The following is a 72,089-nucleotide window of genomic DNA, read 5'->3' on the forward strand; positions in this document are numbered from 1 at the left end:
ATATATTAAATATTTGTCCGATAGGTAAAGATCCTTTCCCAGTCTGTAGGCAGCCTTTTTGTCTTATTGACGGTGTCATTTGACTTACAGAAGCTTTGCAATTTTATGAGGTCCCATTTCTCAATTCTCGATCTTACAGCACAAGCCATTGCTGTTCTATTCGGGAATTTTTCCCCTGTGCCCATATCTTCAAAGCTTTTCCCCACTTTCTCCTCTATAAGTTTCACTGTCTCTGGTTTTATGTGGAGTTCCTTGATCCACTTAGATTTAACCTTAGTACAAGGAGATAGTACAATTTGCATTCTTCTACATGTTAACTGCCAGTTGTGCCAGCACCATTTGTTGAAAATGCTGTCTTTTTTTTCCACTGGATGGTTTTAACTCCCTTGTCGAAGATCAAGTGACCATAGGTGTGTGGGTTCATTTCTGGGTCTTCAATTCTATTCCATTGGTCTAGTTGTCTGTCGCTATACCAGTACCATGCAGTTTTTTATCACAATTGCTCTGTAGTACAGCTTTAGGTCAGGCATGGTGATTCCACCAGAGGTTCTTTTATCCTTGAGAAGAGTTTTTGCTATCCTAGGTTTTTTGTTATTCCAGATGAATTTGCAGACTGCTCTTTCTAATTCATTGAAGAACTGAGTTGGAATTTTGATGGGGATTGCATTGAATCTGCAGATTGCTTTTGGCAAGATAGTCTTTTTTACAATGTTGATCCTACCAATCCATGAGCATGGGAGATCTTTCCATCTTCTGAGATCTTCTTTAATTTCTTTCTTCAGAGACTTGAGGAATAACGAATGGCTGAGAAGCACCTGAAAAAATGTTCAGCATCCTTAATCATCAGGGAAATGCAAATCAAAACAGCCCTGAGATTCCATCTCACACCAGTCAGAATGGCTAAGATCAAAAATTCAGGTAACAGCAGATCCTGGCGAGGATGTGGAGAGAGAGGAACACTCCTCCATTGCTACTGGTATTGCAACCTTGTACAAACACTCTGGAAATCAGTCTGGCGGTTCCTCAGAAAATTGGACATAGTACTACTGGAGGATCCATCAATACCTCTCCTGGGCATATATCCAGAAGATGTTCCAACTGGTAAGAAAGACACATGCTCCAATATGTTCATAGCAGCCTTATTTGTAATAGCCAGAAGCTGTAAAGAACCCAGATGCCCCTCAACAGAGGAATGGATACAGAAAATGTGGTACATTTAAACAATGGAGTACTACTCAACTATTAAAAAGAATGAATTTATGAAATTCCTAGGCAAATGGATTGACCTGGAGGGCATCATCCTGAGTGAGGTAACACAATCACAAAAGAACTCAAATGATATGTACTCACTGATAAGTGGATATTAGCCCAAAGACTTAGAATACCCAAGATACAAGATACAAGTTACAAGGCACATGAAACTCAAGAAGAATCAAGACCAAAGTGTGGACACTTTGCCCCTTCTTAGAATTGGGAACAAAACACCCATGGAAGGAGTTACAATATGAACTAACCAGTACCCCCTGGAACTCGTGTCTATAGTTGTGTATGTATCAGAAGATGGCCCAGCTGGCCATCAGTGGAAACAGAGGCCCATTGGTCATGTCAACTTTATATGCCTCAGTACAGGGGAACACCAGGGCCAAGAAGTGGGAGTGGGTTGGTAGGGGAGTTGGGGGGAGGTTATGGGGGACTGTTGGGATAACATTGGAAATGTAAATGAGAAAAATACCTAATACAAATTTTTTAAAATATTTAAAAAGATTGAATACAGAGGTAAACAGAATTCTCTACTAAGGAATACTGAATGGCTGAGAAGCTCCTAAAAAAAATGTTCAACACCCTTAATCATCAGAGAAATGCAAATCAAAACAACCCTGAGATTCCATCTGAAAGCAGGCAGAATGGCTAAGGTCAAAAAATTCAGGTAGGAGAAGATGCTGGTGAGGATGTGGACAAAGAGGAACACTCTTCCATTGCTGGTAGGACTGCACGCTGGTACAACCACTATGGAAATTAGTTTGTCGATTACTCAGAAAATTGTCTCAAAAAATAAATAAATGAATAAATAAATAAAAATAAAAAAGGATAAAAAAATAGAAATACATTTTTAAAAGAAAAGAACTCAAAATAAATAAACATATAAAACAAATAATTCCAACTTAATTGTTCATAGTTAGAAAGAGCAATTTGCAAATTCATCGGGAACAAGAAAATACCCTAGATAGTGAAAACTATTCTGAACAATAAAAGAACATCTTGGAGAAATCACCATCCCGGACCTCAAGCAAAAACAGTGATAAAAACTGAAAGGACCCTGATATAGCTGTCTCTTGTGAGACTATACCGGGGCATAACAAACACAGAAGTGGATGCTCACACTCAGCCATTGAATGGATCACAGTGCCCCCAATGGAGGAGCTAGAGAAAGCACCAAGGAGCTAAAGGGAACTGCAAACCTATAGGTGGAACAAAAATATGAGCTAACCAGTACCCCGGAGCTCTTGACTCTAGCTGCATATGTATCAAAAGATGGCCTAGTCAGCCATCACTGGAAAGAGAGGCCCATTGGACTTGCAAACTTTATATGCCCCATTACAGAGGAACGCCAGGGCCAAAAAGGGGGAGTGGGTGGGTAGGGGAGTTGGGGGTGGGTATGGGGACTTTTGGGATAGCATTGGAAATGTAAATGAGGAAAATACTTAATTTAAAAAAATGAAAAAAAAAAAACCTGTGTGGTATTTGTACAGAGATAGACACATTGATCAATGGAATAGAATTGAAAACCCAGAAATAAAACCACACACCTGGGGACACCTGATCTTTGACAAAGTCGCCAAAAATATCCAGTGGAAAAAAGAAAGCATCTTCAATAAGTGGTGCTGGTCTAACAGGCTGTCTCTATTAGAAAAATGAAAACGGAGTGTCCGCTCTTTCTTCCTGAGACTTCCAACTAGCAGGCTGCTGAAAGTTAGAGCAGTGCAGTTCCTGCTGAGATAGTACAAAGACTACTTAACCCTTTGCTGCTCAATTGAGGAAGAGGTGCTAAGTGCCAGAAACTGCAGTTTCTTGCCTCAGGATCACAGAAGGCAGGTCAGCTATAGTAGCATATTACTTTACTTACATAAGTAATTTATTATTATTATTCAAAAATACTAAATATCTCGTAAGAAAAAATTCTTCCCCCATATCTCGTAAGACAAAGGCTTACTTACCTTCCACGGACACTCTTCCCCCTCCGCTGCCTAAAGAAAAACCAACAAGAAAGATCCCACGCCTGGGCTGGCCCTGGCACTGCCCCACATTGGAACAAATCCCATGGGCAGACACCAAACCCCGACAATATTGCTAAGTCCAACATGTGCAGGACAGTAGCCTAGTATGACTGTCTTCTGAGAGGCTCTGCCAGCGCCGGACCGAGACAGGTGCAGAAAATCAATAGTTTAGAACCAAAAGGTGGCTAAATGAAAATTTAAAAGCAAGCTAGTGGGCATTCAGATGTGAGAATGACCATAAAGGATAATATACAGACTCCCCAACGCTGGGAAGGCCGTGGTAGCAATGTGTCCAGTCTGAGAATCCGCTTCAGTCGTGTGAAAATATCCGAAGATAACTAGGGGAGCCGTAGAGCACAAACTTGGCCGTAAGGCAAGCCGACTTGACGTAAAAGTACCGTATTGTAGGTGCGCGAAGAACAACTCAGAATCCTAAACTACACCGACTCAAGAAAGAGAATTTCCATTCATTTTCATAGCTATCTAGCTCTCCTGTCCTTTCGCACAATGGATCCTGAAGCCCCCTTTCTCATTGTTATGCCCAGATCGCAAGATCCCCAAAAGACCACCGGGGACTTTAGCGCCCGGGAAATGTTAGTGGTCCCCTAAAAGAAAAATAACAGAAAGCAAATCTTACTTTTCCTTTTTTTTTAACTGACTAATTTTCTTTTAATTACGTATTTTCGTCAATTACATTTCCAATGCTATCCCGAAAGCCCCCCATACCCTCCCCCCCCCACTTCCCTACCCACCAATTCACATTTTTTTGCCCTGGCATTCCCCTGTACTGGGGCATACAAAATTTGCAAGTCTGGCATGATCCCTGAATAAGGAATTGTTTCAAGAGTCTCTCCATTTATTTTGATGTCAGCTACAGGTTTACTGTATATTGGTTTTTTTTTTTATTTTTATAAGGTATTTTCCTCATTTATATTTCCAATGCTATCCCAAAAGTCCCCCATACCCACCCCCCAACTCCCCTACCCACCGAACTCCTCCTTTTTGGCCCTGGCGTTCCCCTGTACTGGGGCATATAAAGTTTGCAAGTCCAATGGGCCTCTCTTTCAGTGATGGCACACTAGGCTATCTTTTGATACATATGCAGCTAGAGATAAGAGCTCCGGGGTACTGGTTAGTTCATAATGTTGTTCCACCTATAGGGTTGCAGTTCCCTTTAGCTCTTTGGGTACTTTCTCTAGCTTCTCCATTGGGAGCCCTGTGATACATCCAATAGCTGAGTGTGAGCATCCACTTCTGTGTTTGCTAGGCCCTGGCATAGTCTCACAAGAGACAGCTATATCAGGGTCCTTTCAGCAAAATCTTGCTAGTGTATGCAATGGTGTCACTGTTTGGAGGCTGATTATGGGATGGATCCCTGGATATGGCAATCACTAGATGGTCCATCCTTTCGTCACAGCTCCAAAATTTTGTCTCTGTAACTCCTTCCATGGGTGTTTTCTTCCAAATTCTAAGAAGAGACAGAGTGTCCACTTTGGTCTTTGTTCTTCTTGAGTTTCATGTGTTTAGCAAATTGTATCTTATATCTGGGGAATCATAAGTTTCTGGGCTAATATCCACTTATCATTGAGTACATGTTGCATGTGTTCCTTTGTGATTGTGTTACCTCACTCAGGATGATGCCTTTCAGGTCCATCCATTTGCCTAGGAATTTCATAAATTCATTCTTTTTTTTTTAGGTATTTTCCTCAATTACATTTCCAATGCCATCCAAAAAGTCCCCAATACACTCCACCCCCCCAGTTTCCCAACCACACATCCCCACCCCTTGGCCCTGGCATTCCCCTGAACTGGGGCATATAAAGTTGGCAAGTCCAATGGGCCTCTCTTTCCAGTGATGGCCGACTAGGCCATCTTTTGATACAAATGCAGCTAGAGTCAAGAGCTCTGGAGTACTGGTTAGTTCATAATAATGTTCCACCTATGGGGTTGAAGTTCCCTTTAGCTCCTTGGGTACTTTCTCTAGCTCCTCCATTGGGGGCCCTGTGATCCATCCACTAGCAGACTGTGAGTATCCACTTCTGTGTTTGCTAGGCCCCAGCATTGTCTCACAGGAGACAGCTATATCTGGGTCCTTGCAGCAAAATCTTGCTAGTGTATGCAATGCTGTCAGCGTTTGAAAGCTGATTATGGGATGGATCCCTGGATACCGCAGTCTTTAGATGGTCCAACCTTTCTTCACAGCTCCAAACTTTATCTCTGTAACTCTTTCCATGGGTGTTTTGTTCCCAATTCCAAGAAGGGGCACAGTGTCCACACTTTGGTCTTCGTTCTTCTTGAGTTTCATGCGTTTAACAAATTGTATCTTATATCTTGGGTATCCTAAGTTTTTGGGCTAATATCCACTTATCAGTGAGTACATATTGTGTGAGTTCCTTTGTGAATATGTTACCTCACTCAGGATGATGCCCTCCAGATCCATCCATTTGCCTAGGAATTTCATAAATTCATTCCTTTTAATAGCTGAGTAGTACTCCATTGTGTAAATGTACCACAATTTCTGTATCCATTCCTCTGTTGAAAGACATCTGGGTTCTTAACAGCTTCTGGCTATTATAAATAAGGCTGCTATGATCATAGTGGAACATGTGTCCTTCTTACCGGTTGGGACATCTTCTGGATATATGCCCAAGAGAGGTATTGCGGGATCCTCCGGTAGTACTATATCCAATTTTCTGAGGAACCACCAGACTGATTTCCAGAGTGGTTGTACAAGCTTGCAATCCCACCAACAATGGAGGAGTGTTCCTCTTTCTCCCCATCCTTGCCAGCATCTGCTGTCACCTGAATTTTTGATCTTAGCCATTCTGATTGGTGTGAGGTAGAATCTCAGGGTTGTTTTGATTTGCATTTCCTTGATGATTAAGGATGTTTAACATTTTTTCAGGTGCTTCTCTCCCATTCGGTATTCCTCAGGGGAGAATTCTTTGTTCAGTTCTGAGCCCCATTTTATAATGGGGTTATTTGATTTTATGGAGTCCACCTTCTTGAGTTCTTTATATATATTGGATAATTAGTCCCCTGTCCGATTTGGGATAGGTAAAGATCCTTTCCCAATTTGTTGGTGGCCTTTTTGTCTTATTGAGGGTGTCTTTTGCCTTGCAGAAGCTTTGCAGTTTCATGAGGTGCCATTTGTCAATTCTCGATCTTACAGCACAAGCCATTGCTGTTCTATTCAGGAATTTTTCCCCTGTACCCATATCTTTGAGGCTTTTGCCTACTTTCTCCTCTATAAGTTTTAGTGTCTCTGGTTTTATGTGGAGTTCCTTAATCCACTTAGATTTGACCTTAGTGCAAGGATATAGGAATGGATCAATTCGCATTCTTCTACATGATAACCGCCAGTTGTGCCAGCACCATTTGTTGAAAATGCTGTCTTTTTTCCACTGGATGGCTTTAGCTCCCTTGTCAAAGATCAAGTGACCATAGGTGTGTGGATTCATCTCTGGGTCTTCAATTCTGTTCCATTGGTCTACTGGTCTGTCAGTATACCAGTACCATGCAGTTTTTATCACAATTGCTCTGTAGTACAGCTTTAGTTTGGGCATGATGATTCCACCAGAGTTTCTTTTATCCTTGAGAAGAGTTTTTGCTATCCTAGGTTTTTTGTTATTCCAGATGAATTTGGAGATTGCACTTTCTAATTCGTTGAAGAATTGAGTTGGAATTTTGATGGGGATTGCATTGAATTTGTAGATTGCTTTTGGCAAGATAGCCATTTTTACAATGTTGATCCTGCCAATCCATGAGCATGGGAGATCTTTCCATCTTCTGAGATCTTCTTTAAATTCTTTCTTAAAAGACATGAAGTTCTTATCATACAGATCTTTCACTTCCTCAGTTAGAGTCACGCCAAGGTATTTTATATTATTTGTGACTATTGAGAAGGGTGTTGTTTCCCTAATTTCTTTCTCAGCCTGTTTATCCTTTGTGTACAGAAATGCCATTGACTTGTTTGAGTTAATTTTATATCCAGCTACTTTATCGAAGCTGTTTATCAGGCTTAGGAGTTCTCTGGTGGAATTTTTAGGGTCACTTATATATACTATCATATCATCTGCAAAAAGTGATATTTTGACTTCTTCCTTTCCAATTTGTATCCCCTTGATATCCTTTTGTTGTCTAATTGCTCTGGCTAGGACTTCAAGTATGATATTGAATAGGTAGGGAGAGAGTGGACAGCCTTGTCTAGTCCCTGATTTTAGTGGAATTGCTTCAAGCTTCTCACCATTTACTTTGATGTTGGCTACTGGTTTGCTGTAGATTGCTTTTATCATGTTTAGGTATGGGCCTTGAATTCCTGATCTTTCCAAGACTTTTATCATGAATGGGTGTTGGATCTTGTCAAATGCTTTTTCCGCATCTAACGAGATGATCATGTGGTTTTTGTCTTTGAGTTTGTTTATATACTGGATTATGTTGATGGATTTCCATATATTGAACCATCCCTGCATCCCTGGGATGAAACCTACTTGGTCAGGATGGATGATTGTTTTGATGTGTTCTTGGATTCGGTTAGAAAGTACTTTATTGAGGATTTTTGCATCAATATTCATAAGGGATATTGGTCTGAAGTTCTCTATCTTTGTTGGGTCTTTTTGTCGTTTTGGTATCAGAGTAATTGTTGTATATTGTTTTTTGTTTGTTTGTTTATTTGTTTTGTTTTTTCGAGACAGGGTTTCTCTGTATAGCTCTGGCTGTCCTGGAACTCACTTTGTAGACCAGGCTGGCCTCGAACTCAGAAATCCGCCTGCCTCTGCCTCCCGAGTGCTGGGATTAAAGGCGTGAGCCACCATGCCTGGCTGTATATTGTTTTTATTATGTTAAGGTATGGGCCTTGTATTCCTGACCTTTCTATGACTTATATCATGAACAGATGTTGGATTTTGTAAAATGCTTTCTCAGCATCTACTTTGATGTTCATATGGTTTTTTCTTTTAGTTTGTTTATATAGTGGATTATATTGATGGATTTCCATATATTGAACCATCCCTGCATCCCTGGAATGAAGCCTATTTGATTTTAATGGACATTCATTTTGATGTGTTCTTGAATTCTGTTTGTGAGAATTTTATTTAGTACTTTTGCATTCATATTCAAAATGGAAAATAGTCTGAAGTTCTCTTTCTTTGTTGGGTCCTTGTGTGGTTTAGGCATCAGAGTAATTGTGCCTTCATAGAATGAATGGGGTAGAGTTCCTTCTGTTTCTAGTTTGTAGAATATTTTAAGGATTATTGGAATTTTGTCCTCTTTGAAGGTCTTATAAAACACTGCACTAAACATATCTAGTTCTGTGCTTTTTTTTGGTTGGGAGACTATTAATTAAGTTTCTTTTTCTTTAGGAGATATGGAGATGTTTAGATCATTAATCTGATCCTGATTTAACTTTGGTAACTGCTATCTGTCTAGAAACTTGTCCATTTCATTCAGGTTTCCCAGTTTTGTTGAGTATAACCTTTTGTAGTAGGATCTGATGATTTTTTGGATTTTCTCAGATTCTGTTGTTATGTATCGCTTTTGTTTCTCATTTTATTAAGTAGGATATGTTTCACTTTGCTCTCAGGTTAGTCTGGCTAGGAGTTTATCTACCTTGTTGATTTTAACAAAGTACCAGCTCCTTTTTTGGTTGATTCTTTGAATAATTCCTTTTGCTTCCACTTTGTTGATTTCAGCCCTAAGTTTGATTATTTTCTGTCGTCTACTGCTCTTGGATGAATTTGCTTCCTTTTGTTCTAGAGCTCTTATGTGTGCTGTCAAGCTCGTAGTGTATGCTTTCTCCAGTTTCATTTTGGAGGCACTCAGAGCTATGAGTTTTCCTCTTAGGAATGCTTTCTTTGTATCCCATAAGTTTGGATATGTTGTGGCTTTATTTTCATTAAACTCTAAAAACGTCTTTAAATTCTTTCTTTATTTCTTCTTTGACCAAGTTATCACTGAGTGCAGTGTCTTTCAGCTTCCACATGAATGTTGGCTTTCTATTATTTATGTTGATATTGAAGACAAGCATGACTCCGTGGTACTCTGATAAGATGCATGGAATTATTTCAATATTTTTGTATCTGTTGAGGCCTGTTTAGTGATTGATTTTATGTTCAATTTTGAAGAATGCAAAGAAGAATGTTTATACTTTTAGGTTAAAATATTTTGTAGTTATCTGTGAACTTCATTTGTTTCATAAGTTTTGTTAGTTTTAATGTGTCTCTGTTTAATTTCTGTTTCCAGGATCTGTCCATTGATGAGAGTGGGGTGCTGAAGTCTCCCACTATTATTGTGTGCAGTGCAGTGTGTGCTTTGACCTTTACTGAAGTGTTTTTAATGAATGAGGTTGTCCCTGTATTTGGAGCATAGATTTTCAGAATTAAGAGTACATCTTGGTAAATTTTACCTTTGATTAGTATGAAGTGTCTGTCCTTGTTTTCTTCTACTCCAACTGGTTTCTTGGGACCATTTGCTTGGAAATTTTCTAGCCTATTATTATGAGGTAGTGTCTGTCTTTGTCCCTGAGTTGGGTTTCTTGTGTGCTGCAAAATGCTGGGTCCTGTTTATGTAGCCAATCTGTTAGTCTATGTCTTTTTATTGAGGAATTGAGTCCATTGATATTAAGAAATGTTAAGGAAAAGTAAGGTTTGCTTCCTGTTATTTCTCTTGTTGTTGTTGTTGTTAAAGTTGGGATTCTGTTCTTGTGGCTATCTTCATTTAGGTTTGCTGAAAGAGTACTATCTTGCTTTTTCTAGTGTGTAGTTTCCCTACTTTTGTTGGAGTTCTCCTTTTATTATTCTTTGATGGGATGGTTTCGTGGAAAGATGTGTGAATTTGGTTTGGTCATGGAATACTTTGGTTTCTCCACCTGTGTTAATTGATAGTTTTGCTGGTTATAGTAGCCTGGGATGGCATATGTGTTCTCCTAGTGTTGGTATAATATTTGTCTAGGATCGTCTAGATTTCATACTCCCTGGTAAGAAATCTGGAGTAATTCTGATAGGTTTTCATTTATGTTACTAGACCATTTTCCCTTACTGCATTTAATATTCTATCTTTGTTTAGTGCATTTGGTGTTTTGATTATTATGTGTCTTGAGGAATTCCTTTTCTGGTCCAGTCTACTTGGAGTTCTGTATACTTCTTGTATATTCGTGGGCATCTCTTTTTTAGGTTAGGAAAGTTTTCTACTATAATTTGCTGAAGATATTTACTGGCCCTTTAAGTTGAAAATCTTTTTTTTTTCTTAAGGATTTTATTCTATTAATTTTTAAGTTTCTAGATCTATAGAAGGTACTTATGTGTCCTGTTGCTTTTCTAAAATGATTATTTTATATTGAAATACTATTTTACTTTTTTTTTCTTTTTTTTTTTTATTACATATTCATTCTCATCTACACCTATTATCCTTAGGTTTGGTCTTCCATTGTGTCCTGGATTTCCTGAATGTTTTGAGTTAGTATCTTTTTGCATTTTGCATTTTCTTTGATTGTTGTTTCCATGTTTTCTATGGAATCTTCTGCTCCTCAAGATTTCAGGAATTTCTGTCTTCCATCTCTATTATTCTGTTTGTGATGTTTGCATCTATGTCTCCTGATTTCTTTCCAAGGATTTATATCTCCAGAGTTGTCTCCTTTTGTGATTTCTTTATTTTTTCTACTTCCATTTTTTAGATCCTGGATGGTTTTCTTCAATTCCTTCACCTGTTTGGTTGTGTTTCCCTGGAATTCTTTAAGGGGTTCTACCTATTTACCTGTGTTCTCCTAGAATTCTTTAAGGGATTTTTTGTGTTTCCTCTTTAAGGACTTCTACCTGTTTATCTGTGACCTCCTGAATTTTTTTAAGGAAGTTATTAATGTCCCTCTTAAAATCTTCTACCAGCATCATGAGATATAATTTTAAATCATAATATTGCTTTTCTGGTGTGTAAGGGTGTCCAGGACTCACTGGGGTGGCAGTACTGGGTTCTAATGATGCCAAGTAGTCTTGGTTTCTGTTGGTAAGATTCTTATATTTGCCTTGTAATCGATGGTGTTAGGTGTTCTGTCTCTGGCTGAAGCTTGTTCTTCCTGTGAGTCTGTAAGCCTCTGTCAGCACTCCTGGGACACCAGCTCTCTCCTGATAAGAACAGTGCACAAAACAGCACCATCTCCTTTCTTTAGAAGTAGGCTGTAGGACCCTGTCCTAGAAGCTCTGTTGCCTGTGCTCTCCTGAGTGGACTACCTTAGATATATACCAGAGAGAAAATGGAGATCTCCCCCTGAGTCCCAGGGGTCAGAGCACTCCCTGGAGGCAAGCTCTCCTTTGGCAAGGAAGGTATACAGAGAACTGTGGATCTGCTACACCTCCTGGCTGCTGGTGAAGGCCCCATAGGACCATGTAGGAGAAGCTCTGTTGCTTCTGTGAACAGCGCTCATTTGTTGATAAGTGCCTTAGGAGAGAAACACCTAAGAGAAAATACTGATCTCCCCTGAGTTCCAGGGATCAGAGAACTTCCTAGAGGTAAGCTTTCCTCTGGCAGGGAAGGTACACAGAGGACTGAGGATCAGTTCCACCTTATATCTAACTTTCTTCTTCTGCTCTTATGAATTCTGTGAAACTAGATATAACTTGATGTAATGATTGGTTTTTCTTTTATTTACTAGATATTTTCTTTATTTACAATTCAAATGATATCCCCTTTAGTAGTTTCCCCTCCGAAAAACAACCCCCCATCCTCTCCCCCCTCCCCCTTCCCCCTGCTCACTAACCCACCAACTCATGCTTCCTGACCCTGGCATTCCCCCACACTGGGGCATAGAACCTTCATAGGACAAATGGCCTCTCCCCTCATTGATGTCCTACTAGGCCATCCTCTGCTGCATATGCAGCTGGAGCCATGAGTTCCAATAAGTGTACTCTTTGCTTGGTGGTTTAGTCTGTGGGAGAAGTGGGGGTAGTGGCTAGTGCATATTGTTATCCCTCCTATGTGGCTGCAAACCCCTTTAGTTCCTTAGGTCCTTTTTCTAGCTCCTTCATTAAGGAACCTTTGTTCACTCTAATGGCTGGCTGAGCATCCACTTCTTTATTGTCAGGCACAGGCAAAGCCTCTCAGGAGAAAGCTGTGTCAGGCTCCTGTCAGCAAGCACTTGTTGGCATTCACAACAGTGTCTAGGTTTGGTGATCCAAATTGTCCCAGTCACATATGCCCTAAAGAAATAGAAACAGTCATTAATAGCCTCCAAAGCAAAATGTCCAGGACCAGATGGGTTTAGTACAGAATTCTATCAGACCTTCAAAGAGGACCTAATTCCAATTCTCCTCAAACTATTCCACAAAATACAAACAGAAGGTACTCTACCAAATGCTTTCTATGAAGCCACAATAATTCTGATAACTAAACCACACAAAGACCCAACAAAGAAAGGGAACTTCAGACCAATTTCCCTTATGAATATCAATGTAAAAATACTCAATAAAATTCTCACAAACCAAATACAAAAACACATCAAAATGAACACCCATAATGATCATGTAGGATTCATCCCAGGGATGCAAGGATGGTTCAATACACTGAAATACATCAAAGTAAATCCACTATATAAACAAACTAAAAGAAAACAGCCGACTCTGTAGACCAAAGATGGCCTCAGACTTACAGCCCCGCCTGCCTCTGCATCCTGAGTGCTGGAATTAAATGCTTCTGCAATCATACCAGGTCCGAGACTCTTTAAAAACAAATGAGATAAAATAAATAAACAAGTAAGACTATTCTCTGATTACTCTCTTCAAGGACTTCGGGTAAGAATGTAAAGGCCCAGCCGCACTTGGGCAGGATGAGCCAGAAGGAGCTGAACTGCAGACACTTTCACCTCCATGAAGAGCCCATGTTGGTGACAGAACCTTCTCCAAAGCAATGAGATAAAAACAGAAGGCGAAGGACGAACGTGCAGCGATCTACAACTACCCAACCGGACTTACAGACACTTGCTGTGCTCCAGGAGCCTGAGAGGCGCAGGCGGCCGTGGGTCTCAGCGTCCCCGAGCCCCTTGGAGCCCCCGCGTGTCCCAGTTCCCGGGAGGAAAGCACATGTGCAGCGCCTGTGTCCCTCGACCTCTGTAGGCTGTGCACAGCCTCGAGTCCACGCGGGACACAGACTGCCCCACACATCTGCACTCCAGAGGCAGATGCTAGAGTGTTTCTGTGAATCCTACTGTGGTCTACATATCCAGTTCCAGGACAGCCACAGCTACACAGAGAAACCCTGTCTCGGGGGAAAAAAAAATCCAGGCAACCAGCCGACCAAAATGAAATAAAGGAATACCTTCGAGCATGGCTGTACCAGGGCCAAATGACAGGCGCAACCATACAGCCCCTCCTGCATTTAAAGACTACGTGATGGACAAGAACACCAGAATCGAAATAACCTGGGAGCCCAGCCAACTGTGAGTACCTCGGTACTCACATCACATGTGAAAGAGATCCCCAGATCTCCTGAGAAAACATCCAAAGTTGAAAAGCCTAAACAGAGAAGCTCACAGGAGTGCACTCAGAAGGCTGCAGAGCTTAGAGCTTCCATTAAGGAGAACATGGAGCTGATTCACCTTAAGAAGCTCTTACACGAGAGGAATACCTCACTGGCAGCCACAGAAGCCCAACTGACACGAGTTCAAGAGGCATATGAAGACTTGCTTCAAAAGAATCGGGGAATATTGGATACAGCCCATAATGCCTTCCTCAGCCAAGTGAATGAGCTCAAGGCAGAGCTGAGTGAAGAAAGCAAGAAGGCTGTGAGCTTGAGGACTCAGCTGGGAGATGTGTCTATCTTGCAGATAACTCTGAAGGAGTTTCAGGTCAGAGTTGAAGATTTGGAAAAAGAACGAAAACTGCTGAGTGACAGTTATGACAGACTCTTAGAGAACATGCTGGATAGCAGTCATCAGCCTCTGGATAGCAGTCATCAGCCCCACTGGAGCACGGAGCTCACAGGGGAGCAGCTCTCACCACAAGTCTGTCCACTGCTGGACCAAATGGGTGCTGCGCTGGAAGAGACCAAAGTCTTTTTTTTTTCAATGTTCAGTTTCCTTTAATGACCCCCATCTCCCTTGAAGGGTAGGTGCAGGCAGCTAGGCGACCGGCAAGACTTGTTCACTTGAAGATCTTGCCTTGATTGATGGCTTTTCCCATGTGCTGGAAGGTCCCCTCCCAGGAAAAGTACTCTCGAACCAGGGTCTGGGTTTCCTCGCTCCCAGGATCCAGTTTCTGCCATGTATACGACTCATAGTCCACCTGCCAATCTGGACTCAGCGGAAAGGCAAGCTCTTGGCCTCGGAAGACCCAAACACCAGAAATGGAGCTGCTGTTGTTGGTTCCAAAGAGGATAACACTAGCAAAGGCATTCTTCCTCAGTTTGTCCAATCGCTGAAACATCCCAGTGATGAGGTTGCAACTCATGAAGGTCTGGGTGAGCTCTTCAGGGAAGCTGTACTCAGCATACCACAGGGACCAGCCATCTTTATCAAAGTGCTCCCAAAAATATAGCAGCGCCACAGAGAGAGTGTCCTCGTTGGAGTACTTACGCTTAAACTCATCCAACACAAAGGTACTCTTGCTTCAAGCAACCAACAAAGCTCAAGATGGAAAGCTGAAGTTTCAAGACACCAATATCCTTTACCAGCATGAACAGGAAGAAGAGAACCTTGAGTCAACACCACTGTACCCTCATCTCCAGAAGAGCTGTCTGAACTGGCTGCTCAGCCCACTCTACTCCCACAGACAGATCAGAGAGAGTCCAGTGAACCAAAAGCTCAAGACAAGAATGACTCATCCCAGGTGCTAAGCGAGCTGCAAGTGTCACATGCAGAGACCACACTGGAACTGGAAAAAACCAGAGACATGCTTCTTCTGCAGCGCAAAATTAACATGTGTTATCAGGAAGAGCTAGAGGCAATGCTGACAAAAGCTGACAGAGAAAACAGGGTCCACGAAGAGAAACTGGAGCGGCTGAATCACCTCCTAGACTTCAAGAACAGCCGCATCAAGCAGCTGGAAGATGATTTCAATCTCAGACTCTGGGGATAAGTCCAACGGATCCATCAAAGTGCAACTAGACTTGAAATCTCACTACCTAGCCCCAGAGGGCTTCCAGATGCCAGAAGCTGAGAAGCCAGAGGGTGAAGAGAAGGAGGAAGGGGAAGAGGAGGAGGTAAAGGAGGAAGAGGTGGAGGAGAAGGAAGAGGAAGAAGAAGAAGAGGTCAAGGAAGAGAAGGAGGAAGAGGAGGAGAAGGAGGAGGAAGAGGAGGAGAAGGAGGGGGAAGAGGAAGAGGAGGAAGAGAAGGAGGAGGAGGAAGAGGAAAGAAGAGAACAAAGATGTCCTGGAGGCCTCATTCACGGAAAAATGGGTCCCCTTTCTTCCCCAGGACCAGATAGCTTCTACAGAGATTCCCATAGAGGCTGGCCAGTACCCAGAGAAGAGAAAACCTCCTGTAATAGCAGAAAAGAAGGAAAGAGAGCATCAGATCACAAGCTACTCATGAAGAAAACACAGCAAAAAACCAGGTGTCCAAGGCAAGAACAGAATGGAATATCTGAGCTGTAACATCTTGAATGGAAACACACAGAGACGCATTACACGGAGTGGAAGTTCTCAGGGCTAAAGAAGGCCAAGGATGGTGGTTTAAAAGCTCAGGACAAGAGAGATGAACTGCCATCACTAAGACAGGAGCATCCCTCACATCGTAGAAATGACCAGGAATCCTGTGAACAAGCTTCTGAAGTCAGTGAAACACAGACTACCGACAGCGATGACATCATAGTGACACCCCAGGTTCAGACGTTTCCTAAAGCCGATTCAGAGAAGATGTGCATTGAAATCTCACTGGCCTTCTGCCCTGAGGCTGACATCATGTCTGATGAGACTATCCAGCAGGTATATGTGGAGTACAAATTCTGTGATCTGCCTATATCGGAGACAGAGATTCCGATGTCCCTGAGGAAACCAAGGGAAGGTGAAGAAATACACTTCCACTTTAGCAAGGTGATAGATCTGGACCCTGTGGAGCACCAAAGCTGAAGGCAGTTTTTGTTTGCCATGCTACATGCTCAAGATTCTGATGAGGGACATATAAAGTTTACAGTGGTAAATGATCCTCTGGATGAAGGAAAAAAAGAATGTCAGGATATAGGCTATGCATACCTTGAACTGTGGCAGATATTTCAATCTGGAAAAGATATCCTGGAGCAAGAACTAGAGATTGTGAGCCCTAGAAACCAGGCCATCCAAATTGGAAGGCTGAAGGTTTCCCTTTAAGCAGCTGTTGCCCTCCATGGCATTTATAAGGAGATGACTGAAGATCTGTTTTCATGAAAGTACAAGTTCTACTCTACTCTACGATTTGAGGGAATCACAGTCAAAGTGTCTTATAAAATAACATGCTATGCCATAAACCTGGTCTCCTGTGCTATCTTGCTATCTGTTTTTCAAACTAATGACGTGGCTTACAACCATCAGTGAACTTGACTTGACTTTAGAAACTGCAAAGAAATGGTCATAAAAGACAAGTTTGAAAAAAAAAATCCCAGTTTATTTATCTTTTAGTTCTTCCAAAATTCAAAATATCAAGTCCTACTGCTAAGGAGAGAAAACAAACAAACAAACATAAAATCTGAGAAGCCCCTTCTCATAAAGTCACAGAACAGAGGCGGCGAAGTGGGACAGGTGGATGCAGAGAACCTGCAGGGGAGGACGGCAAGATAGAGTCCCCCAGTATTTCAAAGCTGATCATCAGAAGCAACCAACATAGGACACTGCAGAGAAAGTAAAGGGAAGAGCAGCAGTGCCCAGCCTTGTGGATGTGGCCTTCTTCCCACTTCTCTTCTTGTCAAGATATTCTAGGCCAAGACACGACTTACTCTTTGAGATCCATGTTGACTCCTTTAAGCCTCCCTCTAGATTTCGCCTGTAGTATACGAAGCATGACCATTCTTCCTTAGATGTATCACAAGAGACAATGGTAATTTGTGTTTGAGCACTGCACCACATATGGACTTGTAAGAAGGAAAAAAAGAACAGCCATGAGTGCCAGTGTTTGCCTTCTGATGCAGCAAAAACACCCCAGATTGTGCATGAGGCAAGAAACCAGAACCACTGAAGACAAGACACCAGCCCACTCTGCCTTTAGCACTTTTTGCAGATGATATGATAGTATATATAAGTGACCCTAAAAATTCCACCAGAGAACTCCTAAGCCTGATAAACAGCTTCCGTGAAGTAGCTGGATATAAAATTAACTCAAACAAATCAATGGCCTTTCTCTACACAAAGAATAAACAGGCTGAGAAAGAAATTAGGGAAACAACACCCTTCTCAATAGTCACAAATAACATAAAATATCTTGGCGTGACTCTAACTAAGGAAGTGAAAGATCTGTATAATAAGAACTTCAAGTCTCTGAAGAAAGAAATTCTAGAAGATCTCAGAAGATGGAAAGATCTTCCATGCTCATGGATTGGCAGGATCAACATTTTAAAAATGGCTATCTTGCCAAAAGCAATCTACAGATTCAATGCAATCCCCATCAAAATTCCAACTCAATTCTTCAACGAATTAGAAAGTGCAATCTGCAAATTCATCTGGAATAACAAAAAACCTAGGATAGCAAAAACTCTTCTCAAGGATAAAAGAACCTCTGGTGGAATCACCATGCCAGACCTAAAGCTTTACTACAGAGCAATTGTGGTAAAAACTGCATGGTACTGGTATAGTGACAGACAAATAGACCAATGGAATAGAATTGAAGACCCAGAAATGAACCCACACACCTACGGTCACTTGATCTTCGACAAGGGAGCTAAAAACATCCAGTGGCACAGGTTAGAGTGAGGACCACAGAGGCAGACAGCTTCTGGGACAGGCGGGAGCCACAGAGCCGCTGAGGCAGCACCCTTTTGGGGCCGCAGACATCCGGCACCCTCCCAGTCAGAGGACAGTGACCTGCCCTGCAGGGAGCGCCATCTTGGCTCCGGGACTCCGCCGAGCTTAGTCTCTACAGGTCAGAGTGGGGACCACGGGGGCAGACGGCTTCTGGGACAGGCAGGAGCCACAGAGCCGCTGAGGCAGCACCCTTTTGGGGCCGCAGACTTCCGGCACCCTCCCAGCCGGAGGACAGAGACCTGCCCTGCAGAGAGCGCCATCTTGGCTCCGGGACTCCGCCGAACTTAGTCTACAGGTTAGAGTGAGGACCACAGAGGCAGACAGCTTCTGGGACAGGTAGGAGCCACAGAGCCGCTGAGGCAGCACCCTTTTGGGGCCGCAGACATCCGGCACCCTCCCAGTCGGAGGACAGTGACCTGCCCTGCAGGGAGCGCCATCTTGGCTCCCAGACTCCACCGAGCTTAGTCTCTACAGGTCAGAGTGGGGACCACGGGGGCAGACGGCTTCTGGGACAGGCGGGAGCCACAGAGCCGCTGAGGCAGCACCCTTTTGGGGCCGCAGACATCCGGCACCCTCCCAGTCGGAGGACAGTGACCTGCCCTGCAGGGAACGCCATCTTGGCTCCGGGACTCCGCCGAGCTTAGTCTCTACAGGTCAGAGTGGGGACCACGGGGGCAGACGGCTTCTGGGACAGGCAGGAGCCACAGAGCTGCTGAGGCAGCACCCTTTAGGGGCCGCAGACATCCGACACCCTCCCAGTCAGAGGACAGTGACCTGCCCTGCAGGGAGCGCCATCTTGGCTCCGGGACTCCGCCGAACTTAGTCTGTACAGGTCTGCTGACAGAGGATACTCAGAATCCCCAGAAGAACAACCTCTGAACAGAGACAACTATAACAACTCCAGAGATTACCAGATGGCGAGAGGTAAAGGTAAGAATCTTACTAACAGAAACCAAGACCACTCACCATCATCAGGACCCAGCACTCCCACTTCGCCCAGTCCAGGGCACCCCAACACACCTGAAAAACTAGACCTGGATTTAAAAGCATATCTCATGATGATGGTAGAGGACATCAAGAAGGACTTTAAAGAACTACAGGAGAACATGGCTAAAGAGTTACAAGTCCTTAAAGAAAAACAGGAAAACACAACCAAACTGGTAGAAGTCCTTAAAGAGAAACAGGAAAACACATCCAAGCAGATGATGGAAATGAACAAAACCATACTAGACCTAAAAAGGGAAGTAGACACAATAAAGAAAACCCAAAATGAGGCAACACTGGAGATAGAAACCCTAGGAAAGAAATCTGGAACCATAGATGCAAGCATCAGCAACAGAATACAAGAGATGGAAGAGAGAATCTCAGGTGCAGAAGATTCCATAGAGAACATGGGCACAACAATCAAGGAAAATGGAAAATGCAAAAAGATCCTAACTCAAAACATCCAGGAAATACAGGACACAATGAGAAGACCAAACCTACAGATAATAGGAGTGGATGAGAATGAAGATTTTCAACTCAAAGGACCAGCAAACATCTTCAACAAAATTATAGAAGAAAACTTCCCAAATCTAAAGAAAGAGATGCCCATGAACATACAAGAAGCCTACAGAACTCCAAATAGGCTGGACCAGAAAAGAAATACCTCCCGACACATAATAATCAGAACAACAAATGCACTAAATAAAGATAGAATACTAAAAGCAGTAAGAGAAAAAGGCCAAGTAACATATAAAGGCAAGCCTATCAGAATTACACCAGATTTTTCACCAGAGACTATGAAAGCTAGAAGATCCTGGACAGATGTTATACAGACACTAAAAGAACACAAATTCCAGCCCAAGCTACTATACCCAGCCAAACTCTCAATTAACATAGATGGAGAAACCAAAGTATTCCACGACAAAGCCAAATTCACACATTATCTCTCCACGAATCCAGCCCTTCAAAGGATAATAACAGAAAAAAACCAATACAAGGACAGGAACCACGCCCTAGAAACAACAAGAAGGTAATCCCTCAACAAACCTAAAAGAAGACAGCCACAAGAACAGAATGCCAACTTTAACAACAAAAATAACAGGAAACAACAATTACTTTTCCTTAATATCTCTTAATATCAATGGACTCAACTCCCCGATAAAAAGACATAGACTAACAAACTGGCTACACAAACAAGACCCAACATTTTGCTGCTTACAAGAAACTCATCTCAGAGAAAAAGATAGACACTACCTCAGAATGAAAGGCTGGAAAACAATTTTCCAAGCAAATGGTCTGAAGAAACAAGCTGGAGTAGCCATTCTAATATCAGATAAGATTGACTTCCAAACCAAAGTCATCAAAAAAGACAGGGAGGGGCACGTCATACTCATCAAAGGTAAAATCCTCCAAGAGGAACTATCAATCCTGAATATCTATGCTCCAAATACAAAGGCAGCCTCATTCATTAAAGAAACTTTAGTAAATCTCAAAGCACACATTGCACCTCATACAATAATAGTGGGAGACTTCAACACACCACTTTCACCAATGGACAGATCATGGAAACAGAAACTAAACAGGGACACAGTGAAACTAACAGAAGTTATGGATCAAATGGATCTGGCAGATATCTACAGAACATTTTACCCTAAAACAAAAGGATACACCTTCTTCTCAGCACCTCATGGTACCTTCTCCAAAATTGACCACGTAATTGGGCACAAAACAGGACTCAACAGATACAAAAACATTGAAATTGTCCCATGCATCCTATCAGATCACCATGGACTAAGGCTGATCTTCAATAACAAAATAAATAATAGAAAGCCAACCTTCACGTGGAAACTGAACAACACTCTTCTCAATGATACCTTGGTCAAGGAAGGAATAAAGAAAGAAATTAAGGACTTTTTAGAGTTCAATGAAAATGAAGCCACAACATACCCAAACTTATGGGACGCAATGAAAGCATTTCTAAGAGGAAAACTCATAGCTCTGAGTGCCTCCAAAAGGAAACTAGAAAGAGCACACATTAGCAGCTTGACAACACACCTAAAAGCACTAGAACAAAAGGAAGCAAATTCACCCAAGAGGAGTAGACGGCAGGAAATAATCAAACTCAGGGGTGAAATCAACCAAGTGGAAACAAGAAAAACTATTCAAAGAATCAACCAATCAAGGAGCTGGTTCTTTGAGAAAATCAACAAGATAGATAAACCCTTAGCCAGACTCACTAGAGGGCACAGGGAAAGCATCCTAATTAACAAAATCAGAAATGAAAAAGGAGACATAACAACAGATCCTGAAGACATCCAAAACACCATCAGATCCTTCTACCAAAGGCTATACTCAACAAAACTGGAGAACCTGGATGAAATGGAGAAGTTCCTAGACAGATACCAGGTACCAAAGTTGAATCAAGATCAGGTTAATGATCTAAACAGCCCTATATCCCCCAAAGAAATAGAAGCAGTCATTAATAGTCTCCCAACCAAAAAAAGCCCAGGACCAGATGGGTTTAGTGCAGAGTTCTATCAGACCTTCAAAGAAGATCTAATCCCAGTTCTTCACAAACTATTCCACAAAATAGAAACAGAAGGTACTCTACCCAAGTCATTCTATGAAGCCACAATTACTCTGATACCTAAACCACAAAAAGACCCAACAAAGATAGAAAACTTCAGACCAATATCCCTTATGAATATTGATGCAAAAATCCTCAATAAAATTCTTGCTAACCGAATCCAAGAACACATCAAAACAATCATCCATCCTGACCAAGTAGGTTTCATCCCAGGGATGCAGGGATGGTTCAATATACGGAAATCCATCAACGTAATCCAGTATATAAACAAACTCAAAGACAAAAACCACATGGTCATCTCGTTAGATGCGGAAAAAGCATTTTACAAGATCCAACACCCATTCATGATAAAAGTCTTGGAAAGATCAGGAATTCAAGGCCCATACCTAAACATGATAAAAGCAATCTACAGCAAACCAGTAGCCAACGTCAAAGTAAATGGTGAGAAGCTTGAAGCAATCCCTCTAAAATCAGGGACTAGACAAGGCTGTCCACTTTCTCCATACCTATTCAACATTGTACTTGAAGTCCTAGCCAGAGCAATTCGACAACAAAAGGAGATCAAAGGGATACAAATTGGAAAAGATGAGGTCAAAATATCACTTTTTGCAGATGATATGATAGTATATATAAGTGACCCTAAAAATTCCACCAGAGAACTCCTAAGCCTGATAAACAGCTTCGGTGAAGTAGCTGGATATAAAATTAACTCAAACAAATCAATGGCCTTTCTCTACACAAAGAATAAACAGGCTGAGAAAGAAATTAGGGAAACAACACCCTTCTCAATAGTCACAAATAATATAAAATATCTTGGCGTGACTCTAACTAAGGAAGTGAAAGATCTGTATAATAAAAATTTCAAGTCTCTAAAGAAAGAAATTATAGAAGATCTCAGAAGATGGAAAGATCTCCCATGCTCATGGATTGGCAGGATCAACATTGTAAAAATGGCTATCTTGCCAAAAGCAATCTACAGATTCAATGCAATCCCCATCAAAATTCCAACTCAATTCTTCAACGAATTAGAAAGTGCAATCTGCAAATTCATCTGGAATAACAAAAAACCTAGGATAGCAAAAACTCTTCTCAAGGATAAAAGAACCTCTGGTGGAATCACCATGCCGGACCTAAAGCTCTACTACAGAGCAATTGTGATAAAAACTGCATGGTACTGGTATAGTGACAGACAAATAGACCAATGGAATAGAATTGAAGACCCAGAAATGAACCCACACACCTACGGTCACTTGATCTTCGACAAGGGAGCTAAAAACATCCAGTGGAAGAAAGACGGCATTTTCAACAAATGGTGCTGGCACAACTGGTTGTTAACATGTAGAAGAATGCGAATCGATCCATTCCTATCTCCTTGTACTAAGGTCAAGTCTAAGTGGATCAAGGAACTTCACATAAAACCAGAGACACTGAAACTTATAGAGGAGAAAGTGGGGAAAAGCCTTGAAGATATGGGCACAGGGGAAAAATTCCTGAATAGAACAGTAATGGCTTGTGCTGTAAGATCGAGAATTGACAAGTGGGACCTCATGAAACTACAAAGCTTCTGCAAGGCTAAAGACACCATCAATAAGACAAAAAAACCACCAACAGATTGGGAAAGGATCTTCACCTATCCTAAGTCAGATAAGGGACTAATATCCAATATATATAAAGAACTCAAGAAGGTGGACTCCAGAAAGTCAAATAACCCCATTAAAAAATGGGGCTCAGAACTGAACAAAGAATTCTCGGCTGAGGAATACCGAATGGCAGAGAAACACCTGAAAAAATGTTCAACATCCTTAATCATCAGGGAAATGCAAATCAAAACAACCCTGAGATTCCACCTCACACCAGTCAGAATGGCTAAGATCAAAAATTCAGGTGACAGCAGTTGCTGGCGAGGATGTGGAGAAAGAGGAACACTCCTCCACTGTTGGTGGGATTGCAAGCTTGTACAACCACTCTGGAAATCAGTCTGGCGGTTCCTCAGAAAATTGGACATAGTACTACCGGAGGATCCAGCAATACCTCTCCTGGGCATATATCCAGAAGATGTCCCAACCGGTAAAAAGGACACATGTTCCACTATGTTCATAGCAGCCCTATTTATAATAGCCAGAAGCTGGAAAGAACCCAGATGTCCCTCAACAGAGGAATGGATACAGAAATTATGGTACATTTACACAATGGAGTACTACTCAGCTATTAAAAAGAATGAATTTATGAAATTCCTAGCCAAATGGATGGACCTGGAGGGCATCATCTTGAGTGAAATAACACAATCACAAAAGAACTCACACAATATGTATTCACTGATAAGTGGATATTAGCCCAAATCTTAGGATACCCAAGATTTAAGATACAATTTGCTAAACGCATGAAACTCAAGAAGAATGAAGACCAAAGTGTGGACACTGTGCACCTTCTCAGAATTGGGAACAAAACACCCAGGGAAGGAGTTACAGAGACAAAGTTCGTAGCGGTGATGAAAGGATGGACCATTTAGAGACTGCCGTACCCAGGGATCCATCCCATAATCAACTTCTAAACGCTGACACCATTGCATACACTAGCAAGATTTTGCTGAAAGGACCCAAATATAGCTGTCTCTTGTGAGACGATGCTGGGGCCTAGCAAACACAGGAGTGGATGTTCACAGTCAGCTATTGGATGTATCACAGGGCTCCCAATGGAGAAGCTAGAGTAAGTACCCAAGGAGCTAAAGGGATCTGCAACCCTATTGTTGGAACAACATGATGTACTAACTAGAACCCCGGAGCTCTTGTCTCTAGCTGCATATGTATCGAAAGATGGCCTAGTCAGCCATCAATGGAAAGAGAGGCCCATTGGACTTGCAAACTTTATATGCCCCAATATAGGGGAATGCCAGGGCCAAAAGAATGGGAATGGGTGGATAGGGAAGTGGGGGGCGCTATGGGGGACTTTTGGGATAGCATTGGAAACGTAATTGAGGAAAATATGTAATAAAAATATTAAAAAAAAAATAAAAGTCAGCATGGTAAAAAAAAAAAAAAAAAAAAAAAAAAACATCCAGTGGAAGAAAGACAGCATTTTCAACAAATGGTGCTGGCACAACTGGTTGTTATCATGTAGAAGAATGCGAATCGATCCATTCCAATCTCCTTGTACTAAGGTCAAGTCTAAGTGGATCAAGGAACTTCACATAAAACCAGAGACACTGAAACTTATAGAGGAGAAAGTGGGGAAAAGCCTTGAAGATATGGGCACAGGGGAAAAATTCTTGAATAGAACAGCAATGGCTTGTGCTGTAAGATCGAGAATTGACAAGTGGGACCTCATGAAACTACAAAGCTTCTGCAAGGCAAAAGACACCATCAATAAGACAAAAAAAACACCAACAGATTGGGAAAGGATCTTTACCTATCCTAAATCAGATAAGGGTCTAATATCCAATATATATAAGGAACTCAAGAAGGTGGACTCCAGAAAGTCAAATAACCCCATTAAAAAATGGGGCTCAGAATTGAACAAAGAATTCTCACCTAAAGAATACCAAATGGCAGAGAAGCACCTGAAAAAATGTTCAACATCCTTAATCATCAGGGAAATGCAAATCAAAACAACCCTGAGATTTCACCTCACACCAGTCAGAATGGCTAAGATCAAAAATTCAGGTGACAGCAGATGCTGGCGGGGATGTGGAGAAAGAGGAACACTCCTCCATTGTTGGTGGGATTGCAAGCTTGTACAACCACTCTGGAAATCAGTCTGGCGGTTCCTCAGAAAATTGGACATAGTACTACCGGAGGATCCAGCAATACCTCTTCTGGGCATATATCCAGAAGATGTCCCAACCGGTAAGAAGGACACAGGCTCCACTATGTTCATAGCAGCCCTATTTATAATAGCCAGAAGCTGGAAAGAACCCAGATGTCCCTCAACAGAGGAATGGATACAGAAATTATGGTACATTTACACAATGGAGTACTACTCAGCTATTAAAAAGAATGAATTTATGAAATTCCTAGCCAAATGGATGGACCTGGAGGGCATCATCTTGAGTGAGATAACACAATCACAAAGGAACTCACACAATATGTATTCACTGATAAGTGGATATTAGCCCAAAACTTAGGATATCCAAGATATAAGATACAATTTGCTAAAAGCATGAAACTCAAGAAGAATGAAGACCAAAATGTGGACACTGTGCCCCTTCTTAGAATTGGGAACAAAACACCCAGGGAAGGAGTTACAGAGACAAAGTTCGTAACTGTGATGAAAGGATGGACCATCTAGAGACTGCCGTATCCAGGGATCCATCCCATAATCAGCTTCTAAACGCTGACACCATTGCATACACTAGCAAGATTTTGCTGAAAGGACCCAAAGATAGCGGTCTCTTGTGAGACTATGCAGGGGCCTAGCAAACACAGGAGTGGATGCTCACAGTCAGCTATTGGAATGATCACAGGGCTCCCAATGGAGAAGCTAGAGAAAGTACCCAAGGAGCTAAAGGGATCTGCAACCCTATAGTCGGAACAACATGATGAACTAACCAGTACCCCGGAGCTCTTGTCTCTAGCTGCAGATGTATCGAAAGATGGCCTAGTCGGCCATCACTGGAAAGAGAGGCCCATTGGACTTGCAAACTTTATATGCCCCAATATAGGGGAATGCCAGGGCCAAAAGAATGGGAATGGGAGGGTAGGGAAGTGGGGGGCGGTATGGCGGACTTTTGGGATAGCATTAAATGTAATTGAGGAAAATATGTAATAAAAAAAAAAAAACAGAAAAAAAAAAAAAAGAAACCAGAACCACTGAAGACAAGACACCAGCCCACTCTGCCTTTAGCTCAGCCAAGTCACAGTCATCAGCAGAGCCCAAGGAAGTTCTTGAGAACAACAGATCTGGAACTGATAAAGGGACAGACTGAGGACTGACTCTGGACCAGAACTATGCTTCGTCTAAGTAAAGTGACTCAAGACTGTAGCCTTAGCACTTGGGAGGCAGAGCAAGAGGATCACACATTTGAGGCTAGCCTGGCTTACAGTGACTTCAAGGTAAGCCATGGCTGCATAGCAAGACTGTTTCAAAACAGGAAAAAGAAAAAAGAAAAAAGAATCCTAGAAAAAAAAAAAACAAAGAAAAGAAAACAGCTAAATGATCACATCATTACATTCTGAGAAAGCATTTGACAAAATCCAACACCCTTCATGATGAAAGTCTTGGAAAGATCAGGAATTCAAGGGCCATACCTAAACATAGTAAAAGCAATATACAGCAAACCTGTAGCCAACCTCAAGCTAAATGGAAAGAAACTTGAAGCACTACCAATAAAATCAGGGACTAGACAAGGCTGCCCACTCTCTCTCTCTCTCTCTGCCTATTCAATATAGGACTTGAAGTCCTACCCAGAGCAATTACACAACAAAAGGGGGATCAAAAGAATACAATTTGGAAAAGAAGAAGTTAAAATATTACTATATTGAGATGGAATGATAGCATACTTAAGTGACCCCAAAAATTCCACTTGAGAACTCCTAAAACTGATAAACAACTGCAGAAAAGAAGCTGGATATAAAAATAAACAAATCTCTACACAAAGGATAAACAGACTGAGGAAGAAATTAGGGAAATAACACATTCCACAATAGGCACAAATAATATAAAATACAATGGTTTGGCTCTCAATAAGGAAGAGAAAGACGTGTATGGATGTTATACAGACCCTAAGAGGTCACAAATGCCAGCCCAGGCTACTATACCAAGCAAAACTCTCAGTTACCATAGATGGAGAAACCAAAGTATTCCATGACAAAACCAAATTCACACAGTATCTTTCCATGAATCAAGCCCTTCAAAGGATAATAACAGGAAAAAACAACACAAGGACAGAAACTACACCCGAGAAAAGCAAGAAAGTAATCCTTCAACAAACCTAAAAGAACACAGCCTTAAGAACAGAATCCCAACTTTAACAATGACAACAACAGGAAGCAACAATTACTTTTCTTTAATTTCTCTTAATATCAATGGACTCAATTCCTCAAGAAAAAGACATAGACTAATAGACTGGCTACACAAACAGGACCCAACATTTTGTTGCTTACAGGAAACCCACCTCGGGGAAAAGGACAAACACTACCTCAGAGTGAAAGGCAGGAAAACAATTTTCCAAGAATATGGTCCAAAGAAACAAGCAGGAGTAGCCATTCTAATATCGGATAAAATTGACTTCCAACCCAAAGTTATCAAAAAAGACAAGGAGGGGCACTTCATACTCATCAAAGGTAAAATCTACCAAGATGAACTCTCAATTCTGAATATCTATGCTCCAAATGCAAGGGCAGGCACATTCATTAAAGAAACTTTAGTAAACCTCAAAGCACACATTGCACCTCACACAATAATAGTGGGAGACTTCAACACACCACTTTCATCACTGGACAAATCATGGAAACAGAAACTAAACAGGGACACAGTGAAACTAAAAGAAGTTATGAAACAAATGGATTTAACAGATATCTACAAAACATTTTATCCTAAAACAAACAGATATACTTTCTTCTCAACATCACATTGTACCTCCTCTAAAACTGACCATATAATCAGTCACAAAACAGGCCTCAACAGATACAAAAATATTGAAATTATCCAATGCATCGTATCAGATCACCATGGACTAAGGCTGATCTTCAATAACAGCATAAATAATAGAAAGCCATCATTCACGTGGAAAATACTCAATGATACCTGGGTCAAGGAAGAAATAAAGAAAAAAAAATAAGGACTTTTTAGAGTTTAATGAAAATGAAGCCAGAACATACCCAAACTTATGGGACACAATGAAGGCTGTCCTAAGAGGAAAACTTATAGACCTGAGTGCCTCCAAAAAGAAACTAGAGAGAGCATACACTAGCAGCCTGACAGCACACCAGGAAGCTATAGAACTCAAGGAAGCAAATTCATCCAAGGGGAGTAGACAGCAAGAAATAATCAGACTCAGGGCTGAAATCAACCAAGTGGAAACAAAAAGAACTATTCAAAGAATCAACCAAACAAGAAGCTGGTTCTTTGAGAAAATCAACAAGATAGATAAACACTTAGCCAGACTAACTAGAGGGCACAGGGACAGTATTCTAATTAACAAAATCAGAAATGAAATGAAGTAATCCAAAACATCATCAGATCCCACCACAAAAGGCTATACTTAACAAAACTGGAAAACCTGGATGAAATGGACAACTTCCTAGATAGATACTAGGTACCAAAGTTAAATCAGGATCATATGAACGATATAAACAGTCCCATTTCCCCTAAAGAAATAGAAGCAGTCATCAATAGTCTCCCAACCAAAAACACCAAGGACCAGAGGTCTTTAGTGCAGAGTTCTATCAGACCTTCAAAGAAAACCTAATTCCAACTCTCCTCAAACTATTCCACAAAATAGAAACAGAAGGTACTCTCCCCAATTCATTCTATGAAGCCACAATTACTCTGATACCTAAACCACACAAAGATCCAACAAAGAAAGAGAACTTCAAACCAATTTTCCTTATGAATATCAATGCAAAAATACTCAATAAAATCCTTGCAAACCGAATCCAAGAACACATCAAAACAATCATCCATCCTGACCAAGTAGGTTTCATCCCAGGGATGCAGGGACGGTTCAACATATGGAAATCCATCAACGTAATCCAGTATATAAACAAACTCAAAGACAAAAACCACATGATCATCTCATTAGATGTGGAAAAAGCATTTGACAACATCCAACACCCATTCATGATAAAAGTCTTGGAAAGATCAGGAATTCAAGGCCCATACCTAACCATGATAAACGCAATCTACAGCAAACCAGTAGCCAACATCAAAATAAATGGTGAGAAGCTGGAAGAAATCCCACTAAAATCAGGGACTAGACAAGGCTGTCTACTCTCTCCCTACCTATTCAACATTGTATTTGAAGTCCTAGCCAGAGAAATTCGACAACAAAAGGAGATCAAGGGGATACAAATTGGAAAGAAAGAAGTCAAAATATCACTATTTGCTGATGATATGATAGTATATATAAGTGACTCTAAAAGTTCCACCAGGTAACTCCTAAACCTGATAAACAGCTTCAGTACAGTAGCTGGACTGTAACTTAAATCAAACAAATTAATGGCCTTTCTCTACACAAAGGATAAACGGGCTGAGAAAGAAATTAGGGACACAACACCATTCACAATAGTCACAAATAATATAAAATACCTTGGTGTGACTCTAACTAAGGAAGTGAAAGATCTGTATGACAAGAACTTCAAGTCTCTGAAGAAAGAAATTGAAGAAGATCTCAGAAAATGAAACAATCGCCCATGCTCATGGATGGATTGGCAAGATCAATATAGTCAAAATGGCCGTCCTGCCTAAAGCAATCTACAGATTCAATGCAATTCCCATAAAAATTCCAACTCAGTTCTTCACTGAGTTAGAAAGGGCAATTTGCATATTCATCTTGAATAATTAAAAAAAACCTAAGATAGCAAAAACTACTCGCTACAATAAAAGAACCTCTAGTGGAATCACCATATCTGACCTCAAGCTGTACTACAGAGCAATTTTGATAAAAATTGCATGGTACTGGTACAGCAACACACAGGTAGATCAATGGAATAGAATTGAAGTCCCAGAAATGACTCCACACACTTATGGTCACTTGATCTTTGACAAGGGAGCTAAAACCATCCAGTGGATAAAAAAACAACTTTTTCAACAAATGGTGCTGGCACAACTGGCGGTTATCATGTAGAAGAATGCATATTTATCCATTCTTATCTGCTTGTACAAAGCTCAAATCTAAGTGGATCAAGGAACTCCACATAAAACCAGAGACACTGATACTTATAGAGGAGAAAGTGGGGGAAAGCCTCGAAAGTATAGGCACAGGGGGAAAATTCCTGAACTAAACAGCAATGGATTGTGCTGTAAGATTGGGAATCGACAAAAGGGACCTCATAAAATTGCAAAGCTTCTGTTAGGGTAAAGACACTATTAATAAGACAAAAAGTCCAACAACAGATTGGGAAAGGATCTTGACCAATCCTAAATCCAATAGGGGGTAATATCTAATATTTATTTTTTAAAATCTCACAAATTTTGACTCCAGAAAACCAAATAACCCTAATAAAACATGAGGTACAGAAGAAAACAAATAATTCTCACCTGAGAAATACCGAATGGCTGAGAAGCACCTAAAAAAATGTTCAACATCCTTTATTATTACCAAAATGAAAATCAAAACAACCCTGAGATTCTACCTCACACCAGTCATAATTGCTGAGATCAGCAGCTCATGTGACAGCAGATACTGGGGAGGCTATGGAGAAAGAGGAACACTCCTCCATTGGTGGTGGGATTGCAAACTTGTACAACCACTCTGGAAATCAGTCTGGTGATTCCTCAGAAAATTGGACATAGCACTACCAGAGGATCCAGCAATACCTCTCCTGGGCATATACCTAGAAGATGCTCCAACTTTTAATAAGGATATCTGCTCTGCTATGTTCATAGCAGCCTTATTTATAATAGCCAGAAGCTGGAAAGAACCCAGATGTTCCTCAAAAGAGGAATGGATACAGAAAATGTGGTACATTTACATAATGGAGTACTACTCAGCTATTAAAAACAACAAATTCATGAAATTCTTAAGACAAATAGATGTATCTGAAGGATATCATCCTGAGTGAGGTAACCCAGTCACAAAAGAACTCACATGATATCCACTCACTGATAATTGGATACTAGCCCAGTAGCTCAGAATACCCAAAATTTAATTTGTTAAACACATGCAACTCAAGAAGAAGGAAGACCAAAGTGTGAATACTTCAATCATTCTTAGAAGGGGGAACAGAATATCCATGGATGGAAATACAGAGACAAATTTCAGAGCAGAGACTGAAGGAAAGACCATCCAGAAACTGCCTCACCTGGGGATCCATCCCTTAAACAACCACCAAACCCAAACACTATGGCAGATGCCAATAAGAGCTTGCTGTGAGTAGCCTGATAAAGCTGTCTCAGGAGAGGCTCTGCCAGTGCCTGACTAATACAGAAGTGGATGCTCACAGTCATTCTTTGGACAGAGCACAGAGTCCCCAATTAAGGGGCTAGAGAAAATACCCAAGATGCTGAATGTGTTTGTGGCCCCCTAGGAGGAACAACTATATGAACTAACCAGTAACCCTAGAGCTCCCTGGGACTTAACCACCAATCAAAGAAAACCCACTAAGAGGCTCCTGGCTCTAGCTGCATATGTAGCACAGGATGGCCTAGTAGTTCATCAATGGGAGGAGAGGCTCTTGGTCCTGTGAAAGTTCTATGCCCCAATATATGGGAATGCCTGAGCCAGGAAGCAGGAGTGGGTGGGTTGGGAAGCAGGGGGAAGGGGAGAGTTTAGGGGATTTTCAGAGGGGATACTAAGAAAGGGTATAACATTTGAAATGTAAATAAATAAAATATCTAATAAAAATTGGATGCAGAACTAAACAAAGAATTCTCAATTGAGGCATACTGAATGGCAGAGAGGCACCTAAAGAAATTTTACACATCCTTATTCATCAGGGAAAGATCCCACCTCACACCAGTCAAAATGGCTAAGATCTAAAATTCTGGTGAGAGCAGATACTGGTGAGGTTGTGGGAAAAGAGGAACACTCCTCCATTGGTGTTGGGATTGCAAGCTGGTACAATCACTCTGGGAATCAGTTTGGAGGTTCCTCAGAAAATTAGACATAGTACTACTGGAGAATCCAGCAATACCTCTCCTGGGCATATATACCCAGAAGATGTTCCAACTTGTAATAAGGACACATGATCCACTCTGTTCATAGCAGCCTTATTTATAATAGCCAGAAGCTGGAAAGAACCCAGATGTCCCTCAACAGCGGAATGGATACAGAAAATATGGTACATTTGCACAATGGAGTACTACTCAGCTATTAAAAACAATGAATTCCTGAAATTCTTAGGCAGATGGATGGAACTAGAAAATATCATCCTGCGTGAGGTAACCAAAAGAACACACATGATATGCACTCACTGATAAGTGGATATTAGCCCAGAAGTTCAGAATACCCAAGATACAGTTTACAGACCACATGAAACTCAAGAAGAAGGAAGACCAAAGTGTGGATACTTTGATCCTTCTTAGAAAGGGGAAGAAAATACTCATGGAAGGAGTTGTTACATTGGCAAAGTGTGGAGCAAAGACCAATGGAGTGACTATCCAGAGACTGCCCTACCTGGGGATCAATCACATACACAGTCTCCAAACCCAAACACATTTTTTAATTAGATATCTTCTTTATTTACATTTTAAATGCTATCCCTAAAGTGCCCTATACCCTCACCCCGCCCTGCTCCCCAACCCACCCACTCCCACTTCCTGGCCCTGGCATTCCCCTGTACTGGGGCATATAATCTTTGCAAGACCAAGGGCCTCTCCTCCCAATGATGGCTGACTAGGCCATCGTCTGCTACATATGCAGTTAGAGACACAAGCTCTAGGGGTACTGGTTAGTTCATATTGTTGTTCCTCGTATAGGGTTGCAGACCCCTTCAGCTCCTTGGGTACAGCTGTCTCCTGTGAGGCTATGCCAGTGCCTGGCCAATACAGAAGTAGATGCTTACAGTCATCTTTTAGATGGAACACAGGGCCCCCAATATAGAAGCTAAAGAAAGTACCCAAGGAGCAGACACTTTTGTAGATGCCAACAAGTTCTTACTGACAGAAAGCTGTTATAGCTGTTTCTGGAGTGGCTCCACCAATGCCTGAGAAATACAGAGGTGGATCCTTGCAGCCTACCATTAGACTGAGCACAGGGTCCCCAATGAAGGAGCTAGAGAAAGGACCCAAGGAGATGAAAATTTTAGCAACCCCATATAAGGGACAACAATATGAAATAACCAGTACCCCCTGAGCTTCCTGGGACTAAATCATCAATCAAAGAGTACATATAGTGGGACTCATGGCTCTAGCTGCATATGTAGCATAGGATGTCCTAGTTGGTCATCAATGGGAAGAGAATCCCTTGGTCCTATGAAGGCTTGATTCCCCAGTTTAGGTGAAATGCCAGGGCCAGGAAGCAGGTGTGGGTGAATTGGTGAGCAGGGGGAAGGTTGAGAGGATAGGGGGGATTAGGAGGGGAAACCAGGAAAGGGGACATCATTTGAAATATAAATAAAGTCAGTATCTAATAAAAACATCAACGTAAAAAAAAAACGTAACACACACACAAAGCATATTTGGAATCTGTGTAGATAGTGAAGGATTTTCCCTGTGCCAGTTAAAAGGCATGGTTAAGGGCTATTAGTTCATCCTGTTGATTGGTGGTACGAGCAAGAAGTGTCTGTGCCTCCACCACCTCATTGTCTGATACTATGGCATAGCCAGCTATTCTGGTCCCTTCCTGCAAAAAATGAGCTGCCATCTGTATGCCACATATAGATGGCCTTAAGCAATGTGCCCTCCTGTATGTGTGAAGGATGAGGTTCCTCTGAAGTTTCAGTGCAGTAGTGAAATAGGGAGTGGTCAGTATTTGTTCAAGGAAGAAGATTAGAAATATTAAGAGGTGGCCATGATTGAAAGGTGAGTGTGGGGTCTTCTATTACAGCTACCTGAAGACACAGAACCCTGGAGGGAGGTAGAGTCTGTAAGCCTTTATAAGTTAGGAGCTGAGACAAGTTATGAGAAGAGAAGAGAGTTATAGGTGACCCAAAGCTTATGTTTTTTGACTCTCAAATAAGGAGTTCAGAAGCTGCTAAGGTATGGATACAAGGTGCCCATCCCTGGATGGTTAGTTAGATCTAGTTTTTTTGAAAAGTATGCTAAGGGTGTAAAAGAAGGTCCCAGTTAATGACCTAAGATTCCAAGGGCAAATCCCTCCTTTTTAAGTTACAAAGAGGGAAAAAGGACAAGTCAAGTCAGGGAGGTGTAAATCTGGGGCCTTAAGGAAAGCCTCTTGGAGCCATTGAAAAGGCTTGGTAATAGGTTTGAGAAGAGGTTCATGGGTGGGGCCTAATGCTACTTCATACACGGGACAAGAAAGGAGGGAAAAGGAAAGAACCCATGAACATAAAAATCTAGCCATTCCTAGGAATGTTAGAATCTCTTCCTTTGTAGAAGGAACAGTTAGAGACTGAATCAGATTCTTTCTATCTAAGGTTGTGGGTTGTGGTAACTGTTAGTCCCAAATAGGTGACCTGAGGGGTGAACAGTTGGACTTTAGAAGGTGAGATCCTGTAGCCTCAACTGGAAAGGAAATTTAGAAGAGAAGACGAGTCAGCTTGGCTAATTTCTAGAGATGGGCTACAGAGAAGGGCATCATCAATGTAAAGTATAATCAGATTTAGGAAGAGACAGAGATAGTAAGTCAGAAGCCAGGGCCTGACCAAATAGGTGTAGGCTTTCCCAGAATCCCTGAGGTAGAACAGTCCAGGTAAGTTGGGCAAAAAACTGGGTATCAGGATCTGTCCAGGTAAAAGCAAATATATTCTGTGACTGGGCATCTGGAGGGATAGAGAAAAATGCATCTTTGAGATCTAGGACTGAGAAATGGGAAGTTCCTGAGGGGATAGTAGAAAGAAGTGTGTAAGGGTTAGCCACAATAGCATGGAGAGGAACCACTGCAGAATTAATGTGCCTGAGGTCTTGAACCAGACAATAGGTACCATTAGGTTTCTTAATGGCTAATATAGGGGTGCTAAAGGGGGAAGAGGTGTGGCAAGGGAGTTTTTTTTCAAGAGGTCAGAAATGATAGGCTTAAGTCCCCTGAGGCTCCAGAGAGAGAGAGGGTATTGAGCTTGGGTTACATACCTGGTAGAGTCCAGTAATTGGATGACAACAGGAGAATGGTGTTTAGCAACAGAGGGGTTCTTGGCGTCACATACTAGGAGATCTACCTGAGTAGATGGTAAAAGAAATAATATGGTAGTGTTAGTAGGTTGACTGGCTAGAAAAAGGAGCAGAGGAGCTGCTGGCAAGCTTGGATTTAGGTGAATGGGAGGAGCAAAGAAATAGAGGCTCCCAGCCTAGCTAGGAGATACCTTCCCAATAAGGGAACAGGATATATTGGTACTACCAAAAAGGAATGGGTGAAAGGTACACCCCTAAAAATGCAAGTAAGTGGTAGGATATGATAAGGGAAGTAAGACTGTCCTCCTACTCCTACAACAGAAAAATGAGAAGTAGGTCCCCAAAACTCCATCAGGACTGAGTAAGTGGCCCCAGTGTCCCAGAGGAAGGATATGGGCTGCCCATTTACCACAATATCTACCCAAGACTCCCTGCTAGTGATGGCAGTGGTTGGGTCAGGGGAGCTCAGGCCTCCTCAGTCGGCCATAGACAAGCCTAGGAGATCAGTTGGAGGATTATCTGGGGGTGATGTCCCTCTGTTCTGTGTAACATGAGGGCAATCAACAGCCTCTTGATGGCACCTAGGGCATGGTCCCCTTGGCTTGCAGAAGTTAGGGCAGGCTTTTGCCCAATGACCTTGTTAACCACATTTGTAGCAGGTACCTGGTAGTTTCTAAGTCTTAGAAGACCAGGATTTCAGGGCAGTGACTGAGGCTGGTCAGACAGCCTTCCCCAGCATATGGTATTTTTGTTAACAGACTTCCTCATCTCTCCCATGGTACACTTTGAAGGCCAGTGCTAAGACTTCTGCCTGTGGAGTCAGGGGTCCCCTCTCCAGCTTTTTAAGTTTAGCTCTTATGTCAGGGTAGTTCTGGGAAAAGAAGTAGATCATCAGAAGTTGCTTACCTTCTGGGTTTTCAGGGTCCAGGTTGCTATGCTGCAATCAAGCCTTTGTGAGGCGTTCTAAAAATTGGCGTGGATTTTCCTGCTTGTCCTGGACAACCTCTTGGAGTTTTTCAAACTTTACCAGCTTTAAGGCTGCCTTTCTTAGTCCTGCCAAAAGCCATGTAATAAACCTGTCTCTGGCTAAAATATCATCTGCAGAATTATAATCCCATTGAGGATCCTGGTCAAGCACTGCCTCTGATCTGATTGGATATGCTCTATCTGTTTGATGAATTTCTCCTGCATGAATTCTCACTTGCTCCCATACTTGCCTGTGTACCTCAGGAAGTAACTTATTAGTTAGTATCATATGGAAATCATGAAAAGCCAAGCTGTAAGACTGAATAATATATTGAAACTCTTTAATAAAGGCAGAGGAGTTAGAGATAAAAGAATCCAGCCTCTTTTCTATCTGAGAAAGTTCACTCAGTGAGAAAGGAACATGTGCCCTGACAAGGTTGTCTACCCCAGCAACTTCTCTTACAGGAAGAGCCATTGCTGGGTCAGGTGTCCCTGGGAAAGAAGGTCTTGGGGATTTGGCTGTGGCCTTAGAGTGAATGATAGGCGGGGTGAAGGTAGGTACTAATGTAGAACATTTGGAGGGACCTGTGGCTGGCACAGAAGAAGGGGAGTTAGAGGTAGCAGGCTCTGGGGTGTCCTGGTGAGAAGGAGAAACTGAGGCAACAGTTTGAGTTTTTGGTGGTGTAGAAACAGGTCTGTGGCTGAAAGGAGGTGGCTCTTTTGCTGGAACTAACATTGTAGTGTCATCTGGCAGAGGTTGTGTAGAATTCATGGCTAAGAGAAGTTGGGTTGGGGAACAAGAAAAGCACATGGAGGGATTGGAGCAAAGATAGATGAATGTTTGGACATAGAGGACCTCTTTCCATTACCAGTTCACTGGCAGTATGTATTAAGATCCCTTAAAATAATTGGATCAAGGGTACCATTAAGTGGCCATTTGGAACTATTATCTAGCTGGTACTGAATCCAGACCTTATTGCAAAGGTGTATTAATTTTGATACCTTTAAGTGAGGCATTAGCTTCAAAGATTTGAAATTTTCCAGGAGACATCCTAGTAGAGTGCCTGGAGGTACTTTGGAAGAAATTGCACTACACATTTTGGGGGTTACTGGACTATTTCTACCCAAGAACAATTCAGTAACCAAAAAGATATCAGCAAGGCTGGAGGACCAAGCCATCACGAGGGCTTCCTAGTGGCTACACAGTAAAAGTTCTGCCAAGCAGTGAGAGTTCTGGCCTGTTCCACTGGCAGCAGTTGTAACATAGTGGTGATGAGGAGCCTGCGCACTCATGGCAGCCACAGTTGAAGGCTGCAGTCGGTGGTAGGAGTCCACTGGGCGATGGTCAACATAGCTGTGATCTCACTGCTTGTACTTAGACCCACTGCGGCACGGCTCTGCAGCAGCGCTTACAGTACTGCTGATTCCCTGGTTTCAGCACCAAAATGATGTGTTAAAATAGTGGCTCGCATCTGAACACAGCACACTGGGCCCATACAGTTCCACATGTGAGAGGTTTATTGCGGGAGGAGGTGGCAACAGAAAGAGAAGGGGGAAAGAGAGAGAGAGGGAGGGGTGTTCCCCTTATTTAAAGGTGGGAAATGAACAAGTGGATTCTGGGAACATGATAGCTGTTGTCTTGGTAACAGGTCTGTAGGTCCTGCCTATGTAATGTCATGGGTTTGGGAGGTCCTGATGCCAACACTGTGAGTTAAGCCTAAGCTACACCACAACTAAAAGCAGGTTTTTCCAGTAAATAATATAATCTCCAGGTTCTTAATATGATCGAATATCCAGGAACATATTTGAAAATGTACTATATATATATATGTATATACACATTTGTAGTAGTCCAGCAAGGATAACAGTTGGGAGCTAGAAAGAAAGCTTAGTGGTTAAGAGCACTTGTTGACCTGGCCCTAGAAATGTTGCAGGAGTGGCTTCTGTACCATATATATGACAGTCGGTAGCAGAGAGGAGAGTGGCTAGGTCTGTGCTCAGTGTTCTGACCTATGAACATCTGAATGATTAGTGGCCCTGAAGAAAGCAAGCCTGAGATGATCACCACTCTGGTGCCTCATAGACCCGTATGGCTACTAGGACCAGGAGCAAACCAGAGACTAGAAGAACCCCACCTGGAACTGAGGTCTGGAATGAGTTCAAGACAAATGATCCTTGTATGGGTCTACTTGAGTGGGTCATGTGAGAAGGGAGCCAGAGACAACTGTCATACAGGCATCATGGGGACTGGACAAATAGCTATCATGAGATAACCCCACCAGTTAGGTGCTGCATAGGTCAGGGAATAAGGGAACAGACCGTTCCTGAAATGACCCCTGCCAGATACCATAATGCAGAAGCAGGGCACCACACTTCTGATACCACTCCTAAGATGGTCCCAGACATTCAGGGACCCTGTGTGTCTCTGAAAGTAGCAATGAAATGATGGAGAAATGGAAGAGAAAGCGAGACCAAAGGATATGAGCATAATTAAGAGAAGCACAACTGGACACTCAAGGATACTAAAAAGCAGCCTGATATGAATAGCTGGTGATACCACCTAAGACCATGGTAAGGTAATAATGGCCTGTTCTGCCACTGGGGCCATGTCTGGATCCATGACCCTGAAGTAGCAGGATCTGTTATCAACAAAGCCCAAATAGATATCACTGATCTGGGCTGTTGACCAAGGACATGTTGATGTCTGAAGGCTGTGCAGAACTGGCCTCACCACTCACTTGGGCACTTTGGTAGAGCTGGAACTTGGGGGCACAAAAGCAGATCTGACCCTTCCCCTAGCTATCTGTAGTACTTGGGAGAGTAGGCCTGCACATTGTTGGAATTGCAAGTGAGCCACCTCTAAGGATATGTGCATGGGAGACAGCCCTACCACTCATCTCCCATGTGGTGGCATGGACAAATGAGAGATGCCCTCCTCCCTTTTTGTCCTCTGCCACTTGTGGCAGGCAGCCCCTCACCAGCTGCAGCACTCTGGAGAGCAAGCCCTACACCTAACCTGGTCTGAACAGTAAAACTGACCCTGATGGTAGGGGCACATATGAGCAGAACCTGAAGGTATGAGCATGGGAGAGCTGGCCCTGTCAATTGACTGCCATGTGGTGTCATGGGCAAGAGAGAAATGATCCCCTCTTGTTACCAATGGCAGGAAGAAGAGCTGGCTGTGAGGTCATCAGAGTGGGAGAGTTGGCCTTTCCTCTCACCTGGACAGCATCATAGAGCTGGCCCTGGATGTGGGGGTTGTAGATGAGCCAGCCCTGAGGGATATAACTGTGGGAGACCTGGAACTGCCTCTTGTCTGCTGAGAAGTGGCACAAATGAGGGCAAAGGCACTTGTCCCTTCTCTCAACCTTCACCATCTATGGAAGGCATGAGAGGTGGCCCAGGGGTCATGAGTGTGGGAGAACTGGCCATGACCCTCATCTGCTGCAACACTTGGGAGAGATGGTCCTGCACATCACCTGGGCAGCAAGATAAAGCTGGACCTGGTAGCAGGGGTTGCCGGTAAGCCAGTCTAGAGGGTAGAAGACCTGGAGAGCCAGTAGGCTGAGCACATCAGTTGCCACTCAGGCCTAGATTCATGTCTTGAATTGGCCCATCCCAACATCTACCCCAGTGAAGAACTGCTTGAGTGCATGAAGAAGCCAAGCCTACAGATCCAAAACTACAGGATCTCCATTATGCAGGCCAACAACAGTATATCCAAATGATATCCAAAAGAAGTCTTAGTGAGGTTCCAGTATTGATAGAATATCAGAAGCAAGAGGTCACATACAAGATCAAGGAGTCACTGCAATGAACATTGCAAGCAAAAAAGTGTAGACAAAAGAGTATACTCTGGGACACACTGTGACAAACTACACAAGTTTTTTTTTCTCCATTGCATGGGGGTAATTGAAAGGGTAGAGGGTGGGTGTGGAGTGAGTGGGATTGGTATGCATGAGGTAAACTTCACAAAGAACCAATAAAATATTTCAAAGAAAGCTCATTGACTGTCATGTTCAGTTGATATCAGTGAGAAGCATGCTCTTTTCTAAAAGAAAATGGACACTAGATATGCAAGTGGCGCACAGAAATGCATGAAGGTAAAACATATGGACACATAAAATGAACTTGTAACATTTAAAACTTTAAGAAGGATAGTAGGTGGTTTACAGAAGGCTAGGGACAAGAGAAGCTATTCTCCAAAACAGCAACCTGTGATCATCCAGCTGCTAATACCTGTCTAGTATGGCACTTTCACGGCCTTCTGTCTCAGAACATATCAACTGCTGCCTACTCTCTATCATCAACAAATGGAAATAAGCGATAGGCACTGCTATAACTAATTCATAGATTATATCACAAGAAAAGGAAAGATCAGAAAAATTTTGTAGGTGATCAGGAATTACTAACAAAAGTTTGGCAGAAAAAAGAATTTTTTAAATGTCTACTTTATTCAATTCATCTCACTGAGTGTCTGCTCTATTTTAGGCATTATATTCCAGCAAAAGCTACAGAGTTTAATATGACAAGATCATCCTTCCCACCTCCAAGTGTTCATATTACTTTAAACAATACAAACAAATATTGTACTAATTATAATCCATTGTGTTAAGTGATAAAACATTCTTGTGGAGTGCATGTTCATCAATGTGCTATGGGCTGGAAATAAAGCTCGGTGGTAGCAAATGTTTGGTGTGTGTGTGTGTGCACACAGACACACACACATACACACAGAGAGAAAAATAAAGTGATAGATGAGCAACCAAAAGATAATTGAGTTGGTTTTGTTTGTTTGTTTGTTTGTTTGTTTTTTAGCTAGAAACGTGAGGTACATATGAGAGCTCAGAGGAAGCAGCATGTACTATGAAACCATAAAGAATGTGTTGAATATTTTACAACGATAGGGTGAAACACGTTTCAAGGAGAGCACATATATTGTGAGGACAAGCGTGCTGAAAAATCCGAGACTGCTCTAGGAATAAGAAAATGTTCAATGTAGCTACAACAGAGTGTGCCAAAGCTGGATGAAACCTAGTGAGTGATGCTTCATAGTTCTGGTGAGTCGTAATTGCAGAACTTCAAAAGAATTTAATGGCTACAGAGTCTCTGTAGGCCTCATAGGACAAGACGCTTGCTATGTTTTGGTGCAGTACATTCCTTTCAGAGTACATACCTTTTTTTTCTTTTTACCTGGCACATGAGAGCACCATAATATTTACCTCAAAGGGTTATAGAAAGAAGTTATTCATTGGATGTTGTGAAAGTTAAAATCATTTTATGTCTATGATACTGTAAGTGATAATCATTCCTCTCTTTCCTCTTTACCTATTCCCTACCCTCCCTTGACCCCTCCCTTCTATCTCTCCCTTACTTCTCCTTTTGAAATTTATAATTTACTACATAAAATCTAGTTGAGGACAAAAGGAACTTCAATCCAAATATTAAAGAAAATTATTAAACCTTGACTCTACATTCATTTTGTATAAATAAATTTATTTAAGGAATCACCTTTATGTAAGCAGTGAAAAAAGATTGTAAACTAAAATAACGGAGTTTTGTTTTGTTTTTGTTTTGTTTGGTTGTGATCCTTTTCATTGTGATGAGATATCTCAGAACTAGAATACTGGGACAGAACTGAAGTTAAGTTGATGGGAGGAAACTGCTAAAGATGATGAATAGACTAAGGCCCTGCATCCTTTTTGACTATCTAGATTTTTAAGGGTTGATAAAGATATCTGCATGTCAGAGTTCACCAACTACAAATCAAGCTTTTTTTGCTGAGCAGCCTTCTCAGTGCCCTTTTCATGTCTTTGTTCCTTAGACTATAGATAAAGGGGTTCATCATGGGGGTTACAACTGTATACATGATGGCAGCTACCTTATCCCTTTCTGCTGAGTAGCTGGAAGCTGGAAGAAAGTAGACACCAACAATAGACCCATAGAAGAGAGACACTGCTGAGAGGTGGGACCCACATGTAGAAAATGTCTTCCACTTTCCTTTTACTGATGGAACATTAAGCACAGCAGTGCCAATAAGTGCATAGGAGACAAGAATAAAAACAAAGGGAATGAAGATAACTGTTCCCCCAACAACGAGGATGAGCAAATTGTTGATTTGAGTGTCTGAACAAGCAAGCCTTAAGACAGGTTCCAGATCACAGAAGAAGTGTGGGATTACTCTCTGATCACAGAAAGGCAAGCGACTCAGCAGGCTGAGATGCAGTACTGAGACTAGATTAGAGATAACCCATGGAACCACAACCAACAGGGCACAGCGCTTGGGACTCAACAGTGCAGCATAGTGTAATGGGTGACAGATGGCAATATATCGGTCATATGCCATGGCTGCCAAAAGGAAATTGTCCAAGTCCACCAGGAACATAAAAAAATACATTTGTGTAAAGCATCCTACAAAGGAGATGGTTGGATTCTGGCTTTGAATGTCTGCCAACATTTTAGGGACTGTAGTGGTTGTGAAGCAGATGTCCGTGAAGGATAGGTTGGCAAGGAAGAAGTACATGGGACTGTAAAGGTGAGTATCAGTGATGATCGCCAGAATGATAAGTGAGTTTCCTACCATAGTGACCAGATACATGCATAGAAATAGTGTGAAGAGGAGCAGCTGCTGCTCAGATCCCACTGTGAGTCCCAGGAGGATGAATCCAGAGATAGCAGTTCGGTTTCCTTGGTGCATGGTTCTGCTGTATCTAAAAAGGGAAAATTCATCTTCATCGTTAAATGGCAACATGACACAAAAGCCCATCAGTATATCACACTAGCTTGTAGAAGAGACTCGGGCCTTGGAGACAGAAAACACAGAGATGCATTCTTTCCCTATTAATAAAACAGCAATAAAACAAGAGTCTAGTACATAGTGAGAGACCAGTAAATATTAGTAAATAGGTAAATGGGGAAAATGGGCAGTCTATATTTATAACTCACTCTTCATGTCTTTACTACCTGAACATGCTGGAGCTATTTCATCAGTTTGTATTTTTCATGGGTACGATGAGAATTGTACTGACACATGCAAAGTAGTCAGACGTGTTTGAGCCACAACTACACAAATTACAGCCATTATCATTCACTAATCTGAAAAACTCATGGAGTCTAAAGCAAAAAGAAAGCTCCAAAGAAGAACTATTGTAAACCCCACTTTTCACATTTCAACAAGATGACGTGATCATCTACATGAAGTACCACAGGAAAGCCATGCATGAATGTCCATTCAAGCAAGCAACAAAGGTAAAATTTAGTGTCCTGAGCAAATTTACTGAAATCATTTGAACAGAAAGATGCCAAAATAAAGAATGGTTTGGGTAACACTTTAAGTGTTAGTAATTATTCTAGCTTCTAGTTTGTCAATATTCTAAGTGCCTTACATGATGCTTTTTTTTTCAACTATTCACTGCAACCTTATAAAAATACATAGGACTACTGAAATACAAATTTATAGATGAAAATTTGGCACATCCAGAGTAATGTTGATCAAATTAATAGAAAAACCAGTGCAGTGGAGTCAGTCCTAAGCTTAGCAAGCATGATTTTAGAGATGTCTTACTTGGCTCCCAGGCTCTAACATCTCTGTATTGCTTTACAACTTTGTGAATTCATCAGAGGATTCAATAATTAATATTGATTCTATGTCACCTATATTAATATACCTGAAAACTTATTCATCCAGTCATATACTGTCATAATGAAGTTGGACTTTGAGTTGTGACCTAGAACTTAATTGACCCATACCTGGGAGCAAATAGACTGCAAGATTTGTTTTGTTTTGGGTTTTTTTTCTTCCAATTTGGACCTCTTCTAGACTGTCCTATGTGATGTTCACAGATCCATTTGATTAATTTGCTACATGAAGGCCTGTCATTTCTTCATACCATCTTCCCAGCCTAACACAAGCAGAACTGCTATTATGTAAATTTCTATAATTTTACTGGTTTTCTGTTAAGATTGTGCCTTCCATGATCAAACAAAAAAAGAGGTTGCTAACACTAATGAATAGTTGGAGCGAGATTACAGGAAGGATGCTGCACTTATTTAATAACACAATTTTTTCTAAGTACCATAGCAGTCCTCATTTGCATACTAACAAATGTGCTAATTGTAAATCAAGCAGGATAGGGTCTGGTGGGGCCTCTGCTAGGCAACACTCTGCTGTTTCATACGTACAAAATGTACTGAAAATAATAAAGTGGCATATTATTATGTACATGTAATCTAGGCTTTTCATTAATGCAGATTGAATTAACCAAGTTTGACAGGGCACGTTTCTGATTTGACTTTCAAGATATCATGTTAGCGTGCTCCATTTAACTGAATGTTCCCATCTACCCTCTCCAAGCTGATGTTACCCATCACAACCAAGCATGTTTGTTTCTTCCATCTGTCACTGTTCATATTCAAGTCACTAAGTTGGCACAATGTGTTTGCAATGAATGTAGGAAGCAAGTGTTTATGCTTGGGGTTGGGGGTCTCCCTCCCATGGTACTCACCTTGGGTTTTTATAGCTGTTTTCAAAGCTCCCACATACAGAAGTGGCTTCACTTTATTCACTAAGAAGTCAGCATTTTTTCCAGCTATAACATCAACTTTTTTCTCTTCCTCATAGTAAAAGCAGTATGAAACAGAAAGATAAAAGAGAAAAAAAGGTTGGAAGGATAAAAACCTCAACCAGTGTTGTCTCTGCTTCTGCATTCTGGGCTCTGGACACAATTCTCAAGGCATCTTATTAAAAAACCACTTGTATGTCCATCCTCTGTGGACCAAGTCTTCCCTGCTGGGAATTATTGGCATTATCTAATTTCAAGATATATGAAGACTATATGCAACCAGAATAGATTAAAAAAAAAACATTATATACATGCGAGATTTTTATCTATTAGTAAAACTAAAATACTGGCTTTGGAAGGGAACAATTCAGCCTCCTTACACCTAATAATAATTGTTCTTTGGATCTCCATGTAATCTTAGATTTTGATTTGGAGAAATTTAGCAATAAATGTAAAATGGTGCATTTATTATCTTCCATATACTATTCTAAGCCCACTGTGTATGTTTATTTTCATAACAAAGCTATGATATGGAAAAATTATGATATCTTTTTCAAAAACAAATAAACTGAAGTCAGAGTTTGAGTGAGTTAACTAAAGCCCTATATGTAGGTGGTAGTAGACACATATCATGAAGAAACTCTCTCCGTAGATGCCCTGTAAGCATTGTACGATACTATTTCATAATGGTCATGGATGGAGGAGCTATAGAATAAGGGACATACAGAGAAAAAAAATTCCTTCCTACAACTCTTCCTTCAAAATGTGGACAAATTCCCTCAGCACCTGCTTAAATCTACTATGAAACCTCTGCCGCTAAGCCTAGAGGCAGCCTGTTTCTAACCCTGCAGACTACAGACATTCATACTAGTCTGCTTTCCCATCATGTTTCCATTTATCTCTGGCTAACCTTCTAGCTATATTCAGGATCCTATATCCATTTGTCTTCCATGGAGATTTAAATCATCAACAGATGTTTCAAAACTGTTTCCAAACACCTGGATTTCAAAACTGTTGTAATCTTTGCAAAGTACAAACAAACAGAGGAAGCAAACCCCCATCTATTTCAGATGCTTAGTGACTCAACTACATTATTCCTATCATTACACACACATTTTTTGTATTAGCTATATTTCTGTCTCCATTTCGTCACCTCAGCCCACTCCAATCTGCCTTCTGCCCGACATAATTCCACTGAAATAGTTCTTGAAGGTCACAATGACACTTATGCTGCTAAACCCAGTTTTCTTGGCAACTTCACAGCATTTACCTCATATGGTCACCCTTCCTAATATACACTCGTTCCTTGGCTTTGGGAAACTCTCACGAGTCTGGGTTTCCTTCTAGCTTGATGATGATTCTTCTGCTATTGCCTTTTATGGCGCCACCGTGGATATTTAAATATTTATGGTGATGTTACAGAGTTCTTGCTTGCTCCAAATACAATCATCTATTCATTTTCAGGGTTTCATTTACTATCTGAAGTGAAAATTTCTGGTTTCTTTGGAGACTTGGTTGTGTCATGTGATGTTTTTCTGGCTGCTGTCTGATGAGAGGATGTCTTGCTGATGCAGACACATGAGAGAATGCTTTGCTGAGGCAGACAGGTGAGAGGATGTTTTGCTTAGGCAGACATTTGAGAGGACATGTGACTTTTGGAAAGAATATAAGTAGAATCCAACAGACAGTGAAGTAGACTCTTGCCATGCAACACTATGTTTGTCTTCACTGATCTTTGTTTGTCCTGACACTGCAGAGAGAAATGCACCAGATGACCTCTCCTGTTATTCCAGCTGCTTCTTGCACTTTCAGGGACTCTGACCCATTAGGTGGAGTCTTGCAATTTCTTCTGGATTGAACCACTGCTAGTGATTTACATTCAGTGTTTGGGGACTGAAATGGAGTGCCACTACTGATTCGTGTTTGATGTGACTTGACTGCTGATATCATGCCAAAGAACTTTAGAATCACCCCCAAAGAACTACTTCTAAACAGGTCCACATCCCCCTTGTCCAATTAACCATCTTTCTCCCCTACCTTTGGTCATTGGATGAGAAGAGAGATTGAGGCATTTAAGAACACTAATTAAAGTAGAAGTTGAAAAATCTAAGCCTGCAACTATATTCATGATGATAGTTCTCAAGACTAGGAATAATATCTGGTAATAATATAACTGGGAATTATATGAATGCCTTTGTATGTACCATATAATTTATGACATCTGTACACACATGTGCATGTATATTCATGATGTGCATGTATATTCATGAACACCTGTACATATACATACCCACTCACTCACAGAAATATACACATATACACACATACACATATACGCATACACATGCATGCATACCCACACCACAGAAAAAAAATGTGTACAAATAATTGCTTTATCCTTTCAGGGATTCCTTTCTTTGCCCTGAGCTCTCCTGAAATCTGATACCCTATATCAAATGACTGACAAGCCTGTCTCAGATCTGCACAGCTTTTTAAGGTACTAGAGAAATGGCTGCATAGAAAGACTGACAAACAAAAGTCATGGCTGCCACTTGCAGAACTGTCAATACAATTCCCTAGGCCACTAGAAAAATAGAGTCTTTCCATGTACCTTTTGTGCACCCTTTTCAGTTTGGCAAATCACATCACAAGTTTCATTGGATTTGCCATTTCTTCAGGAGCCTTGGACATTCCTAGAGGAGATCTGTAAGTCTTTAGACAATTTGTATTCAGTGGTGCAATGTTCGAAGCTTTTTTTTTTTCTTCTACAGAGGAATATTTGGAAACAAAGGACACTGACACTGACCTTTTCTCTGAGTGGTTGCCTTTGCATACGTCATAGCAAATGCACTTAGGAACTGCTCATTCATGAGGGCTGTTCAGAGGCAGGGTAAGAGAAGTGTCCTGGGAATTGACAAGCAGCAAAGCAGGGCACGAAAGAACAGGGACATTCAGAAATGATGAATGGGGTCATTTTTGCTTTGAAAAGATTGGTGTTTCCTCATTTGGAGGATTGATCTATACACATCTATGTTCTTGGGTGAATGTGTGTTTGTTCGCTCTGACAGAGGACATCATAAACATGCTCACCATTTTAATCCCATTCTATTCACGGCTACCTGAGTGACCTTTGTAAAGTCCTCTCTTGGGGTGGGGTTTAGTTTTATCCTTTGTAAAATGAAGGGGTTATACTAAATGATCTCTATATTCAAATTCCACTCTGACATTTGGAAATCCTATGATTTCTAATTAGATACATTTATTCATGGTGTGGTAGAAGTGTGATTGGATATGGGTAGTAGAAACAGTACAATTTCTTTTGAACTAACACAGTAGCTTTTGTGTATACATTCTGATGCATAATTCATGAAGTTTTGAGAGAATTTGTGACCAAGAAAAAAAATTACGTTTTGCCTAATCGGTTCACTTATGTTATGTGCAAGTTAGGAAGCTCATTATAAATGAGTGTGTTTGCAAAAGGTGGTCACCTGGGGATAGGAGTATGGCTAGGTTTCTGTTTGAAAGGGGAAAATTGGGAAATGGAAAGGTGTAGAAAAAGGTTAAAACTGCTTTAAATATCTTCCTTAGTAAGTTTGTGAAAAACATAGAAATGGTTATGAGCTTATCCATGAAACTGGAGGTGATCCAGCTTGGGAGGAGTCATCAAGATCTGTATTTATTCATTATATAATTAATGGGAGATGGAAGTAGGGTTGAAGTGCTTCTTCAATACTGGGAAAAAAAGAAGATGATGTGAAAGTATCCCACAGGGCTTGTTTCTTTTCTAAATCCCAGCTACTTTGAACAAAAGACGCAAGAAGCCTCCTTTCTCACAAGCATCCATAACGTAAAGGAAAGAAACATCAAGAGGGAAGAAAAGACAAGGCCCAGATAACCCAGCCACCTTGCCTCATCCAGTCTTGCCCGTTCAAAGTTTTCACTTGGGGCTGAAGAGATGGATCAGTGATTATAAGCACTGCCCAGTCTTCCAGAGGCCCTGAGTTCAATTCCTAGTAACCACGTGGTGACTGATACCCATCTATACCTCGTCTAGCATGCAGGTAGATGTACATGCAGATGGAGCACTCATACATAAAACAAACAAACAAACAAATCATAAGGTTTTTGTTTTGTTTTTCTTACTGTGCCCTATAGAAAAATTCTCACATGTCTGCATACTTGAGAGGCAATCATATTTTTACTCATACTCGGGTCATGTCATAATGATCAGTTTCATCAAAGTTTTATTGGCATCTATTTAAGAGTGGCACTGTGACCCAAGGGGCATCTAGTGAACGGAGAGGTTTGGAAAGCCAAGTTGAAGCACTTAGCTCTCAGTGTTGCAGAAAATCATCACAGATGGCTTCCTATATTACTATTCAGCATGTTACAGTTGCTGCATAAGCTATACTCCTTAAGGTTTTCTGTGATTCTTCCAGACTGCCAATTATTTTGTCAGTGAAAGGGAATGGCAGAAAGTGAAGTTTGGAAGCCATCAAGCATTAATATGAAGATGACAATCAGACAGAGCTATACAGCAGCTATGAGTTAGTTAGGGAGAGCAAGAGTATGTGTACAGTCAGCTCTCAGCCCTGATTGTTTTAGAGCAGCAGCTGAACAGGAGATTATAAAGCCAAGCCATGAAAGAACCAGAATAGGAAGGGTTTTGCCATAAACGCATTCCTCACTCTATAATTCAAAGATCACTGGGGCTTTTTTCAATCTTTTATTCTCAGTAGAGATCTTGATATTTTCTTTTGTGATATGGGTTTATTTGTCAATGTTAAGTAATATTTATTGTCATGTGGGATTTAGGGACAATGCTATCCTTAAGGAGAGCTGGCAGGATTAACAGGGTACTTGCAAGTTTCTAATAGGCCTGGGAAAGGGTGAAATTATGCCACCTAAAGTATCAAAGTAACAAAGACATGGTGTTCTTTCCTTCTTTCCTAGGGAAATTTGAAGGTTTGTGGAGAAGGGAGGTCTTCTTGACTTTTAGCTCCCTGCATAGGATGCCCAGAAAGGGAAATGAACAGTAGAGTGTCCTGCAAGGGTCACCCACACAGCACTGTAGCGGGTCTTAAGTCTCAGTTGAATTCCCTCAGAACCACCCCAAAACCTGCATCTATTTGGGCAAAACCTATTATCTTTCAAAGGAAAAGCCTCCTGCTAGAAAACATTAGTTTTGTGACTCTAATATGACTGGAAATGTTATTTTCAAGGTGAGTATGAACCTATCACTGCTCTAACACAGGTATTTGATTTCCTGACACAAATGATATTCTTCCTTGGCTACAGAACATGATCTTTTAAGATGAATTTAGAATATGACACATATCAGAGTATATGTTCACAGGGAAGCCTGAGACTAGCATTGAATAACTTTTTAAACTTGTCTCCACCTTATCTGTTGAGGCAGAATCTCTTACATGAACCCAGAGCCCATCAATTTGACTAATACAGCCAGCCAGCTTGCACTGTGGACCTCTTTTCTGCTTCCCTAATGCTAGTATTACATGAGGGATGTCACACTTGCCCAACATTTATGTGGGTACTGGTGATCTGAACTTAGGCCCTGGCAGCTTGTAAGGTAAGTGCTCTTTACCCACCTAGTTATTTCCCTCACTCCTAGAACACAATAATCATTATATTATCCCTTATCAATGTGGAAAAGTAGAGAGATGAATAAAAAAGTGTTAGGGCCTCCCAAATACATAAATTTATGAGAGACTTGATTTTTATTCTTGCTATCATCCTCATTATAGATATGAACTAGATTGTATTCATCAAATTACCATTGTAAAACCTTAAACCCTCATGTGACATTATTAGAAAGGGAGGCATTAAGGTAGGAGGCTTAAATAAGGTCACAAATGGGAGGCATTATGGGTTACTGCTCCAATGTACTCTGGTCACTTTTTCTCTTCATTCCTCCCCCACTCACTTTCCCTTTCCCTAAATGAAAGGACATGTAATGGATGTCCCCCTATACTCCCCTTCAATCCCCCTGAAAAACAACCATGCTAAAAATCTCATCTTGGACTTCCAACCTCTAAAGCTATGTGAGGATTATTTTCTGTCATTTTAACCACCCAGTCTATGATATTTTGTTATGCCATCTCCAGAGAGCAAAAATCTTACTGTTTTCTTAACAAGTCCTATTCTGAGTCCCATAAGGAAAGGTATTCTAATACCACCAATATAATTATGTAGTCATGGAATCCAGAACATCCTATGTGTTTTATTTGTAGGAAAATCTATTGTTTATGAAAATTGAAAAAATTGAAGAACAGGATTTGACTAACAAACTCTATATTAACTCTGTTTACATGTATTCTATTTCACTGTATTGTGTATTTCTTCCTCACTAATTTTTTTTTAATTTTTAATATTTTTATTACATATTTTCCTCAATTACATTTCCAATGCTATCCCAAAAGTCCCCCATAGCACCCCCCACTTCCCTACCCACCCATTCCCATTCTTTTGGCCCTGGCATTCCCCTATATTGGGGCATATAAAGTTTGCAAGTCCAATGGGCCTCTCTTTCCATTGATGGCCGACTAGGTCATCTTTCCATACATATGCAGCTAGAGACAAGAACTCCGGGGTTCTGGTTAGTACATCATGTTGTTCCAACAATAGGGTTGCAGATCCCTTTAGCTCCTTGGGTACTTTCTCTAGCTTCTCCATTGGGAGCCCTGTGATACATCCAATAGCTGACTGTGAACATCCACTCCTGTGTTTGCTAGGCCCCGGCATCGTCTCACAAGAGACAGCTATATTTGGGTCCTTTCAGCAAAATCTTGCTAGTGTATGCAATGGTGTCAGCATTTAGAAGCTGATTATGGGATGGATCCCTGGATACGGCAGTCTCTAAATGGTCCATCCTTTCATCACAGCTACGAATTTTGTCTCTGTAACTCCTTCCCTGGGTGTTTTGTTCCCAATTCTAAGAAGGTGCACAGTGTCCACACTTTGGTCTTCATTCTTCTTGAGTTTCATGCGTTTAGCAAATTGTATCTTATATCTTGGGTATCCTAAGTTTTGGGCTAATATCCACATATCAGTGAATACATATTGTGTGAGTTCTTTTGTGATTGTGTTACTTCACTCAAGATGATGACCTCCAGGTCCATCCATTTGGCTAGGAATTTCATAAATTCATTCTTTTTAATAGCTGAGTAGTACTCCATTGTGTAAATGTACCATAATTTCTGTATCCATTCCTCTGTTGAGGGACATCTGGGTTCTTTCCAGCTTCTGGCTATTAGAAATAGGGCTGCTATGAACATAGTGGAGCATGTGTCCTTTTTACCGGTTGGGACATCTTCTGGATATATGCCCAGGAGAGGTATTGCTGGATCCTCCGGTAGTGCTATGTCCAATTTTCTGAGGATCCGCCAGACTGATTTCCAGAGTGGTTGTACAAGCTTGCAATCCAACCAACAATGGAGGAGTGTTCCTCTTTCTCCACATCCTCGCCAGCATCTGCTGTCACCTGAATTTTTGATCTTAGCCATTCTGACTGGTGTGAGGTGGAAACTCAGGGTTGTTTTGATTTGCATTTCCCTGATGATTAAGGATGTTGAACATTTTTTCAGGTGCTTCTCTGCCATTCGGTATTCCTCAGGTGAGAATTCTTTGTTCAGTTCTGAGCCCCATTTTTTAATGGGGTTATTTGACTTTCTGGAGTCCACCTTCTTGAGTTCTTTATATATATTGGATATTAGTCCCTTATCTGATTTAGGATAGGTGAAGATCCTTTCCCAATCTGTTGGTGGTTTTTTTGTCTTATTGATGGTGTCTTTAGCCTTGCAGAAGCTTTGCAGTTTCATGAGGTCCCACTTGTCAATTCTCTATCTTACAGCACAAGCCATTACTGTTCTATTCAGGAATTTTTCCCCTGTGCCCATATCTTCAAGGCTTTTCCCCACTTTCTCCTCTATAAGTTTCAGTGTCTCTGGTTTTATGTGAAGTTCCTTGATCCACTTAGACTTGACCTTAGTACAAGGAGATAGGAATGGATCGATTCACATTCTTCTACATGTTAACAACCAGTTGTGCCAGCACCATTTGTTGAAAATGCTGTCTTTCTTCCACTGGATGTTTTTAGCTCCCTTGTCGAAGATCAAGTGACCATAGGTGTGTGGGTTCATTTCTGGGTCTTCAATTCTATTCCATTGGTCTATTTGTCTGTCACTATACCAGTACCATGCAGTTTTTATCACAATTGCTCTGTAGTAGAGCTTTAGGTCCGGCATGGTGATTCCACCAGAGGTTCTTTTATCCTTGAGAAGAGTTTTTGCTATCCTAGGTTTTTTGTTATTCCAGATGAATTTGCAGATTGCACTTTCTAATTCGTTGAAGAATTGATTTGGAATTTTGATGGGGATTGCATTGAATCTGTAGATTGCTTTTGGCAAGATAGCCATTTTTACAATGTTGATCCTGCCAATCCATGATCATGGGAGATCTTTCCATCTTCTGAGATCTTCTATAATTTCTTTCTTCAGAGACTTGAAGTTTTTATTATACAGATCTTTCACTTCCTTAGTTAGAGTCACGCCAAGATATTTTATATTATTTGTGACTATTGAGAAGGGTGTTGTTTCCCTAATTTCTTTCTCAGCCTGTTTATTCTTTGTGTAGAGAAAGGCCATTGATTTGTTTGAGTTAATTTTATATCCAGCTACTTCACCGAAGCTGTTTATCAGGCTTAGGAGTTCTCTGGTGGAATTTTTAGGGTCACTTATATATACTATCATATCATCTGCAAAGAGTGATATTTTGACTTCATCTTTTCCAATTTGTATCCCTTTGATCTCCTTTTGTTGTCGAATTGCTCTGGCTAGGACTTCAAGTACAATGTTGAATAGGTATGGAGAAAGTGGACAGCCTTGTCTAGTCCCTGATTTTAGAGGGATTGCTTCAAGCTTCTCACCATTTACTTTGATGTTGGCTACTGGTTTGCTATAGATTGCTTTTATCATGTTTAGGTATGGGCCTTGAATTCCTGATCTTTCCAAGACTTTTATCATGAATGGGTGTAGGATCTTGTCAAATGCTTTTTCCGCATCTAACGAGATGACTATGTGGTTTTTGTCTTTGAGTTTGTTTATATACTGGACTACGTTGATGGATTTCCATATATTGAACCATCCCTGCATTCCTGGGATGAAACCTACTTGGTCAGGATGGATGATTGTTTTGATGTGTTCTTGGATTCGGTTAGCAAGAACTTTATTGAGGATTTTTGCATCAATATTCATAAGGGATATTGGTCTGAAGTTTTCTATCTTTGTTGGGTCTTTTTGTGGTTTAGGTATCAGAGTAATTGTGGCTTCATAGAATGAGTTGGGTAGAGTACCTTCTGTTTCTATTTTGTGGAATAGTTTGTGAAGAACTGGGCTTAGATCTTCTTTGAAGGTCTGATAGAACTCTGCACTAAACCCATCTGGTCCTGGGCTTTTTTAGTTGGGAGACTATTAATGACTGCTTCTATTTCTTTGGGGGATATAGGGCTGTTTAGATCATTAACCTGATCTTGATTCAACTTTGGTACCTGGTATCTGTCTAGGAACTTCTCCATTTCATCCAGGTTCTCCAGTTTTGTTGAGTATAGCCTTTGGTAGAAGGATCTGATGGTGTTTTGGATGTCTTCAGGATCTGTTGTTATGTCTCCTTTTTCATTTCTGATTTTGTTAATTAGGATGCTTTCCCTGTGCCCTCTAGTGAGTCTGGCTAAGGGTTTATCTATCTTGTTGATTTTCTCAAAGAACCAGCTCCTTGATTGGTTGATTCCTTGAATAGTTTTTCTTGTTTCCACTTGGTTGATTTCACCCCTGAGTTTGATTATTTCCTGCCGTCTACTCCTCTTGGGTGAATTTGCTTCCTTTTGTTCTAGTGCTTTTAGGTATGTTGTCAAGCTGCTAATGTGTGCTCTCTCTAGTTTCCTTTTGGAGGCACTCAGAGCTATGAGTTTTCCTCTTAGAAATGCTTTCATTGCGTCCCATAAGTTTGGGTATGTTGTGGCTTCATTTTCATTGAACTCTAAAAAGTCCTTAATTTCTTGGATGTTTTGAGTTAGGATCTTTTTGCATTTTACATTTTCCTTGATTGTTGTGCAGATGTTCTCTATGGAATCTTCTGCACCTGAGATTCTCTCTTCCATCTCTTGTATTCTGTTGCTGATGCTGGTATCTATGGTTCCAGATTTCTTTCCTAGGGTTTCTATCTCCAGTGTTGCCTCATTTTGGGTTTTCTTTATTGTGTCTACTTCCCTTTTTAGGTCTAGTATGGTTTTGTTCATTTCCATCATCTGTTTGGATGTGTTTTCCTGTTTTTCTGTAAGGACTTCTACCTGTTTGATTAGGTTATCCTGTTTTTCTTTAAGGATTTGTAACTCTTTAGCTGTGTTCTCCTGCAATTCTTTAAGGGATTTTTGTGCTTCCTCTTTAGTGTCTTCTACCTGTTTACCCGTGTTCCTTTGTATTTCTTTAAGTGTGTTATTAAAGTCCTTCTTGAAGTCCTCTACCATCATCAGGAGATATGCTTTTAGATCCGTGTCTAGCTTTTCCTGTGTGTTGGGGTGCCCTGGACTGGGCGAAGTGGAAGTGCTGGGTTCTGATGATGGTGAGTGGTCTTGGTTTCTGTTAGTAAGATTATTACGTTTACCTTTCGCCATCTGGTAATCTCTGGGGTTAGTTGTTGTCGTTGTCACTGTTTAAAGATTGGAGCAGAAGCTGTGTTCCACTCACCAGCAGTCTCAAAATCCTGTGGCGGTGGTTGTGGGTAGCTGGCAGGTGTCAGCCGACCCTGCGCTCTAGCTACCCGGTGCTGATCCGGCCGGATGAGGCCTGTGGCCCTACTCAGGCCAGTTTCTGCTTCCCTAACTAATGCAGTCTCAGGTCCTGCGCGCAATTGGATTGGAGCAGAAGCTGTGTTCCACTCACCAGAAGTCTTAAGATCCTGTGGCCCCTCACTAATTTTTATTTTGTCTACATTTGGCAGTCTTCTACTATGGAAACTAATAAGGAAGAGGACATTACAACAGTTCAAAACTACTTTCTTCTTTTGGAAGGCAATAATAATGAATCTATCATAATCTTGACGGTGGTCTGTCTTTCTAAAACTATTAATTTTTGACAGCTTCATACGTGTATATAGTGAAAGTTGATCATTTTCATTCCAATCACTCTTTCATCCTCATCTGACTCCATTTGAAATCTCTCTTCTTCTAACAAGTCCTCTTCTTATTTTTATGGCTTTTGTATGCATATGAGCCACTGAGTTTAATTGGGGTTGATTGCAAGATAGTGGATCCAATGTTCTTTGCTGGAGTTCGGGGAACTTACTAGTGGTACATCACTGAAGAAAATGGCACCTCCCTGAAAACATTAACTGACACTAACTTCTAAGGACAGGGCCTCATGAACCTCTCTATTGTGTGTACATCCTCTCTTGTGAAGGTCTCATTCATGAAACTACATAAATGAAATGTATATGTCATATCCAGAAATAAAGTTTTATAACACTCTCCCCATCCTCCAGATCTTATGCTCTTCCTTTCCTCCTTTAATCACTGTTCTTTGTCTTGCAGAGGATTGTTATACATGTCCCATTTAGGACAGAGCCATCAATAGTCATCTCTACTTAGCACTTTGACCAATTGTTGAGACTCTTTATTAATCACTCAAGAGATTATTTTGAATGAGACAATATGGGGTCAATATGTCACCAAGTGTGTCCCACAACTCTATTTACTGTTCTTTACCATCCATAACTCCTTTGGATGAAATTTTGGAGAAAATTTGAATGGTTTAAGTAGAAATTGTCCCCATAAGCTCAAATATTTGAAAGACAGGTCAAATATTTCAAAGACTGGTCAGTAGGGAGCAGTACTACATGAAAGTGATTAGGAAGTATGTCCTTGTTGAAAAAGATATAACACTGCTGAAGGAAGTGTGGCATTGGGGTGGGCTTTGGAGTTTCAGATGCTCAAGCCAGGCCCAGTGTCTTGTTCTTTGTGTTTCCTTCAAATTCAAATGTAGAAATCCCATCAACTTCTCCAGCACTATGTCTGCCTGGGTGCCATCATATTTCACACCATGCTGATAATGGACCAAACCTCTGAAACTATAAGCAAGCCCCAATTAAATAATTTACTTTATAAGAGTTACCATTGTCATTGTGTCTCTTCACAGCAATAGAACATTAACTAAGACCTAATTAGTCAATTCAATGTTTTTAGCAACATGACATGTAAACCTCTATTCTAGATATTGAGACACAATGATAATTGAGAAATATAAATTCATTTTCTATTTTAACAGTATTTGCATGCCAGTTGGCAGAAGACAGGCCTTATAGGAACAGGCAATTGGATTTGAAAATATAATTCTATCTGCTAATACCTGATATGAGTAAATGTGCTAGAAAATTGTATGGCTACTTAAGATAAGCTGTATACATAAATGTGTTGAACACATACATAAACTATAAAGATTAGTGTGGTTAAAATGAAAAAGAGACAGATAATGATGTCAAGAGATAATAAATTATAGACAGCATTATGAAGAGACTAGAAGGCTATTGAAAATAATTTGCATTTAATTTTATGTGCAATATTAGATATCTTTGGAGATTAAGAAGGGAGGAAATGATTCTAACTTATATTTTACCAAGTTGGCTGTGGTTGTTGTCTGGGGGATAAATTAAGGTGTCGCAATGAAGATGGAGTTTCCCTTTATAGACTATTATACTCTCAGAGAAACATGGCAGGAGATTGGATGGAAAGACACAGAGAAAGCAGACAGAAGTTTTTGAATATTGGATAATCATTTAAAGTAGGTAAGGGAGAATTTGGTATAGCAGGGGTATACATCATTGTACATTTATTGCCACCTCTTTGGTAATTACTGCTGCCTTTCTACTCAAAGACTATCATTAGACATAATCTTGTCCTGGTTTTCAGTGTTTTACATTTCAACAAGGTATCTACTTATGAATTTTGCTAGGCATGAAAACATCTCTTTTAATCTGGGCAATAATTCTTTTATTTTATGTTATTTTATCTATTGGATAGTTTCTTTACTTACATTTCAAATGGTATCTGCTTATCTGGTTTCCCCCTGCCCAGAAAACCCCTTTTCCATCCCCCTCCCCTTGATTCTCTGAGGCTGTTCCTCCACCCACCCACACATTACCACCTTTTTTTGTTAATTTGTTTATTTTTATTCTTTTTTTCCTTTTTTTATTTAGGTATTTTCTTCATTTACATTTCCAATGCTATCCCAAAAGTTCCCCATACCCTCCCCCCCCCACACTCCCCTACCTAGCTACTCCCACTTCTTGGCCCTGGCATTCCCCTGTACTGAGGCATATAAAGTTTGCAAGACCAATGGGCCTCTCTTTCCACTGATGGCCGAAGAGGATATCTTCTGATACGTATGCAGCTAGAGACACGAGCTCTGGGGGATACTGGTTAGTTCAGATTGTTGTTCCACCTATAGGGTTGCAGATCCCTTTAGCTCCTTGGATATTTTCTCTAAGTCAAAATGGCTAAGATCAACAATTCGTGACAGCAGATGCTGGTGATGATGTGGAGAAAGAGGAACACTCCTCCATTGTTGGTGGGATTCCAAGCTTGTACAACTACTCTGGAAATCAGTTTGGCCGTTCCTCAGAAAATTGGACATAGTACTACCGGAGGATCCTGCAATAACTCTCCTGGGCATATATCCAGAAGATGTTCCAACCGGTAAGAAGGACACATGCTCCACTATGTTCATAGCAGCCTTATTTATAATAGCCAGAAGCTGGAAAGAACCCAGATGCCCCTCAACAGAGGAATGGGTACAGAAAATGTGGTACATTTATACAATGGAGTACTACTCAGCTATTAAAAAGAATGAATTTATGAAATTCCTAGGCAAATGGATGGACCTGGAGGGCATCATCCTGAGTGAGGTAACCCAATCACAAAAGAACTCATATGATATGTACTCACTGATAAGTGGATATTAGCCCAGAAACTTAGAATACCCAAGGTACAATATATAATTTGCAAAACACATGAAACTCAAGAAGAATAAAGACCAAAGTGTGGACACGTTGCCCCTTCTTAGAATTGGGAACAAAACTCCCATGGAAAGAGTTACAGAGACAAAGCTTGGAGCTGAGATGAAAGGATGGACCATCTAGAGACTGCCATACCTGGGGATCCATCCAATAATCAGCCTCCAAATGCTGACACCATTGCATACACCAGCAAGATTTTGTTGAAAGGACCCAGATATAGCTGTCTCTTGTGAGACTATACTGGGGCCTAGCAAGCACAGAAGTGGATGCTCACAGTCAGCTATTGGATGGATCACAGGGCCCCCAATGGAGGAGCTAGAGAAAAACATTCCCACCTACTTGTGCTTGATTCCTTTCCTCTGGAATAACAATTGAGCCTTCATAGAACAAATGACCTCTCCTCCCATTGATGCCTGACAAGGTCATCCTCTACTACATATGCAAGTGGAGCCATGTATACTCCTTGGTTAATGGTTTAGACCCTGGGAGCTCTGAGGGGTCTGGTTGGTTGATTTGTTATTCTTGCCCTGGGTTGAAATCCCCTTCAGCTCCTTTGGTCCTTTCTCTAACTCCTTCATTGAGGACCCCATACTCAGTCCAATTGTTGACTGTGAGCATTGGCCTCTGTATTTGCCAGGCTCTGGCAGAACCTCTAAGGAGACAGCTATATCAGTTTCCTGTTAGCACACACTTCTTGGCATCCACAATAGTTTCTGGGTTTGCAGACTATATGTGAGATGAATCCCAAGTGGGACAGTTTCTAGATGGCCTTCCTTCTGTCTCTGCTCTACACTTTATCTCAATATTTGCTCCTGTGAGGATTTTGTTCCCATTCTAAGAAGGGCCAAACCACCAACAATTCAGTCTTCCTTCTTCTTGAGCTTCATGTGGTTTGTGAATTGTATTTTGGATATTTGGAGCTTTGGGGCAAATATCCACTTAACAGTGAGTGCATATCATGTGTGTCCTTTTGTGATTGGGTAACCTCACTCAGGATGATATTTTCTAGTTCCATCTATTTACATAGAATTTTATTAATTCATTATTTTCAATAGCTGAGTAGTACTCCATTGTGTAAATGTACCACATTTTCTGTATCCATTCCTCTGCTGAAGGACATCTGGGTTGCTTCCAGCTTCTGGCTATTATTAGTAAGGCTCCTATGAACATAGTGGAGTATGTGTCCTTCTTACACAGATCATTCACTTCCTTAGTGAGAGTCACACCAAGGTGTAGCCTTTGAATTTTGGTTATCAAAGCAGTATTGAGTATGGATTTCCTCTCATGGACTGAGTCTTAAGTCAAATCACATATGGGTTCTTTGCTCAAGCAAGTTCTGTGTCACCATTGTCCTAGCATATTTTGTAGGCAGGAAAGATTTTAGGTAAAGGGTTTTATGACTTGGTTGGTTTCTACATTTTTCTTTTAGTAGCCTGTGGATTACCTTCCTGCACCAAAGAGATAAGAACATAAGGGTGAAAGCTTTATTGAGGTACCAGATCAAACTCTCCATGCTCAATGAGATGAGCTGTGGGAGTGTTGTCCTCAGCAATCAGGCTCTCCTGACAGTCTGTGGAGAGCAACTCTTTGTCTTATCAACTACCTGGGTTGTTTGGGATGTTCACAGAACTCCCTTGGCCAACAACTCAATTAAAAGTAACCCAGCTTCTCCATTGGAGGCCCTGTGTTCCATCTCACTGGGAAGAGAGGGCCCTTGGTATTGCAAACTTTATATGCCCCAGTACAGGGGAATGCCAAGGCCAAGAAGCAGGAGTGGGTGGGCAGGGGAGCAGGGCAGGGGGAGGGCATAGGAAACTTTCAGGATAACATTTGAAATTTGAAATGTATATAAAGAAAATATCTAATAAAAAATGTGCAAACAAAAAAAAAGAAAGAAAGAAAGAAAAAAGGGGGGGGGGAAGTAACCCAGTCCCATATCTGGAACTCTCACTTGATTACAAGAGATGGGCAGTTGAGACTCCATATCCTCCCTTGCATCACTTACATAGTCCTCCCTTGTATTACCTACACAGTCCTCATTTGTATTACCTACATAGATTTCAGGAAGTTTTCACTCTATTGGGTTTCCACATACTCCAAAAGGTCTCCCAATTCTAGCTGTTTCTCCCTATACTCTGTCCATTCTCACATGATCCCTTGCTCCCATTCCCACCCCTCAGTCCTATAATATATATTCTATTTCCGCTTCATAGGGATATTCATATGTCCCCCTCTTTACTTAACCTTTTGGATCAACCAAGATTGTAGCTTTGTTATCATTTACTTAACAGCTAATATTCATTAATATGTGAGTATGTGTTATATTTATCTTTCTGGGTTTCAATTACCTCACTTGAGATGATTTTTTTTAGTTCCACTCAAAATTTTATAATGTCATTTTCAACAGCTCACTGATATTCCTTTATGTAAATTACCACATTTTCTTTATCCATTCTATAGTTGAGGGACATCTAGTTTGCTGCCAGTTTCTGGCTATTATGAATAAAGCCACAATAAACATGGTTGAGAAAGTATTTTTTTGGTGGAATGGAATATCTTTGAGGTATATACCGAAGAGTGGTATAGCTAGATCTTAAGGTATCTCAATACCCAATTTCCTGAGGAACTACCATATTGATTTCCAGAGTTGCTGTATAAGTTTACACTCTCATCAGCACTGTAGCAGTATTCCTCTTGCTCTACATCTGAGCCAGCATGAGCTGTCACTTGTGTTATTTAACTTAGCCATTATGACAGTTGTAAGATGGAATCTCAAAATAGTTTTGATTTGCATTTCCCTAATGGCTAAGGATGTTGAACATTTCTTTAAGTGTTTGTCAGCCATTTGAGTTTCCTCTATTGAAAATTCTGTTTAAGGTTTCAGACGTAACTTTTTACTATTCCTTTATCAAAAACAAAACAAAAATAAAACTTCCATCACAGTGACTATTCCCACTAATCCCAACTGTGTCTCATAGTGAGTAATTGGAGAGGAAAAATATGTAAAGTTTATGTAAGGTCTGAGGATATAGGAGTTTAAGTTGTGATGACTTAAATTATTTTGGAGTCTAAGAAGGTGTCTTAAGATTGGTAAATGGAGGTAAAAGCTTAAATGGTAATAAGAAAGCGGTTTGAGGCATATAAAAGGGATGAAAAATGCTTCTGATTTCTTTCCTTTGCTATCCTGCTGTTGCATTGGGACTGAGAAAGCTCAGAATCCTAACAGAGTCAAAGTCGAACCCAACAGACAGCGACACTATTACATTGATATACCTGGTAATGCTTCACTGGTTTTCACTGATCTTTGCTGGTTGTGACTTCTGACTTCATAGAGAGAAACACTCCAAAGAACTTCTCTGTGGTATTCTGGCAGCTTCTTGCTGCTTCTGTGGACTCCTGCCAATTCAGCAGAGTCTAGCAGTTCATTCTGAATCAAGCCGCTGCTACTGATTTGTTTGGTGTTTGTGGATTGGACTGAACTGCCGGTACTGATTCATGTGTGATGTGACTAAACTGCTGGTATCCTGCCAAAGAAGATTGGAATCATCCCAAAGAACCACCTCTACACAGGTCCACACCCCCCTTGTCCTATTAAACACCTTTCTCCCCTACCTTTGGTTGGTGGGCTAAATAAAGGGAAGGTTGAAACATTTAAGAATCCTTATTGCAGCAAGTTTTGAAAAATCTCAGTTTACAAAACATTTTCTCCCCAACCTACTTAATTTTATCTTCAGACCCCCACCCCGTGTGTGTGTGTGGGGGGGGGGGTGCGTGCGTGTGTTCTTGTGTGTGTGTGTGCATGTGTGTGTTCTAGCATCCTGCCAAGTCTAGGTGTTTCTTCAAACTCTACATCCAGGACAGCTCCAAAGCAGTTACCCACAGGTGCTCCATCCTACTTCAACTGGGCCTACACACTGCAACCTAAGATGGTCCTATAACCCAGAAAGTACTGAAACAACCAGCTTTCCCAGGACTTGACCAACCTCATAATATTCTTAGGGTACCCAAAGATGACTTATCCTAATCATCAGGAAGCAGTCTAAAGAACACAATACTCCTGCCCACCATCACCCCTTTCTAGTTCCTCATTTTTAATTAAACAAAAAGGAGGAATGTTAGATTATAGGCGATTCCACTAGGTTTCTTTCAGGGACCTAGCAATGGCTTCTACCATCACCTGCTGCTACCTCCAAGTGCACCTGGTGTGTGCTGCATATAAAAGGACTGCCTGCTATCCCTGCCCCCTCTCTCTGTTCTTGGTATTCTCTCCTCCTTTGTTCCTTCAGAGGCAGATCCTCCTCTCTCAGCCTTCTCTCTGTCTGCCCTCATGGCTCACTCATTTGCCTCTACTGATTTCCCAGGTCCTTTTTCCTTTCTCTTCCCCCATACATACCCTTTCATTTAAACCCCTTTCATATGAAAAAACAAAACGAAATAAAATTCTCTGTTTAGATACGTACCGCAGTTTTGATTGGTCAATTTGACTTGATGATGTCTAAAATATGTGCATTTCCTTCCACCATTTGTTGTTTCCTGGATTTTTAAAAGAGATTTACTCAGTTTCTTCTGCTATTTATTTGTATTTTTCTGTATTACGGTAGGGATTTATTCATTTACTCTTTAAAGACCTCTATCATCTTCATAAGATTGTTGTAAAATCTTTTGGGGTGGGGTTCAATTATATTGGGATATTCAGAGCCTGCTGTGGTAGGTTTCTAGGCTCTAGTGGAAACATGTTGTCTTGGCTCTTACTGATTGTGTTTTTATACTGGCATCTAGGCATCTGGGATTAGGATGATTATAGGCGTAGGTGCCAATATCTCGCTATGTCTTGGTTGCATGGTGATTTGATCCTTGGTTTCCATTCCCTCACTTAATTTTAGTAGAGTGCAATGGCTGTGTATTGCCTATGGAACTGATAGGTGTGGCCACTGAGGGTTCCACATAAAATGAGGTTTTGGATATTGGGAACTGATTTAGGAATGAGGGGAGGCTAGGGATATTAAAGGATTCACAGGAGGGAGGAAATCAGTGTTCTACCAGTATCTGCTTATTAAGTCTCCTTTGAATGGGTCTAGAGAGTAAAGAATGGTCATCCCAGATCTACTATAAAACTGGGGATAATGATACCAGGATTGGATCTGGAAGAGCAGGAGAAAGCTCTATGGTCAGCCTACCTGTTTTCCTGCCCTGTGTGTTAGCAGGGAGTGCCTGCTGGAGTTAGAGGCTAGGATCAAACAATGAGTGGAGAAAGGCAAGTTAGGAGGGGGAAGGTCTATGGGATCTACAGGAAGTGTGGGCAGGGTTTGGGGGGGGGGGGAGAAAGGTTGCAGCCTGTGTTCTGTTGCAGAACTAGGGATGAGACTGGGAGATTAGATTTGGAGGAGGAGAAGAAGTGGTGAATAACTTCCATGAGCTTATCGTGCCCCTGTGGTGTTTTCTCAAAGAATTCAGCTGGTGTTGGAGACTGGAATAATGAGATGAGTTGGGAGAATGAAGGTTGCAGGAAAGTATCTTTGTGATCTATTGGGGATGGAGTCAGAGAGGAAAAGGGAGAGTGCAGCAGGTGTTCTGCTGCAGAGTTGGGGTAAGCTTGGGGCATTGGATCTGGAAGATCAGAATGGGGGAGAGGGGGAAGCAGTCAAAGATCTGCAGTCAGCCTATCTGCTTGCCTGGCAGGAATCCATATTTATTCTTCTTTTGAGAACACTATGTTGAGCTCCCAAGCCCATTTTTTATTCTGTTTGTTTGTTTGTTCCTTATTGAATCTGGATATCAATCTTCTGTCAGATGCATAGTTGGCAAAAAAAAAAAATATCTCCTATTCGATGGGCTTCCTCTTCAACTGGATGATTGTTTCTTTAGCTGTGCAGAAGCATTTTAGTTTTATGAAGACCCACATATCAATTCTTGGCCTTAGTGCTTGAACATATGGAGTCCCATTTTATATATATATATATACACTACCTATGGGTTTTTCTAGAATTTTCAATGTTTCAGACTTTATATTTAGGTCTTTGATCCAATTTAAAGTTAATTTTTAATACAGCTTAATGGAGTATAGATTTTAAAAATATTCCCGTATAATATTCCAAAATTCTGTGGTATCTGCTGTCCATTTCCCTATTCACTACTGATTCTGTTAGTTTGGATCCTCTCTTTTGGTTAGTTGGGCCAAGGAACTGTTAGTCTATTTTTTGTTTGTTTGTTTATTTATTTGTTTTCCACAATGGACATGCTCTTATTTTCATTCACTATTTGTATGGTTCTATTTTTTTATAATTCATTGGTTTCTGTTATGATTTTTATTATGTCTTGCCATAGACTAAGTTTATATTTCACTTATTCTTGTCTTATAATTTCTTTAATTGAATCACTAAGTCATTAAGTTTTGCTCTTTCTGATTTTTTTAATGGTGACCATTAAAGCAATAAATTTCTTTCACCATGCCTGACCTAAAGCTGTACTACAGAGCAATTGTGATAAAAACTGCATGGTACTGGTATAACGACAGACAAGTAGACCAATGGAACAGAATTGAAGACCCTGAGATCAACCCACATACCTATGGTCACTTGATCTTTGACAAGGGAGCAAAAACCATCCAGTGGAAAAAAGACAGCATTTTCAACAAATGGTGCTGGCACAACTGGCGGTTATCATGTAGAAGAATGCGAATTGATCCATTCCTATCTCCTTGTACCAAGGTCAAATCTAAGTGGATTAAGGAACTCCACATAAAACTAGAGACACTGAAACTTATAGAGGAGAAAGTAGGGAAAAGCCTCGATTATATGGGTACAGGGGAAAAATTCCTGAATAGAACAGCAAAGGCTTGCACTGTAAGATCGAGAATCGATAAATGGGACCTCATAAAGTTGCAAAGCTTCTACAAGGCAAAAGACACCGTCAATAAGACAAAAAGACCACCAACAGATTGGGAAAGGATCTTTACCTATCCTAAATCAGATAGGGGACTAATATCCAATATATATAAGGAACTCAAGAAGGTGGACTCCAGAAAATCAAATAACCCCGTTAAAAAATGGGGCTCAGAACTGAACAAAGAATTCTCACCTGAGGAATACCGAATGGCAGAGAAGCACCTGAAAAAATGTTCAACATCCTTAATCATCAGGGAAATGCAAATCAAAACAACCCTTAGATTCCACCTCACACCAGTCAGAATGGCTAAGATCAAAAATTCAGGTGACAGCAGATGCTGGCGAGGATGTGGAGAAAGAGGAACACTCCTCCATTGTTGGTGGGATTGCAAGCTTGTACAACCACTCTGGAAATCAGTCTGGCGGTTCCTCAGAAAATTGGACATAGTACTACCGGAGGATCCAACAATACCTCTCCTGGGCATATATCCAGAAGATGTCCCAACCGGTAAAAAGGACACATGCTCCACTATGTTCATAGCAGCCCTATTTATAATAGCCAGAAGCTGGAAAGAACCCAGATGTCCCTCAACAGAGGAATGGATACAGAAATTATGGTACATTTACACAATGGAGTACTACTCAGCTATTAAAAAGAATGAATTTATGAAATTCCTAGCCAAATGGATGGACCTGGAGGGCATCATCTTGAGTTAAGTAACACAATCACAAAAGAACTCACACAATATGTATTCATTGATAAGTGGATATTAGTCCAAAACTTAGGATACCCAAGATATAAGATACAATTTGATAAACGCATGAAACTCAAGAAGAATGAAGACCAAAGTGTGGACACTGTTCACCTTCTTAGAATTGGGAACAAAACACCCAGGGAAGGAGTTACAGAGACAAAGTTCGTAGCTGTGATGAAAGGATGGACCATTTAGAGACTGCCGTATCCAGGGATCCATCCCATAATCAGCTTCTAAACGCTGACACCATTGCATACACTAGCAAGATTTTGCTGAAAGGACCCAAATATAGCTGTCTCTTGTGAGACGATGCCGGGGCCTAGCAAACACAGGAGTGGATGTTCACAGTCAGCTATTGGATGTATCACAGGGCTCCCAATGGAGAAGCTAGAGAAAGTACCCAAGGAGCTAAAGGGATCTGCAACCCTATTGTTGGAACAACATGATGTACTAACCAGAACCCCTGAGCTCTTGTCTCTAGCTGCATATGTATCGAAAGATGGCCTAGTCGGCCATCAATGGAAAGAGAGGCCCATTGGACTTGCAAACTTTATATGCCCCAATATAGGGGAATGCCAGGGCCAAAAGAATGGGAATGGGTGGGTAGGGAAGTGGGGGGTGCTATGGGGGACTTTTGGGATAGCATTGGAAATGTAATTGAGGAAAATATGTAATAAAAATATTAAAAATCAAAAAAAAATTCAGGTGACAGCAGATGCTGGCGAGGATGTGGAGAAAGAGGAACACTCCTTCATTGTTGGTGGGATTGCAAGCTGGTACAACCACTCTGGAAATCAGTTTGGCGGTTCCTCAGAAAATTGGACATAATACTACCAGAGGATCCAGCAATACCTCTCCTGGGCATATATCCAGAAGATGTTCCAACCGGTAAGAAGGACACATGCTCCACTATGTACATAGCAGCCTTATTTATAATAGCCAGAAGCTGGAAAGAACCCAGATGCCCCTCAACAGAGGAATGGATACAGAAAATGTTGTACATTTACACAATGGAGTACTACTCAGCTATTAAAAGGAATGAATTTATGAAATTCCTAGGCAAATGGATGGATCTGGAGGGCATCATTCTGAGTGAGGTAACATATTCACAAAGGAACTCACACAATATGTACTCACTGATAAGTGGATATTAGCCCAAAAACTTAGGATACCCAAGATATAAGATACAATTTGTTAAACGCATGAAACTCAAGAAGAACGAAGACCAAAGTGTGGACACTGTGCCCCTTCTTGGAATTGGGAACAAAACACCCATGGAAAGAGTTACAGAGATAAAGTTTGGAGCTGTGAAGAAAGGATGGTCCATCTAAAGACTGCCATATCCAGGGATCCATCCCATAATCAGCTTCCAAACGCTGACACCATTGCATACACTAGCAAGATTTTGCTGAAAAGACCCAGATATAGCTATCTCTTGTGAGACAATGCCGGGGCCTAGCAAACACAGAAGTGGATGCTCACAGTCAGCTATTGGATGGATCACAGGGCCCCCAATGGAGGAGCTAGAGAAAGTACCCAAGGAGCTAAAGGGAACTGCATCCCCATAGGTGGATCATTATTATGAACTAACCAGTACCCCAGAGCTCTTGTCTCTAGCTTTATTTGTATCAAAAGATGGCCTAGTAGGCCATCACTGGAAAGAGAGGCCCATTGGACTTGCCAACTTTATATGCTCCAGTACAGGGGAATGCCAGGGCCAAGGGGTGGGGGTGGGTGGGTGGGGGACTGGGGGGAGGAGTGTATTGGGGACTTTTTGGATACCATTGGAAATGTAATTGAGGAAATTACCTAATTAAAAAAAAAAAAGAATTTCTATTCAAAGGAAAAAAAATAAATAAATAAATTTCTCTCGTAAAAACTAATTTCAATGTCTTAGAGGTATTGTTGGGTTGTATTTTTATGTTCATTTAGTTCCAGAAAGCTTTTATTTCTTTCTTCAGTTTTTCTTTGACTCATTCCTCATTCAGCAATGAGTTGTTTAATTTCTATGAATTTGTGTATTTACCAGACTTTTTCTCTCAATTTTAAGTCTTAATATATTGTGGTCAAGACGAATAGAGGGAATGATTTCAATCTTTTTGAATTCATAAAAGTTCATTTCAGATGCCAGCATGTGTCCTGATTTAGAATGGATTCCATGTTCTACAGAGTAGAAAGCATGTTCTTTGATGTTTATATGGAATATTTGGAGGTATCTATTAAGTACATTTTGATTTTTAATGTCAATTAATCCTGATGTTTCTGTTTCATTTTTGTCAAGACGATCTATCTATTGGAGAAAATAGGGTACTGAAATCATCTACGATCACAAGGTTAGTGTTAATCTGTACCTTTAAATACACTTGTGATGTTTTTAATGGAAATGGGAACACCAGAATTTGATGCACGTTTGTTTAGAATAGCAAAGTCTTCTTGTTAACTGTTCTCTTGATTAAAATGAACTGTCCCTCTTTATCTCTTCTGATTAGTTTTACTTTAAAATTTATTTTGCAACATATTGAGATAGTGATGCCTGCTTTCTTCCTACCCATTTGGATGTAATATTTCTGACCATCATATCTGTCCATTCTAAAATATTGCCTATCTTTAAAGCTAAGATGTGATTCTTGTAGATTGTAGACATATTGGTTTAATTCCTTGATCCATTTCAGTCTTCTGAGTAGAGTATTGAAGTCATTGATATATAAAGTTTACTGAAATGTGTGTGTAACTTGTAGTCTTCATGTTGCTATTTAGAGGTGTCGCTTTTGTTATCAATGGTACATTGTAATTTATGAATTGCCATTTAGCATTTATTTCCACAGTTGCTTTGCTGTGCTCATTCCTCTCTTCAGTTCAAAATACTGCTTGCTGCAAGGGCAGGGGTGTTATATACCTTAATGCCAGCACAGTCAAGGATACATAATGAGACCCTGCCTTGAAAAGACAATATTGCTTCTTGTATTTTCTTTCAGTTTTTTTGTTGTATGGAGTTTCCTTTTTAGGCTATTTATATCACAGAAAGTTTTTTTCTCCTTCAATTATGGCTGATAGTTTTGCTTATCATAGTCTTTTAGGACTTGGGATACATTGCTCCAGGTTCTTCTGTCTTTCAAATTTTTCATTGAGAAAGCAGTTGTGATTTCAATGAATTATGTAACCTGTGGTTTTTCTCTTGCAGCTTTCAATACACTTTTATCTTTGTTATGTATACTTAGTACTTTAACTATGATGTACTGTAGGCATATTCTTTTCTGGTTTTGTCTATTTAGCATTCTGTGAGCTTTCTGTACTTGGATGGCTGTGTCTTACTTTGGTTTGGGGTTATTTTCTTTAAGATCTTGTTGAGGATCTGGTCTATGACTCTCACTGACTTGAGATTTTTCTTCCTCACCTATGCCTACCTATTTGGAGGTTTAGTTTTTTTCATGGTGTTTTACATTTCCTGTATCGGTTTTGTGGATTTTTCATGTTCTTATTTATTTGGTCTAGATCCTCTATTTCCTTTTCAGGCACTGATATTCTGTCTTCCGTTTGATTCATTCAACTTGTACGTCTTCCTTTGAGTTTTCTAGTTTAATTATTTGGGTTTTCTTTTTTCATTTATGCACTTAATATTCCTATCACAGTCCCCCTCTACTCCAAGTTCACATATTACATAGCCATTCCTTCTATTCTCCCTTCCTCTTCTCCTCTGAGAAGGGGGAGCCACTCCCAGAATCTCCCCCCACCCTGGTACACCAAGTCTCTGGAAGACTAGGTATATATATTTTCCCACTGAAGTCAGACATGGCAGTCCAGTTAGGAGAACAGAATCTATAGGCAGGAAACTCTCAGGGACAGTCTCAGCTCCAGTTGTTGGGGAACCCACATGAAGAACAAGCTGCACATCTGCTACATTTGTGTAGGAGACCTAGGTCTAGCCTTTGTATGCTCAATTCTTGGTAGTTCACTCACTGCAAATGTCCAAAGTTCCATGTTAGTTGACACTATTGGTCTTCTTGTGGAGTCTCTATCCCCTCCAGGTTCCTCAACCCTTCTCTCAGCTCTTCCACAAGACTCCTTGAGCTCTGTCTAATGTTTGACTATGGGTATTTGCATCTGTTTCAGTCAGCTGCTGAGTGGAGCCTTTTAGAGAACAATTATTCTAGTCTTCTGTCTATAAGCATAACAGATTATAGTTAATAGTGTCAGTAGCTGGTTGAGATTTCAATTTCATCTTCATTTCAGTTTGAGTCTATGTCAGTATCTCTACCTCCATTTTGAATTCTATTCTCATGTCCTTAGTTAACTTCATTCATTAGCCTAATGTTATGTTTTACCTGGGCTTCACATAGGTACTTGTTCTCCTTGAGTTCTTCCTACTTGATTTCACTGGGCTGTCTTCTTTAAACTCCCTGAATTTTTTGGTAAAGTTTATGATTGTTCTTTTAAACTCTGTGTCCTGGAGTTTATCTAGGTAATTCTCACTGGGGAGCATTTCTACAGGACTGGTAGGTTTTGGAGAGAATATGTTCACTTGATATTTGATATTGTTGATATTATTGGTATTGATGAGAACTGGCCTGTGAACTCCCTTTGTAAATGCAAGCTAGATCCTAGAGGAGAAAATGTGAATTATATCTTTGGAGTTAAACATTTTCTAAAGTAGTTGTTCTATTTAAAGAAGTGGGTTAAAGAGCAGTATGTTATCCCCAGAGGACTTCCATTCTCCTGCCAACTCTCTGCCCACCTTCATCAGACATGCAAATCCCAAACCATACAGGTTAGATCCCCTTCCCCCAACCAAGCTGCCCTCAGCAGTCTGCTATCCCCCACAGAACTCCAATTTTCTCACCACCTATCCACCCACTTTCATCAGACCTCTTGATCCAGAAAGATACAGCCCAAGGATATCCATCAAAGATCTGCTACAATAGAATCATCAAGGTTAAGCCCCCTCCCAATACCTCCTACAACAAAAACATCCGGGAAACAAAGAGATCCAGAAGGTTAAAGGCCCTGAAAATAACACAACCAGAAAAGCCAGGGCAATATGACAACTTCAAAGTACAGTTAGCCAACTAAATCAAGCCCTGGATATCCTAACATAACCAAAACACAAGAAAATAAACTTAAATACAATCTTATATAGATGATAGAGACCTTTAAAGAGGAAACAAATACCTAAAAGAAATACAGGAAAATAAAATCAAACAGCTAGA

The 72,089-nt window shown here is 40.9% G+C and overlaps 1 protein-coding gene, 1 non-coding gene and 1 pseudogene across 2 annotated transcripts; 2 read left to right on the top strand and 1 right to left on the bottom strand.

The window, feature by feature from the left end:
- The first annotated feature begins 15,130 nt into the window (after window positions 1–15,130).
- On the top strand, window positions 15,131–16,616 carry LOC110289161 (X-linked retinitis pigmentosa GTPase regulator-interacting protein 1-like; annotated as a pseudogene).
- A 21,899-nt stretch (window positions 16,617–38,515) lies between these two features.
- Window positions 38,516–38,647, top strand: LOC115030197 (small nucleolar RNA SNORA17). The gene has a single exon (XR_003835815.1). It is a non-coding gene; the product is annotated as a small nucleolar RNA SNORA17 (small nucleolar RNA).
- A 3,708-nt stretch (window positions 38,648–42,355) lies between these two features.
- On the bottom strand, window positions 42,356–43,354 carry LOC110287426 (olfactory receptor 1468-like). The gene has a single exon (XM_021154055.2). The coding sequence runs from the start codon at window positions 43,352–43,354 to the stop codon at window positions 42,356–42,358; it is 999 nt and encodes a 332-aa protein (XP_021009714.2).
- Between the last annotated feature and the right edge of the window lie 28,735 nt (window positions 43,355–72,089).

This window comes from Mus caroli, unplaced genomic scaffold (assembly GCF_978045245.1).
Source record: "Mus caroli unplaced genomic scaffold, Mus_caroli_1 scaffold_5, whole genome shotgun sequence".
Taxonomy (NCBI): domain Eukaryota; kingdom Metazoa; phylum Chordata; class Mammalia; order Rodentia; family Muridae; genus Mus; species Mus caroli.

Coding starts and splice junctions, on each gene's coding strand:
- LOC110287426 (XM_021154055.2), bottom strand. CDS start 43,354: ATGTTGCCATTTAACGATGAAGATGAATTTTCCCTTTTTAGATACAGC.